Consider the following 71,397-nt stretch of genomic DNA (forward strand, 5'->3'; position numbering starts at 1 on the left):
TACCAAATGGTTACCAGTTTATGTGGTCTAATACAGAGTGGTGAATTCATTATTCTTAGCCCTTAGGTCGCACAAAATTTACAAAACTATGAAATTTATTTTGTAACTAGTAAAACGTAACCATATTTAGCCAATTGTCCACTTGCTATTCATGTAAAAGCTTTAGGCACAAGCCCTGGTTCCGTTTTAACCATCTAAAATTATCCATAAAGTGCATGATTAGGCAGGCGTGGCTTGATGAGCACCTCCAGCGGAGTAGTCTTGCACAAGCGCGTACCCAAACCTTCAGTCATGTCCACTGGTAAGTTTGATGGGGTTGTGAATTCAAAACCCTGCAGCAATCGGGCAACGATCAAGTATATCACCTGTGTTGCCATTAGCATTCCTGGACATGATCGTCTTCCAGAGCCAAAAGGGGTGAAGGCATAATCTAGGCTATAGCCATCGTCATGCATCTTTCGGGGACCATTGCAACTATTCAAGAATCTCTCTGGTAAAAACTTATCTGGTTCCGACCAAACTCTTGGGTCGCGATGCAGTTTCCACACGTTCACAAACAATAAAGTATTTTTAGGAATGAGGTATCCGCCAACGGTACAATCTTCTATGGCTCGGCGTGGCACGGATATAGGTGGTGGATATAGGCGGAGTGTTTCTTTCGAAATAGCTTGAATGTAGGCCAAACTCTTGATATCTGATTCTTCTACCCATCTGTCTTTACCAATATGTCTATCTATCTCTTCCTGCGCTTTCTTCATGACATGTGGATGGTTTAGTAACAGGGACATGAGCCATGTTAAGTGTGTTGATGTGGTTTCAAACCCTCCTACGATCAGAGTCTGCAAAGTATAGATAATATGGTGAGTAGTTTCTCGGTGAATAAATAAAGTCCCATGCCGTAAACACATGCAAAAGCTTGATACTATATTAGTAGTGGAATGTGTTGGGCTAGTTTCCAACCGATTTTAAAGATTTGATTTTAGGTTTTGACTCTCAAAAAACTATTTCATTGTTTTTTTTCTCCTTTCAAGGGAGAAAACCTAAAATCTAATTTTTAAAATAAACTTTTGAAAATAAACTGTCATGGTGCTATGAGAAAATGTCCAAGGCTGTGAGATACATGAAAAATCCTAGCAAAAACCGTGTAGAAAGTTGAGAGATAATGATACGGTGAAAGTGTGGCAGCTTACCATGATTGTGGCCTTGATCGCAGTCTCCCTCGAGTATCCAAACACAGACTCGCTTTGGATTTTTGAAAGCAACACATCCATGAAGCCTTTCTCATCTATTGTCTCACTATTCATCCTTCGCTGAGTATGCTCATCCCACAAATCCTGAACAACAGCGTCAAGCTCTTTCGTGAACCCCTTCATGGACTTAATGTGCCCTCCTATATCAAGCCATTTCAAAAATGGAATTGGAATCATATCGGACAAAACAAATTGCCCGGCATAGTGTACAAGTGCCTTAAAAACTTTCTGGAATTGAGCATCTTTATTTGTGCCAACCTCAGTTTCACTGTATCTCATCCCAGAAACTTTCTTCACAATAAGATTCAATGTGAATTTCTCGAACAGCTTCCTCAATTCCACTTTGGCTGGACTTGCTGTACTACTTTTCCCACCAACATTGTTGGCCTTACTGAAAATTGAGAACACTTCTTTCATGGTATTATCGACTTCTGAGACTCGGACATGCCTGACTTTCTCAAGCCCCCGAGTTGAAAGTAAGTCAAGAAAAACTATCTTTCGTATCTCGCGCCAATAGGGACCGTACGGTGCAAAAGCAAAAGATGCATTGCCAAAACACAGAGTTTCAGCAAAAATTGATTCAGGGCGTGAGGAAAGGGCTTTGTCACTGATGGTAAAGCAATCTTTAACTGATTCCCAGTTGCTCACAACAAGGGCTGGTGTCATACCAATGCGTAAGGCGAAGACAGGGCCGTATTTCTCAGCCATGGCTGCTAAGTTCCTCGCCACAGAACTTTTGGTATTAAAGCTAAGAAGGTGGCCTATGATAGGCAAGCCACCTGCTGCTTCTGGTGGATATGGGAGCTTACTTTTTGGAATTTGGTTCCTTGATTTCCATTTTCTTTGGAGTTGAAAAAAAGCAAGAACGGCTACAATTGTCACCAGATATGGAATGAATTCCATTTTCTGATTTCTCTGGGAAGTAGATTACTGATGTACTGCTTAGCTTCTATCAGCTCTTTATATAGGGAAATTCTAGCTGCTTCAGAGCACAATCCCAATATAAAGATACAAATATTATATAATTATTCCATTTACGTTTTACACTTGCTTACATAATGGGGACAATTACATGGCAGGGGCTGATGCAGCAATGTAGCAAAGTTCGAAACCACTTCATTAATTCTAGAAACGGCAGGCACTTAAGAGATTACTTGTGACCATGGTTCCAAGTCGCAGTAGCGGTCTGGACCGTTCCACATCGGTCTTGGCATATCAGTCACGGTCTCGGCGAGATGCGAATTTTTGAAATATTTAATATTCTAAAAATTGTAAAAAAATATGATAAACAAAAATAATTAAAAATTTTGTAAAAATAATAAAAATTTGAATTGACTCGGGATGACTCGGAATGACTCGGTGAGATTCGGCCGTTTCAACCCTTCACGGTGACATCTCGGCGAGTCACGTATCTCGGTATCGTTTCGTCGCGGTCTCGTCTCGAACTAGGCCGAGACGGTGACGACTCGGCCGAGTCGTCTCGGTCTCGGCTGAGTCTTCGAACCATGCTTGTGACAGCTGAGCACAAGCAGCCTATTCAAATAGTTTGGAACTCTGTTCAGGGTTCTTTTCTTTTCTTTTTTTTGGTATGGGGTTCTCTTTTCAAATAGTTTGGAACTCTGTTCTTTACAATTAAATGTATTATAGGAAATTTAGAAGCTGAACTTTATGTAGTCCATATAAATAGTGTGAGAGTTACAGGGCGCAAATGGAAAGCCGAGTACTTGAGACAACATGGATCCCATATACTCAGAATTTAATACGAGATAAATGGAGTATTGCCCTATTAGCAACATACAAAAGTGGATTGTCCATTGTGAAAATTTAAGTGAGAAATTAAGGAGATTGCTTCTAAAATAAAAGATGGAGATCAAGAAGCATTTGCAACAAAACACCAGAAAAGTAAAGTAAAATAAAATAAAGAGGGGTTGCCACTTTTTTAAGAACAGGGAAATTAAAACTCAAAACCTCTAATTTTTTAATCTTAATTTGAGCTATTAGGTCAAAGTTTTCTGGACGAGACGTTGTCACTTGCCTCCTCATTTAAAAGAAAAGAAAAGAAAAGTTGAAGAGAGGTTGGTTCATCTCCACGAATGTTGGTTCGAGTTGCTTGTAGTAGGAGATTGCGTAGCTGCTTGCATCTCAACATGTAAGCTGGCTTCTCCTACAATGGAGTGATGTGCAGATGGAGGTCCCTCCCGGCCGGCCGTCCCTATCGTACGGCCAACAAGACTTCGAAGCTGCCAATAATTAATACTACTGAAAGTTGCAAAGTTGGACAAGTCTTTTAATGCTTGCACGTAAAATCGTGCTTGGGATATCAAACTATGATGGACTGCACCCAAACAGATAAACCTAAAAACCTACATGAACAATGACAAGAATTTGATATACGAGGCAAAGAAAACAATTTTCTTCTATTACTCAATGGAGGCTGCGGCTGCAAATGATGCAATTCAAGCCATCCGATTTTAAATTTATTCATTTTTCTCCATAAGCTGTTTTCTAAAATCACAATATATTCTTGGGAGAGTCCTTAATTTCTTGTGTTGCAACTAACAAATGCAGCGCCAATAGCAATGTCCTTTTCAATTTGATCAATTCTGAAAATGATTTTTTTTTCTTTCGATAATACCATGCTTGGTAGTTACTCTTAGGTTATAACTTTCTTGACGAATATTCATGCAGAAATCAGTGTAAGTTTACCATGAAACAATTCAACCTACAGTCTACTGATTGCAGAAAATTGAGAGGGTAAAAACGGTGGTTAGTCAACTCAAGGTAGAACAAAAGGCCGGGGCAAAAAAGTAGTTCATCAGAATGGCACAATGATATGTATGTATAAAACTTTGAAAGCTATGTGAGGCGTATTTTTCCCCAGAATTTTAGTACAATCACGAAAACTTAATTTTGAAAATTACAAATAATATAAAACTCTCCCAATCATTACTTTCTATCGTATGAATATTTAGAAAATAAGGGATGCAGATACCTCAATTTTACGGATAGGAAGATAGAATAAAAAGTTTTTTTTTTTTTTTTTTGGTAGATCAAAGAAACAGGTCGGATTGAGAAATTATTTTTTGTTTCCTGTGCTGCGATGATATATGATTATGATGAAGCATCTGACTAAGTGAAGTGATTATGATGCAAATCAAATAACAACTCAGCAACAGCAAACGTTGATGGGACTAATCAAAATCAAGTCTCAAGCATAAAGACAATAATGCTGTGAAGCACTAATGCTGTGTCCTATTCAATAAATATAATGGGATGATTTGAACTATATATTTGTTTTTCTTTACCATTTTCTACTACTTTCTTTCCTTTCTGATGTCAAAAATATATATATATATATATATATATATATATATATATATTCGTGTAGATAAGATTGCAGTCTCCTTAAGCAAATTCATACCTATTTTGTTATATGACCTATTTAACTAAACTCCGAAATCAAATTTTTTTTTTTTTTTTTTTTGGTCTCATAGTTAAATACAAACTTCCATATACACCCCTTATACGTTCATTTAGTCTATACACATGTCTCGCGTGAATAACTAGGAGTAGCCCTAGCATAAAATTAGGGTGGATTGCATGCACAAAAAATAAGCAACACACCACTAACATGCAAATGGAAGACTTTAACTTTTATGCCAATAAACAGGAAGTCCAGCTCAGTCTTTTTTAAAAAAAGATTTAATCTTATATACATTACCAATAAATACACGTGCAAGAATTGAAATTGAAATTCAAATTTACATTAGTTGGCATACATTTATCAATTAATTTACGCACTATCAGTGTTTATAAAATTAATCTTTTTAAAATTATGCAAAAATAACTTTTTAAAGAAAGAATGCAAGTACGAATATAAATCTTGAGATCAGACAAATCTAGACCTTTTTTTTCCGGAGACGACAACTGTTGTATAACCTATCTATCCTAAACTACAGGGAGGGGGAGCCTAAAAAGGCTGTGTTTAGAGCTAGCAGGTATACAAATCTTACTAGACCAAGTGAGTGCTTTGGTATAATCCTTGGACAAATCTAGACAAGCCGTAAAGCTTTGATTAGTCACAAAAAAGATATCCAAAGGCCCGAATATCTAAACAAGCAATATGGCCCCAGAAATAAGGCTAGAGAAATTTCCCATACAACATGTAACAAAGCTCAAAGTATTGAAGAGGCCAAAAATTTTATTGTTTGGGTATTCCAACTCCCTAACCAAGAAACACATAGTGTAGCACACCCAATTTTAATTTCGGTTTTAAAATATGACCCAAGTCTACTTCCTAAACCAATTTTCAAATCAATTCTAGTGTAAGTGTGATTATTAAAGAACAAATCTATTTTTAAAGTTACCAAAATTCCAAATGATTTAATTTTGTCAATACACTTGAAAGGTACTCCGACTGTTTGAGCAAATTTAGACGCATGAATATGAAATGCCATTCAAATGTTGTCCAATAAATTTTCAGATTGGACCACCGCGTGGCAGTTTAACATTCACATATTACAGTTTTATTAATGTCTATCAAGTTGTATCAATCCTTTTAGCGTCTCATCAAGATGGGAATTCTAGAAGGTTGGGCAAGTGCCGATAAGTCTTCTAGAGTTGTAAATGAGGCGAAAGAGTTCTCCTGTCGTAAGAAAAGCATCGATAAGTCTTCTAGAGTTGTAAATGAGGCGAAAGAGTTCTCCTGTCGTAAGAAAAGCATCTTGAACGTGACTGAAAGGTACGGAACGACAGTTTCTCGGACTTGACATTGGGGATTCCTCGGACAACTTGTTTTCATTATAATGGGACTCGGGACAGAGACGGTTGCACCTGTAACCGTCCAGGCGGTTTTGGTCATTATCAATTGCGCGTAACTTTCTTTATACATCATGTAACTTTTTTTGCACATCGCGTAACTTTAGAGCAAATTTTTGTGGGAGTCATACATGACGTGAAAATCGAGTTACAACTTGTAATCTCAGCCTCACAAATTTTTGAGGCCAAATCAGGGCCATTAACCGTTGCAGATCCCCATTTCCATTATAATGCATGCTTGACTTCGACAATTCCGAAGAATACAGGATCAGGCCGCAAAAACCCTAGATGGATCCGTTTTGAAGAAGGATCCATTGTTGTACTTACTTCTGACTTAACCATGTGCCCATTCATTCATCGGTTGAGTTGCATGGCCCTCTGCCATTGTTTTGAAAATTGGACCGGTTGGATCGCGAATCGTTCATATAGCTCGAGTCCGATTCATACTTTGGATTGATTGAATTAAAAATCTGGTAAGAACCGTTCGAACTATGTAAACCGAATTGAACCATTGAACGGGCCTTTTTTTTTCTATGAAATTGAAAAAAAAAAATCGATTTTCCTTAACTCTAAAGACTAATTATTAAATGCCACATCCACTCACTTTTTTCTCATTTTTTGCCACTTATCAAGTTTGCATCTATATTTTCTTTTTTCCTGACTTCCTCCAAACTCAACCTTCTTTTTTTAAAGTTGCGATCTCTAAATCCCAAAAATATGAATTCAAATTCAAATTCATAATGTCTAATGCACATACACGTGAATTTTGTATAGTTTTAGAATATTGTGGCATTTTTGGGTTGGATTTAGGATTATTTTTTGGGTGGATACAATGGAGATTGAAATAAAATTTATTTGTTTAAACTTATAATTCAAAAAAATTATTTGTTAAAATTCAAATTCTTTGAAAATATTAAACTTTTCATCATATAAATTTTTAAATTAGTCCATCCATGTCTTATTTTGTGCATACATTTTATATAAATTATTTTTAAAAAAATTTGTTAAACCAGAGTTGAACAAGTCCGACTGATTGGACCTAAATCCGAACATCTGTCGGTTCAATTAATGGTTCGAATTTCAAAACATTGGTCTCGAGTTAATAACTAGGAGTAGTCCTAGCATAAAATTAGGGTGGATTGCATGCACAAAAAATAAGCAACACATTAACATATAATAGAAGACTTTAACTTTCATGCCAACAAACAAGAAGTCAAGCCCAATCTTTTCAAAAAGATTTAATCTTATATACATTAACAATAAATACACTAATAGGTATAGATGCATGGCACATGTACAAGAATTGAAATTTAAATTGAAATTTAAATTTAAATTCAAATTAGGTGACATATATTTACCAATTAATTTATGCACAGTCAGTGTCTCTAAAATTAATCTTTTTAAAATTATGCAAGAATAACTTTTTTTAAGAAAGAATGCAAGTGCGAACATAAATCTTGAGATCGGACAAATCTAGACAAGCGTTAATCTTTTTAAAATTATGCAAAAATAACTTTTTAAAAAAAGAATGCAAGTACGAATATAAATCTTGAGATCGGATAAATCTAGACTTTTTTTTTTCCGGAGACGACAACTGTTGTATAATCTATCTATCCTAAATTACAGGGAGGGGAGCCTAAAAAGGCTGTGTTTAGGGCTAGCAGGTATACAAATCTTACTAAACCAAGGGAGTGTTTTGGCATAATCCTTGGACAAATCTAGACAAGCCGTAAAGCTTTGATTAGTCACAAAAAAGAAATCCAAAGGCCCGAATATCTAAACAAGCAATATAGCCCCAAAAATAAGGCTAGAGAAATTTCCCATACAACATGTAACAAAGCTCAAAGTATTGAAGAGGCCAAAATTTTATTGTTTGGGTATTCCAACTCTCTAACCAAGAAACACATAGTGTAGCACACCCAATTTTAATTTCGGTTTTAAAATATGACCCAATTCTACTTCCTAAACCAATTTTGAAATCAATTCTAGTGTAAGTGTGATTATTAAAGAACAAATCTATTTTTAAAGTTACCAAAATTCTAAATAATTTAATTTTGTCAATACACTTGAAAGGTACTCCGACTGTTTTTGAACAAATTTGGGCGCATGAATATGGCATGCCATTCAATGCCGTCCAATAAATTTTCAGATTGGACCGCCGCGTGGCAGTTTACATGATAGACAATGACGTATTCCTCCAATTAACATTCACATATTACAGTTTTATTAATGTCTATCAAGTTGTATCAATCCTTTTAGCTTCTCATCAAGATGGCAATTCTAGAAGGTTAGGCAAGTGCGGATAAGTCTTCTAGGGTTGTAAATGAGGCGAAAGAGTTCTCCTGTGGTAAGAAAAGCATCTTGAATTTTAGCCCTGTCCACGCGACTAAAAGATATGAAACTACAGTTTGTGTGACTTGACATGGGTGATTCCTTTTCTTTTTTTTTTTTTCTTTCGATAACGATAACATTTATATAATTTAATCTATTCTATTCTACAAAAAAAAGAAATCTAGAGAGACTGTATAAGGAATTAACAGATATATATATATATATATATATACTAGGTGCGGTCCCCGCGTAATGCGTGGGCATCCAGGGATTTTTTTTTAAAGATTTTCTGGATCTTCACTCGACAGGCAATTGGTAATCATAGTAGTAGTTAACGCAGTAGCAGGAGCAGCATGGACAATTTCTTCAGTATGAGCCCCAAAAGATAAGCACAACTTTTTCCTATGATAAGCCTCTCTCTGCTTCTGTTGACGGATTTCTTTGTTTTTTGCCAGACGATCCTATTCCTCTTCAACTTTTGTTTGGTCACAGTGAATGCGAAAAGTCTCCCCAATAATTAATTTTTCAGCTCGTTTTAATTGTTCATGAGCAGGAAGTGTTAAAAAATTATTTAATTTTCTTCTCTGATATGCCTCTCTTTGTTTGGCCAAGCGAATTTCCTTTTCTTGAGGAGAGAGTGCAGCGTATTATTCTCTTAGTTTTTTATTACGTTGGTTCTTTTTTGTAGTTATTGAATCAGCAGAATCAACAACAAACTTGGAGAAGCTCATTTTATTGGACAACAAGAATCAAATAGCCAATAAACAAAAGTGCAACATGTAGCAATTCAAAACCAATAAGACATTCAATAAACAGCAGAATAACGAAAATAAACATGCACATAAAACCGAACCTGTAACTGGTGAGGAAACTTGCACCGATAACAAGCAGCTAATGAAGTTGTAGATATAAGAAGCAGGAAAGGAGAAGCTCGGCAAACGAAGCTAGAAGTCGACAAAAGAAAGAAAGAGCATATTGTTTAAAAGAAAGAGCATGTTGTTTAAGAGCTGCAAATTGTTTAAAAGCTGCAAAGAAGAAAATGGAAGATGATGAAAAGAACATGCAAGATGGAGAACAAAGAAATCACAAACAACGTTTATAGTGTTTCAGTAGAACCTCGAAGAACTATAGCTCTCGAAGGACAATAGAGTCATTAGATACTGTGATTGTTGTATTGCTGTAGGCAGGTCAAATAAGGATTTCAATGGGTTATCTTCTTTCACACAAAGAAAAGCCAGACGGCACAAAACTAAAACTCCACCTGGAACGCACAAAAACAATGCGGCGACACAAATGCAATTTTAAAGATATCAGATGTACAAAGCGCATGGCCTATAAGCCGGTAAAGGAAGAATATTAATGGCTTATGACATGAAACCACCGCCTATCCATATGAGATGATGAATTTTCTAGAACAAAGGAACAAATGATGCTTCCCTCTGCATGCTAACAGACATGTGCCTCCATTTTAAATTTTTTCTCCCCAACAAAGCAGATGAACCTTTGATTGCACAAACTCCAACCATGTGGCTGTAATCCGGTAAAAGAAGAATGTTAATGGCTTATGAAAAAGAATGTTAATGGCTTATGACATTAAACCATTGCTGCATTGCTGTAATGCTGTCAAACAAGTATTAGTGGGTTATGGCATGATACCACCGTCTGTCCACACGTGAATTTCCTAGAGCAGAGAAACAAATAATGCTTCCCTGCGCATAACAAAGCAAATGAAACTTATCGCTAGATTTTCAATTTTTTCTCACCAAGAAAGCAGACAGAACTTATCCCTACATTCTCAATTTTTTCTCACCAACAAAGCAGATGAAAGTGCAAGGCGAAACTGCGCCAAATAGTAAACTCCAACTGCTTCTTATATATGTGTATAGATATATGATTACTCGGACTGCTTGTTTTCATTATAAAGAATGCTTGACTTCGACAATTCGGTAGAATATAGTTAATAGGATCCGTTTTGAAGAAGGATCCATTGTTGTACTTCTTATCCATTCATCAGGTTGAGTTGCATGGCCCTCCCTCTGCTGTTAATTGCGCATACTGCCAGCTCAAAGTGTTGAAGAGGCTAAAATTTTATTACACTGGATATCACAACTCTCTACCCAAGAAACACGTAGTGGCATTTCTCTAAAATATGGTATAAGTAAATCCGATTTTAATGTTAATATTAAAATACGACCCAATTCTACCTCCTAAACCAAAATTTGAAATCAATTCTGATGTAATTTTTGAGAACGAATCTATTTCTAAAGTTACTAAAAATTCTAAATGTTTAATTTTGTCAACAAACTTGAAGAATACAACTGTTTGAACAAAATCAGATGCATGGATATGTCAGGTCATTCAATGGCATCCAATAAATATTGAACTGCCGGCCGTCTCTGAAAATTTTAATGGCATATAGGACAGCGTCGCTACAAAATGTTAGGGCCGTCCAAATAATTGAACAGGATACAGGATAGCGCCAACAAAGAAAGAAAAAATTGCAGTCCGGAACAAACTGTATGCCATAAGAACAAGTGAAGGGTTAGACGTAGAATGTAGAACAAACAAACGTAACTAAACCTCTTATTGGCTCTTTTTAAGTGAGCTGAGGCCTCAGGAGCAAGCTAAAAGAGAGATTATTTAGTTGAATTATTACATTGTTTTTGTTGGCACCCCCCAATTTTTGGTTTCAGAATTTAGATAAATTAGTTTGGAATTTACCATGTTTCAAGGATTAATTTTATTCGGGAAGAAAATTTGTTTATAAATTTATGATACTAGTCTAAAGACCTGTGCTATCTTCGGCTATAAAGAATGTTATGAAAAAAATAAATAAATAGTTATGGGAATATATAACACATAAAAATTTAATAAACAATAGTTTAACCTATGAAATGTCAAACAATTTTTAGCTACCCCTTCCTGCTTCTGCCTTTATAAATCTCATCTCTTCCCTGTTGACAAAAATTGAAAACAAAAAACAATTTTTAGCTACCGTCTACCTAGTACAAACATGCATTACAAAAAAGAAAGTGGCGTAACATGTCATATTAAATTGTAATAGATCTAAGACCAAATTATATTTGCTAAATGCCCATTCATTTCACAACCATCATGTCCAACATTCAGAAAATTCAAAAAGCATATGCCAAAATGTTAAATTCATTTCTTAATCATCATATCCATTACATTTGGGATAAAATTCATACAATATCGGATTTCTTTCAAGAAGAATAGAAAATAATTATTTCTTTCATACAATAAGTTACTTAACACAGCTATCGAAAACTATAATCCAAGTAAAGTAGAATGCTATCAATATATCAATTTTCTATCTTTTTTCTTTTTTATCTTAAGTTAAACTGGTTGATATTTAGCAATTTTATAGACATATTAGCCTTTTAGCTTTTCTAGAAGTTTTGTGAGCTTCAAATTGTAATTTTTTTTACTATTCCAGCCATACTCTTTAACAGATTATGCATCAGCATTTTACTGATGGTGTCAAGATTTCTTTAAATGAGTAGGTATAGCCGTATAGATCAGTGGCTTGTGTATCAAAAGAATGTTAATATTTTAACTGATTATGTCACACAATTAAGATAACTTTTTTTTTTTGTCAATTCGATAGCTTCCCGCACTGTGGGGAGGGGAGGACCTAAAGAGGTCTTGGGATAATTCGAAGGGGACTGAACCATCATCGGACCAGATGGATACACTACACATTTGTCTGAATTTTTTAAGCAAGGTCACATTTAATTGTAATATTTAAATGTGCCTCCCATCCCACAAAATCTTAATGCATTGGCGGTGGTTACCAGCCTTAATTGTGGCAATTGGCGGCCACACATTTAAGATATAACTCATGTGAAAAAATCTCAACACTATCGCTTGTGCAAAATATTAATCCACAAACAAAAATTATATTATTATTCTGCCATTTTAGTTTTTTTTTCACTTATCATTCTTCAATAATATTCCTTCCTTTGTTTATGTGTCTGTGTGAAAAAGAGCACCGATGTTATTCATATACAGAAGCAATCTCTATCCCTCCAAAATGACTATAAAATCAAACATGCAACAAATGGTAAGTTGCTTAAATCCTCCAACCATTTTCATCTTTTCAATTTTTTACTCTGACCTTTTTTTTTCTTTTCGGTTTCTCTTATGTGCAGACCAAATATTGGTCCTCGTCAAAGATCTCTTGTAGGATGTTCTGCTGAATTTTTCCATGGCAAGCATATTAAGTTTCCATAGTGAATAAACAGTTATTAGTGTTACATTATTATTCATTGTGCTAACTTTTTATGCGTAGCAGAAGGGTCAGTTGCAACAATGAAGGAAATGGTTTGGCACAAAGGTTTTAGTTATCAGTGCTCGGCTGATGACACAGCTTGGGTGGCCATGGTTTCTTCTGGGGTTTCCACAAACACATTTGTTCTCCATAATGCTTGGGTTGCATTATGGAAAATCTGCACCGACGTGGGTCATGGGGCTTGCATCTCTGACATCCATTGCCAGTACTCCATTTGGATAGAGCCTTTTTCAGAAAACTCATCTACCTAATTATCATTTTTTTCTCACATATCCATTTACTCAAAAAATTAGCAATAAATTTTCAAATAAAAAAAAAAACCCAAGTATCCGAACGGAATTAACCTGTGTTCTAGCCCTGAGAAATTTGATATTGATGTTAGAGCCTTCAATTACATTTGGCAGTTCATTAGAGAACACACACTGATGAACTGGAAAGTAGCAAAAGTTAATACTGGTTGTTCTTCACGGACTAGCAATGGTGAAGTCAAGACCCAGGGTCACGACCCTGGGGCAAAAGATAGAAGAGTAAATGGAAAAACTATGTCGATAATACACAAAAATCAAAATTATATGAAAATATTATTTTCAATTATATATTTTACAGTGAAGAATATGATAAGGAAGCAATACTAAAACATTGATTATGTGAATAATTTAGTTCTAAAAATTGATAGATTTTATTCGCAATCATGTAACATGATTTTGAATTGTAAAGTACATTTGGACTTGTTTTAGATTTGTGTGGGGGGGGGGGGGGGGGAGGAATTTGAGAACAGAGAGCAATGTTGAAAATTTTTGGGAGGACAATTCCAAAGAAACATTCAAGGATTTGGAAGTTTTCTTTATATTTTTGTACTTTTTCAGGAATTTTTTTGGGTGGTTCCTCAAATCAATGTGGTTCTGTGGACTAGGTACAAAACAATGATCACGTGTCTATACAAAAGGAAAGAAAAGGGGATAAATTGATCATTGATAACAAGGACCAATTTATTTGTATAAATTTTAAATAAAATAAAATAACCTGTCTTAGAAAAAAAAAGGTCCAGTTTATATCCGAAACCTTCCCCTTATGACATTTACAAGCTGTTCAGAGTTCACTTATTCGTGTTTTGAAATTTTGATATTTGTAGATCAAAATCAGTCATCTCATGGTGGTACTTTAGTTATCCTGGGTTTGGGTTCGTTTGTATTGATGCACACCAGGGTCGTCCACGTTATAATCTTGTTCAGCAGATAATAATAAAAATTGGGTATGGCAAAGATTGGGAATGCAGGCTTAATCACACTTGGAGAAAAGGCAATATTGGCTTAATCAGTTGCACCAATGAAGGGAGAGATTTTGGCAGAAAGATTAAGTTAGCATTGTCAACTTATGACCGCAACGAATTTACTGTCCCGCTCCCTATACCACTCTCTATCATACTTTTTATTAGATTATTATTTCTCTTTCATAAATATCTTATATTAATTCTTTTTGTTTTCTCAAAATCCAACAACTATTTATTGAGTAATACACAAAATTTAACAACTCAAAAATGAAAATACACAAAAAAAAAAATGAGATTTCTTATGAATTTTTTGCTATATTTTTCAATTTTCTATTATATATTATTTTTTGAAACTGTTGTATTTATTTTTTACTCAATTAATAGTTGTTGAATTTTAAAAAAATAAAAAAGAATCAAAATATGATATTTATAAAAGAGAAATGACAATATAATAAAAAGTATGATAGATAGTGGCACAAAAAGTGGGACAAAATATCCGTTGCAGCTTACTGACAATCTGACATGCACAGCTTGGGTAGCAATGGTTCCTTCTTGGGACATTGCAAACAAGCCTTGTTTCCCATAATTCTTCGGTTGCATTAAGGAAAATATGCACCAAGGTGGGTCATGTGGTTTGCATCTTTGACATCCATCACTAGGACTCCATTTGGATAGACCTCTTTTTAGAAAACTCATCTACCCAATTATCTTTTTATTCCATATACAATTTACTCAAAAAATTAGCAATCATCTTTCAAAAAAAAAATCAAAAAAACAATTGTCCAAATAGAATTAACATGTATTCTAGCCTTGAGAATTTTGGGGTTTAACGTCCATATGTATCATGGCACTGAGTAGATCAATTTTCATGATACCGAACTTAGCTAGGACTATTGCAATTATGAGTATCAATTTCACCCTACAATGTAGGCAATATCGCAACTGATGCTGGAACTAATAAAATAAATATAGACAATAAAACAATAACATATAAAAACATGATAAATAATACTATCAATCATTAAAATTTGTGTCTCAACTCTCACAATGAATCCATATTGTGTTCTCGACTTTCGAAGACGTTCAAAAAATGAATGTCGTAGTTTGTCCTATTGCCTTAGAATTTTCTCTATGATCATAGTCTATGAGAGGTCATATATATATGATACCCGAGAATTGACCAATCCATTGTCAAACAAATTGACAAGAATTCCGAGTGCATTTGGACTGGCATTGTTTTCCAAATAGTGCCCCATACAAACATTGCATGGCCTTGATTAAATAGGTAAAAATTCCTTTTCTGAATATGATAAAGAAGAAAAAATACATCACAATCTCCCCATGGTTTATGAGAATTACAGGAATTTCAATGTTGCTTTGATAACGAAAACACTCAAACCCTTCATTCAATTGTTTGAATTTTTGGTTAGTGGACTGAACTAGGTAGGATTAGTCTCAGGTTTAATGGTAGGGTAGAGTATCTTAAAATTCATTATTCTATTTGCCAAAGTGAGCTATGTCTTTAGCACTGATGTCTCATCAGAATATCTTAATTTTATCTTTACCTACTTTCCTCAGAAATATGCTTTGATTTCTTCCGAAAAAAAAAAATCTTAAACAATGTGGCGATCAGGAATTGTCATTCAAATCAAATCTCATCATTCAAGTAAAGGAGCTGAAAGTCCTCGCGGGCAGTCCGACTGGTTCCGTAGTCTGGTAGTTACTAGTAAGTCCCGTGATCAATCCTCGTATGCTATCTCGCTATGTATCATTGGAGCAAGGCTCTACATAGATTTAGGAGATTAGTCTAGGCGAAAGGCTGAAATACCCCTAAGTGAAAAAAAAAAAGAAGTAAAGAAGCTCAAAAGATCCATTTTAGTTCAGTTTTTCCCAAGAAATAAGGATATTGTACTTAAAGGGTCACCTCAATGGCTCAAGATGAGTGCAGCAATGACACTTCTGAAATTGGAAAAACTTGGCAGGCTTTGTATATTTATTATTTAACCAGGACCATATGAGATTAACTAGCTACTACCTTAGCAATTGCGTGCTAAGAGGCTTTGAGTATATATATACAACCATTTGCCAATTTTGTTCTTCTAGATAAAATTCTATTTTTTGGAGTTATTTTTTTTTCAATAATAGAGGATATTGAATAACAACTTGCATATATAGATATGGCTGAATAAAAGATTATAGTTATTGTAATTTACTAACTCTAAACTATCTTAATGATGAGCTATGCTCTATTAAGAATATCTGCCAAGCATAGACTTATTTTGGCCTTTTCTTTTGTTGGTGGTACCTTAATTATTATTTCAGGTAACAGTTCCTACAAATATGCATTTTTATCACCCCATATAGCGACCAATCATGAGCCGCCTTGTAATTTGATATAATTATTCGTTAAAAATCTAAAAAAAAAAGTTTTAAAAAACTATGAGCATTTGACACCTCATTTTTCCTTTATTTTAAAGCTAGTTTTGTACCCGTGCGTTGAATGGGAATCTTCGAAAAATAATAAATTATTTAGTCAATTTTATAAAAATGTCGCTATGAAATACAAACTTAATGTATATTTTACTATAACCTTTCTTAAGTATATTACTATTTGCGCATTGTAATATAAAGTATTCTTATAATATAAATTTGAACATCTAATTCAGTAAATAATAATTTAAAAATGAAAAAAATAACATTCGATAATACCATAACATTCAAAAATTTGAAAATAAATAAAAAGCGCAGTAAATAATATCAAATAATATCAAATAAAGCAGGATAACTAAGTATAAAAAAATAAATAATTTATTGCATTCAAGATTGTGTATAACAACACGTAAAGATTATAATTTAAGAAAGTAAAATAGTATATTAAATCTACCTTCTCATGCAAATCTTTTTATGAGGATTTCCTTCCTTTGTGGTTTTTGTTGAATCTTCTGATGAATGATTCATATGAAGTGTATTGAAGTGTTGTTGATTAGAATCATCTGTTATACTAATTGAGATCTGGGAAGAAGATGCTTCAAGTTGGTATTGGTTGTCGGTTCCAACAATCTAATAATAATTTATCAAAATTAAAGGCAAAAATATTATGTGAGATATAATATGTGAAATATAAGAGAAATTTATTACTAATTCAAGATATATTACTAATCCTATGTGTTCATAAAAAACAAACAGAAAATAAAAAAAAATTCAAGACGTCTTACTAAACTTTTACAATTGAAGATCAACATGCCTTTTTTAAAAAATATGTATTGAAAGAAAATGTACCTAATAATCAAGAGGAGTGGAAACCCAAAATCGATGTTTTAATGTGCCAACCGCTTGCACTGAAAATACCTAACCATGAATTTGATGCTTGAAATCAATATATTAGAGGCTATATGTAGTGTAGGTATAAGAAATAAGAATTGATAAGAATATAAAAAGATATTGATAAGAACATTAAATGTAGGTTTATCTTGATTTAAGTTGTTTAAAGTACGTAACTTTTGGTAAGAAATAAGAATTCTATAATATTAAGAATTCTTAAAGGAAATAAAAGTGCACTCTCAAGACAGATTTTACTTACTTTGAAAGATCACCTCAACTATATCGAGTCCTTTAAGTACATGAACTCCTATGGTGTGGGCCCACACACTAAATACTCCCCACCATCTGAGTAGAGATGTATTATGGATCCTACAACCTAACAATGAGTATAACCTACATGTTTTGATTAACAACGAACGAGTTTATAGGAATTTACAAACCCGTGCTCAAAGAGGAATTATATTTGACCGTACAGATCAAATACATATAGTTAATTGGATTCAATTAACTTTTTCTTTTCCAAAAATTTCGTGCTATGCACTATGTCTTGATAACGCACTTAATAATAAAATTTATTAAAAATCTTATTTCCAACATCAGATATTGACTTCTGTTATTAATGATTTCTTTTAAAATTAGTTACTTTTTTACTTCTTCTAGTGATAACAATTCTTATTTACTTCGGTTCCCTATGCAGTACACATATTATTGGCATGAATTTAGAGATATATCTAATAGAGATATTTATGTCTCTTTTATTTATATCGCATTATTTTCCAGTTCTATTTTTGGGTAGGAAATAAGAATCATATAATTTTAAGAATTCTTATAAGAAATAAGAATTGATATATATCTAAATAAAAAAGGAGCAAGTCACGTAGGAAACTACTTGCCGTCTCGTTAAGTCACGTAGGAAAGAGAAAACATGAAGGGATAAGAATGAGCATACGACTTTATTATATATATATATATATATATATATATATATGATTTGTATGGGGGAGGGGGTTGGAAAGAGTTGGACCCATAGTTTGCTTGCACTGTCGTTTATTATAGAACACTTTCGAAATAGAAAAATTTTTTTCCTTATGAAATAGATAAGCTTTTTTATTAAGGAAAAGGATTGGGTTGAGTGGTACGGAAGTGGGAGGATAAGTAAGAGATCCTAGGTTCACGACCTCTCACTCACACTAAAAAAAACAAAAAAAAAAAAGACAAGCTTTTTATTATCTCTTTTGTGCTAAGGAAGCCCAAGGGACCTTTACAATGGTACCAATTGAGGGATAATAACTTCCATAACATCATAACTCAAGGGATTCCTAAATCCTACCTAGGGAATCTGTTGATGTATTAACATAATTCTAGGAGTACTTTCAAATTATTAATAATATTTCAAAGATAACTACGAAAAAAAATATGTTCAAACTTTCCAACAATTTTTTTTTTAAAAAGAAAGAATGATTATTGATCTGTTTTTGAAAAACAAAATGCATCATGTCAATTATAAATCGCCTTGAATTACGCTTATTTTCTACTCCATCTCATTCAATCCGAAACGTCAAAAAAATATTAGAAGTGTGCATATGTGTGTGTGTGAAAACTGATATGCATAAAAATAAAAAAGAATAAGAGAAAATTTATGACTATTGACTTGTTTGGATTAAGGAATTTGACGAAGGATTTAAAGTCCGCCCAAATTGTTCTAGCTGTTTGGAGTACTTAAAAGTCGTTTGAATTTATCTAAATATATCTTAAATACTAAAATAATTAATAAATTATAAGTCTTCTAAATACCTCTTAAATAATCTAAACAATTAAAGAAATTTGAAAAGAATTTCAAATCTTTCGTGAAATCCTTCGTTCCAAATGTAACCCAAGAGAATTTTTTGGGTGGTAGAGACAGCTTATCAGGGGTGAGGCAAGAGCTCTTCAGCACAGAGAGGCAAAAACCTACATTTTCTTTTTAGAATTTAAGGTACTGTGATACTTAATCGTTTGTTTCGATACACATATTATTCTAAATAATATTTCGTTTGCATCATAAACACATTTTTCAACCCACCTTTTTATATTCCCAATCAACTTTTGATCTCACATACATCACATCACAAAAAATGCTACAGTAATTATTCCAAATAATATTTCAAATAATACTCTATCCATGAATATTCTAAGAACTTGATTTTGAATTTGGCAAGAAGTTGCATTCAATTAAATGTCAAAATTTGACTGTAGGCAAGATTGCAGTGTAAAAAATACTAGGAGTAGTGATAATATATACACATCTAGAAATGCCACCAAACTAATAATTTATCATAGAAAATAAAAACCAGGAAAATTCACGACCAAAAAAGCATGATTTGCATATGATGGTAGGAGAGGGAGAGGGCAAGAATTTGTCATCCATAACTTGCAAAAGACCATTTTAGTTTCTTTTACTGAATCAATAAATAATGAGAAGACTTTTACAGTTACTGATCAAATGTCTTCAGCTTCCTCAGTAAAAAAATTTAACTCCATTGGGGGTGATGATCCTATCCTGCACTTTTGTCTAATGAAATGGGATCATTAACTGCTCATATTTAGAAGCTTTAAGCCTTATTTGGATTGCTTGTTTCCGTCGAAAAATATTATCGTTTTCCGTGATCACATTTCCCTATCACCTTTTTCCCTCACATATATCAAATCGCTACAGTAATTTTTCCATAAAAAACGACAGAAAATGCAATCCAAACACAACCTTAGATTTCTATTTCCATACCTTTTATAACTTCATATCATTAGAATATTCATCGGCTTGGGTAATTTATACTTCACCAAGCAACATTTTATTTATTGAGTTTTTTCAGGTTTAGATATTAGTCGGACATTTTCTCCAATCACAATTTCTTTAAATATTTGACAATTTCCTAATATGACAATGAAAATAAAAACCTTAAAAAGAAATTACATATCATTCATCTAAATCTACTGGTGTATACGAAAAAAAAATTCAAAAATAATTATGCCTACATGTCTTTCATCCCTTTAATATTATGGACTAGTGTAAAACCGGTAAAATATTACTACTACTAGATACAAAAATTTTAATTTCTTTCTTTGCCACTGGCATCTCTTGTACAGCTTTATCAATTTCTTTATTTTTTCATTTAAAAAAGTTGTAATGAGGCCTAAAAGGATTTAATAGACTTGTCCAATCATTTTACAGAGAATTGCAATCTTGATCCCAAATGTTTGGCACAGGAGCACTTCTAGTCTTAAAAATTTGGACGAAAGCAAATATGGTACCAAATATTTCAATTTCTAATTACATTTAGTCCTAATAGCTGATTTTTAGCAACAACCACCAGAATCAAGTCATGTGTTGGCAACCAATTTTAAACAAAAAAAAATTAAAAATATAGATAAAATATTGTTGGCCTTAATTAATCTCTAAAAAAGATGACTAATTATCCATATGCTGATCGCATGAATAATTAGTCTTTAACCTATAATGTTTTTTGTCAACCAAAATTTTGTTTTGTGGGCTAAAGACTAATACTTACGTAATTAGCATGTAAATAATTAGTTCATTTTTTATACCATAATTAAAAAGTATGCGCATGTGTTTGGATAGAGTCTTATTTGAAATATTATTTAGAATAATTACTGTAACACTTTTTGTGATGTAATGTATATAAAATAAAAAAAATTTGGAAATATAAAAAGGTGAATTGGAAAATGTTTGTATGATGCAAGTAAAATATTATGTGAAATAATTCAACAATCCAAACACAGGCCATGGCATGCCTGAGAGAGCAATCAGACGAACAAGCAGCAAGCAAACTAGTAACCTGAATCATAACTGTCTTCGAAACTTGAAAAAAAAAAAAATTACAGTATATAGTCCTCTGGTTAAGTCAAAACTTGTCGACTCCTAGTTGCTCAATAGGTACTCTGTTATTAAGGGGAAGAGATGAGGTAGTACATAAACTTATTGCAGGCAAAGTTGCATCAATCAGACATCTATAGTAAATTCAAAGAATTACCATGTGTTTGCTTGTTATCAGGTCAAAGTTAGTAGGCCAACATCTAATTCAGCTGCATGGATTCATCCCGCAAACATATTAACCTACTCAAGATACTATAGAGCAGATAAGACTTATGAGCAGCAAATTTCATTCTTGTAGTTGTATACCCTGTCTATGAAAAGGTTGCTCAATGATCAGCAAGCTCCAGTTGCAGATCAACATGGAATCACTTAAATTTCGGTCAATGTCTATACAATGTACAAAACCTTAATCCAACCTTCAGCAGACACATGCTTCGTGGGAAGACTAGAGAAGGAATACAAATAAACGATGCCAAAACAGAAAATTAAACAAATTACTCATCATCTTCATTGCCAGCCATATTATGCAAATCAACAAGGTGCATGTAGCACAGTAAATATGCTATGGATGTAGGTGTCTAAACTATCATAGGAAGAATGTAGACATAGGATTGTTAGTACACAAGTACAATCCACTAACAGCACCTGAGAAGGTGCTTAAGATCTCTTCGTCTAAGCTTTATTCTAATCCTACGTTCGAGTAGCAACTTCAAGCATGAGCTTTCGTGGCATTCACGTTCCACTTTCTATTTACAGTCATGAACAAGAAGGGATTATACAAAAGCAAGAATACTGGGAAAAAGATAGTAACTTTCAGGGGGATTGCATGTTGATACTGGATGGAAAAAATAGGAAGATAATTTACGGAATCATTCAGGGCATTTATAGGTCTTCTTTATCAATATCATGGCTGTTTAGAGTTTTAAGGAACACCTAATGTTTGCTGAAACTTAATACTAGAAAAGAAGATTTAGTCTAGAAATCACTCATTCCCGAATCTGTATTATCCAAAAAGTATAAATTCAAATACACATTAAGAGAACTCCTCAACATACAAAACAATAAATACTTGACTTATACACCATCTTATATCATTTTTCCCATATCTTCTGAATCTGGAAAAAATAAAAAGCTATACATTGCAAAAATAAAGAGATAATAATTGCATATGAATTAAAGAAACTAATCGTTACACTAAACTATTCAAGATTCCAAAGAGTAATTACCACCAAGCATCATCCAGATGTTGGCTGAAACTAAAGCTTCAGTCAGAGTTTCAAAAGCCTTGGAGTTAGCTTTTTTGTTAAAACCATCAGTCATGTCTTAGTCAGATATAATAAAGGTGAATATGGCACCAAAAAGTCCTGAAGAGACACAAGTTCTCGATCTCATTGTGTTTCACTAGCCTTCACATGAAATGAAGCCTTTTAGCAAAGCATGTAAAGAGTAAACACCATCAAGGTCTCATCTTTACTTCAGATTTGGCAAAGAACAGAGAATAATTAGGTTACTGGATTTCTAATAAGATGGAATTGTTATGCTGGGGAATAAATGTGCCTTCTGGCAGGACTTTCCCCAGACTCCATGTAAAACTGAAATACAAAATGCAGAGAAAGTCAACTACTAGAATGATTCAAGGCAAAGAGCAGGCTGAACATTATGAAGCAATAACAAATAACAATATAAATTATTCACATACAGCAGCTTAACCAACTGATCTGTAAAGCAAGCTGGAGATAAAATATAAGCACGAATATGAACTTGATCTGATAAATGGTATTCAAAATTTTTCATATTAACATACCTATCTCCTATTCTATATTATTGGAGTTCATAAAAATCCAACAATCAGAGGTGGATAAAGAGAATAAAAACAAGACCAGAACATATATCACTATTAATAGGAAAGGAAAAAAAAATAGACTTTAATCTGAATAATGTTTTATTGTCAAATGCTAGCTAGTTCTACTGAACAGTCAAATGCAGAAGATTTATGCCTTAACAGTCAGTTGATCACGCCATGAGATTTTCTTCTTGCCGAGTCCTTTAGCGTCAATAAAGTATTTCCTTGGCATCTTCTCTGTTCTTGATGCCTCTCTAACAACTTGTTCACCTAGTCCTCTTCCTCCCAATGCCTCTTCATATCTCTGTAATAAGAACTAAAGATGCATGAGTTCAAATTACAAACTAAAAGAAGACCGTATCACCACTTGCCATCAACATCTTGTCCACGTTAATTCAATTACCAAAGTCAAACTTTACAAAAGAAGGAGAAATATTTACCACTGCCGTTTCACTGGTAGCATGCTTTCTTTCCTCTTCAAGCATTGCTCTTTCTGTATCCACATTTTGCAAGTCAACGAGATCGCTTCCCAGTTCAGCAGGCGTATGTTGACAGTTCAACAAATATCTCCGCTTTCGTCTCAAAAACCTGATTGTCAGACAAGTGAATTATCAGTACACTCTAAGCTTTACACATTTTTTCCTCCTCTAACATGATGCACCTCAACAGAGGTACTTAAATAGAAGATGAACGGCACTTTCAAACTTTTAAAAGGCAAAAGAATTCATACTTGACTATAGCGACAAGGTTGTCTCTCTTCTGCTCCGCAGTCTGAAACTTCCTCTTCTTTGAAACAAATTCCTGTCGACGATGGCCCCAACAAAAAATTATATCCTCATCATGGATGTCAAAAAAAAGTTCCCAATTGAATTTCAGGCCAGAAGAACCACCAAAACAAATTAAACCTTTAAATTCGAAGTATAGAACAGCATTAATTGAATTAAATTTCCTAACAAAGTAGACAGCAATCCTCAGACATTTATAATTGAAACCGTATAAAATCAATCAAAATTTTTAGAATAAACGAACCTTTTGCAGTTGCAAGTATTCTCTCAAGAGGGCTTGATGCTTGAGCCTTGCCCGATTAGCCTCCTCATCCACACCATTACATTCTTGCAAATTCACGGAAGCCCTTTTCATCTTCAAGTATAACAACCAAAACCCACCAGCCAAATCAAACAAATATCTCAAAAACACCACCAGCCCAGATAAAAAAAATCAGATCTTTATACAAAACAGAGAAAAGGGTTGGCAATAATGTTGAAAAAAATAAGAGGGCTGTTGAGTGGTCGTCAATATGAGAAGCCTAAAAGGAACCCCAAAAGGGAAGAGGGGTATTTGAGAGAAGTTGGAGGGGCATGTGTGGCTGGAGAAGATTAGAAGATGTTTCCTCTTCTCAATGGGATATGTTGCCATAGTTGTGGACTCGTAGAAATATAAGTAATTTTTATTCTTTTTCTTTTTTGTTTTGGATTTTGTCATGTGTGCAAAATGTGTAGTTTTTTTCTGCAACATAATTTCTAGGCCAGCTGGGCCATTGGAGATAGGGAGAGATAATTTGTTTGCGCTTGTTTCCTTGGAGAGTTGGGAGATCAGATAGATAGGGGGTATCAGGGGTGAGAGAAAGTGGTCTTAGATACGGTGCAGAAAAGGCAGGTGATAACCGGCCATTGTTCGTTTATGGCTATGGCCTCATGGGTGGGATTGCAGTTTTCTTGAGTCGTAAAAGCAATGACATGATTGATGGAGGGGGTCTAAGGTGTCTAACACAAATCAACTGGAGAACAAGAGGGGTAAAATAGTAAATGCATTGCACTAAGCAAACATCTAACCTTTTTTTTTTTTTTTTTTTTTTACAAAGATTTGAGATTAGTGGTAAAAATAAGAACAAATTTACCAAACACTCTATCAAAGGATTCCACTTGGATGAATTTTTTTTTTTTGGCTGCATTAATCTTTACTACAACGTCAAATTGCAAAAAATTTTTACACCTATAACATTAGATACATGCCACATGTACGTTAAAAACATCTGCATGTTAAACTAAGATTATGCGTTATATATTCAAACTTATTGGTAAACACAAACTAAATAAGATGAGTTAGAATTTTTCTCAAAAAATATCCATAGAAAACATGAATATTTACGAGTGTCAATGGGTAGAAAAGGTGAAAATCATATATTAACCACTGAAATGGTTCAAGCAATAAGACATCATCAAAGTGCCAGCCCATTCAAGACATGGAAGCAGTTAGAGATTTAGAAAAACCTTTTCAATGAAAACCAGAAACAGAAAAAAAATTTCCCTTTGTTGTTGTACTCTGATGTGTTTGTGGTAATTACATGTCTATATAAGACAGATAGCAGCTTATATCTTATTATGGAAAATTCTATACATTACTTTAACATTGAACTTTGGTACTCTGATAAAAAATGGTTTTCAGACCAGGCGGGTTTGTTTGGATAGAGGTTTATTTGTCAAAATTTATTTGCTTACATCATCATTATAATTTCTAACACACATTTTTATCTTTCCAATTACATTTTTATCTCACATACATCACATCATAAAAAGTGTTACAGTAAAAATATCTCAAATAATTTACAATCCAAACAGATTAGAAAATTATTGAAGAAAAATTGAAAGCACTTGACCTACTAGGGTATAGTGGTAAAATAAGATATTAGACTCTAAACCGGGCAATAATTGCAGAGCCAATCATAGCTCATAGTTTCTCCTCTAATTTTGACTTTTGGTCCCCATTAAGGGTGGGATCAAATGAATAATTAACTACTGGACCCCTAGATAAGAGGTAGGGATAGTAAATTAAAAATTGTAAAGCAACCCCTGATTGACCCGTGAATTACTGATTATGAAATGATTCCTTGTTAAAATGCCAAATTGCAAACAATTAGGTCAGTTAGGTAGAGCATACTAACATGAAAAAAAAAATTTATAAAGGGTAAGATTGTTAAGATCTTGCTAATTATTAAAAATTGTAAAGCAACCCTTGATTTGATTGACCTGTGAATTACTAATTATGAAATTATTCCTTATTTAAAATGCTAAATCATAAACAATTAGAACAGTAAGGTAGAGCATAATAACATTAAAAAAAAAAAGATTATTAAGGGTAAGATTGTCATGTTAACTTTTGTAATCAACAAGAAGTCAACAACAATGTTTGTAGTTAAATGTAAATACCCTGGCAAGCTGCAAATTTAATACCTAAGAAAAAATGATAGGGAAGATAAAATATTTTTTTTTGTCTCAGATATTAATAATGTTGAGGGATCATATCATAGGTTACAACTAACTTGAAATTTATTAGTTCAATAAGCTTTGACAGAAGACAAGACTATACAGTTCAATGGGCTTCTTTTGTTTTTTTTTTTTCCTAATTTTCTCTCCCCAACCTATCTTAGCTTCTTAATATCTAATTTAACTATAATATGACCCCTTAATCTGCAGACATTTTCATAAGAAATTAAGAACTTTTTTTTCCATTGATGAGGCAGGTTGAAAAAATTTAACATGGTACAGTCATCCCATTCAATATTCATTGATTTTCGTTTGAAATTAATCTAAATTTCTTTCGGGCTAATACGATTTTTTAACTGGTATTTATATGTTTCACATGAAATTAAAAAAAAAATGTTACGGTAAATGGTACAATAATTTACTTTTTCCAAATAATTTTTCAGGTAAAGGGAGAAATTTCTTAACCCCAACACCCAAGAGAGAGAGAGAGATTTCAAAAGCATGTTTTGTCGCATGGTTTTGGACCAAAGAAATTTGTTGCTTCTAGTTTCATGGCTTTTAACATTTTACAGAAGGAAAATTTTATTCTAAACTGACCGACAAATGGCTAGTACGATAAACACAAATTAAAAGATGGCCCTCCTAATTTTTAAGAGTTTTCGTATTTATATATATTTCTGTATTTGTATATATCGTTCAGACACATCGTATTCAAGACAAAGTTTCAATCCAAGATCAAGAAAATAATGAAGCAAATATGATTTGAGTTTGCCCCCCTCGGTTTACTCGGGTGGTCTGTGTAGCCTCTTTAGGTGAGACAGGTCTGGGGTTCGACCCTGAGCTTGAGCAACCGAGGTTTAACGTGCTGGAACCTCTTGGGGCAGGGCTCTTCCAGCCTGGGGGATTAGTCTGGTCCGAAGGACTGGGATACCCCCAGTCGACAAAAAATATATATATATATATGATTTGAGTTTCAATCCAAGATCAAGAAAATAGTGAAGCAAATATGATTGCGACCCATAGCCCTTGACCGCATAACCTGCTAAAACCATACAGGGAAACTTGATCAGACTTTGATTGGAAGACTGAAAAATCTGCAGAACACAACTGTCTTAAAACTTTTGTTCTGGATTTGACGATTAAGATACACTTGCAATGTCCGGGACACCTCATCCATGATTCTGTCTACAATCTCTACAATGAGGGAAATAATCAAAAAAGTAGTTTAACTTATACAGTTAGCCTACAATTTGGAATTGAATTCTTCTCCTTTTCAGAGTTCCACTTGCTGTCAATGCTGAAACAATTGATCTACTTCAGTAAATGGGGGGAGCCAATTGGGAACCCCAAACAAAGCAGACCTAACTGTACCCTAGGAAGAATTACATGGGCATGCTAATCCTCACCTACCCCTATCTGCGTTAATTGGAAAAGATTCTATCAGTCATGCTAAATTACAACATCAAGAATCAGTTAATGCATCAGCTGCCTTTCTTCGAAGAAGAATGACCCGTCTTCCTCTTGTGACGGCTAAAATCTGATACAAATCGAAATGTCTGGTTACAGCCTGGCTCAGCACAGACATAAGGACGAGCACCAGTGTGAACTCTAATGTGCTCCGTCCTAGCCCATGCCCACTTAAATGACATCTTGCAGCCTTTCCAGGGGCACTTCAGCGGGCGCTCATCCACGTGAACACGGCGATGCTGCACCAAGTACTTGTGGGAGAAGAACTTCTTACCACAGCCCTTTACTGGGCAAATATTGCGCTTATGTAATACAAGCTCCTGCTTCGAACCAAATCCCATGGTGCAACCTTCCATATCACATGGATACTCAGTCTTCTCATCCTTTCCCTTCATCTTGTTAGAGCCAGCAGGACTCTTCTTTGCCTTCAAGCCATTTGGCTGTTTCTTTGCTACTGATTTGGTTTCAAGAGATTTGGCTCCCTGACCTTTACTAGGCTTTTCAGTTCTTTTCCTCAGCCGTGTGCTAGGCCCACCTTCCTGCTCTTCCTCAGTTTCTAAGTTGAACTGTTTCCTGTTCCTCACAACTTTGTTGCCTTTGTTGCTAGACTCTAAGTTCTCTTTCTTCCTTTGCGTGTTCCTCCGGTTGCTTTTGCATTGATGTTGAGAATGGTTGACTGGAGAGTCTTCGGCAGCTTTATCTCGCTGTTCAACTTTTGCAGATTTAGCTTTTACAGCCGGCCTAATTTCTGCTGCAGCTTTTCTCTTTCTCCCAGTCCTGCAAGTTCTAGCAGTTGTTTCACCAGTCTGCACACGGGTGCTTTCCAAAGGTCTATCAGGCTTCAAATCAGCCTTCATGCAGGAAGGAATGCCTCTCTCCTGTTCTTCTTCATCTCTTTCAGCAAGGAAAGGGTGAACCTGATTGGACATCCAGATTTTTCCACACCACTTCCCAGCAACAACAGTCTTTTTTGGTTTGCCTGGCCCCTTCCCAAGAGAGTCATCCTTTGTTGGGCTATTCACTGGAGAACTTCGGCCAAATGCATTGTATATCACAAGGTTGTATGGCATTTGCTTAGAGTAGAGAGGAGAGCGACTAAGACTAGCACTGTAATAGAGGTTAATGCCTAGTTTTACTGCCCAATCCCCATTGCCATGTATTGCTTCTTGACTTTCTAAAGCTGCTTGTATAGTTTCTTCATCTTCTTTTGATGCCTGCCTGAATGAGATATTACTCCAAACATAATGACCCCCCAATTCTTCTGCCATCTTTTTCGCTTGAGCCTCTACATTGGGATAGTCTGCATAGAAGTAATAATAGTAAGAAGAACAAAATTTCAGGAAATGTACACCAATGAGATGCAAGGTTAGCTAATCTTTTTGACTTCCCAATTTACCACTTTCATTTATTACTTTCTTCTGTCCCTTTTTCAGAGTTTTCCAAGAGCATAGCATGGCTACCCCTCATCACAAAGAGAGAGTTCAATGTGGCAGACACTAAACGTCAAGGATTTACTTCCTTTTCTTTTTTAAAGTTGGCGGGAATTATTGTGTTAGAGCGGTACTAGAAAAGCATTTATATTCATCTACAAGACAGATATTCACCTGGATGACAAAGGAGCAAAACATTAACCCCACCAATAGACCGAAGCTGCTTTTCTACCTGTACAGCATGCTGAAGACAGAATACATGCATTCTTGAAGAATCTTCATCAGGTCTTCCAGCAAATGGCAAAGTTTTGTTCTCAAACTCTACTATGGCAGTGGATGTTACAGTCTCAGCCTTATGGGCTAATGGGGAAGGAGATGAGGCATCTTGTTCTTTGACTTGATGTCTACACCTATCTGCTAAATTATCTATCTCCATCAATGGAAAACTTTGTCTCTTGTACTCAATAGTCCCATCCGGAGGTGGATGTCGCCTACTCTCAGATGTAGATTTTGAAGTTCCTTGTTTGTCAGAAGAGCCAATAATTTGGAGAGGAACCACATCTGCACAACTAAACTCTGAACAGGAGAAAACATCGTTTCTGGATCCTCCTTTGTGAAGTCCAGCATCATGACAATACAATCCACTTTCTGGCGAGCAATCCTTAGCTTCGTTCTGGCAGGCTTCAGTATGATTATTCGCATCAACATCATCCTCATCTGAGTCAGAAGAATTACCATATGTCAAAGCCAATAGACCAAGGGATGAAGTGTCCTTTTGTGCTTCTGTATTTGGAATCAGTCCAACAATTTCATCATCGACTGACTGATACAGACCACCAGATTGCACTGGGACATCAAAGAGTTCATCTGGGTTCCTTTTGTACATCCATCCTGCAATGGAATACATGAAAAATCATCAGTCACAACTGCTGGACAGATTTAACCCACATCTAGACAGAATTCAAAAAAGGATAAGTAACAGTTCTAAGTTCACATTTACAAATGGACAGACAGTTGAATGCATTTGCTGTGACATCCCATTCACTAATTTTGATTACTTGATCCACCAAAACAATTACACTTCAAGAAATCAATCTACTCTAGAATAAAAATGGGAAGCCAGTGTCAACATTTTCCTTCAGAGGAGTACCTGAACAAGAATCTGACTTAGGCAGAACTTCATCTCCATTAACAACAGTTGAGACATCACTGGTTTCTCCCCAGTCCTTAAATTCGCTCCTGTCAGCTGTTATCAGGTAAGTTGCAGCTGCATCTGTTGGTTGAACTATAGCAACACAAGCAAAGCACAATATCCCACAAGTGACGCATGAAAACAGCCCCTGCTCTGACAACCTATCACCCCGAGAAGCTCTGCCTTTTTCAGTTTCCATGTTCTTGGACTCAGAAGCTAGAGCTGAAAATTCATTACCTCTAACTGAACAAGGAACCCTCTTATCAAAACAGGAAGGAGAAACAGTTTCCTTCATCGAACAGGATCCTGTCCCTTGCAGGACTCCCCTTTTCCTCTCTTGCACAATACCTTCAGAAAGTAAGCTTTTTGTTGTTTTCATCATGAGGTCTGGACTGCCCAAACTGGGAAACAACCCGGGCTGTACCTGTGACTGCGAACCAGCTTTTGAATTTGAGCTAAAAGAACTGACAACGGAATTTTGAGGAAGAATTACAACTGAAGATCCCTCAGCCAGCATATAAAGTAGATCATTGTTCTGCATCACATCTTGTACAAATAGGTCTTTTACCAACATTTCTCCTTCACCCTTCTTCTTATCCTTTAGCCGTGAACTCCGTGGTTCCATGCGAACCCCCCTTGGTACTCTGCCCCAAAAAAATTGTTAAAAGCTATAGAAGCATCCAGAGTAGGTCCTTTTCTAGAAATCATGTTTTACACTTGCATAAACTAGTTCTGACAGTTCTGTAAGACAAGATTGATGTTATAAGAGGTGATTTTTTTTTCAATAGAAGACACGTTTACACTATCTTCCATCAAAAAGTTCTGACATTTCTAAATCAACTTTTCATCACAAGAATCTCCCCCCAAAAAATTACGTTGCATACCCAAACTGGCCAGAAAAAAGTTGCATTCATATCTTCAAGCAAAATAACTAGCATATATTACCCCGCCCTGGAAATAATTAACAAATTTATACAACCTACTTTTTCTTTTACACACCCCCCCCCCCCAAAAAAAATTTATTCTTGCACTTTCTGGAACCAGTTCAATATCTGAGACTATCAGTATGACTAGACAAATTCAATATCCACTTTATAGGAAAAATAAAACAAAGGTAAGATGACTTCGTCCCCAAGGTTGAGGAACAGAAATTGCAGATGTAAATCGCCATAAAGCAGGAAGATGGTCTAGACTTCAGAAAAAACTCAGCAAAAAGGAATGGAAACACGCTAAGAGTAAAGCTAACAGATTTAAGGCACCAAAGAAGCTCACATTATACTGATAATTACCAATAAAAAATAGAATGTGCCCCCACTAAAGAGTGAAATGACAATTTTCATTTATCAGATATGCTCCTTCAGTTTCGGCTAAATCTTGGCATGTCATACTTTAAGGAATACTTCCATCCAAACACTGGGCAAATTGTAATTGATTAGTTTATGATGGAAACCTCAAAGAGTCCAAAACCTCCACATTCGAACCCCAGACTAAAATGAGAAGCCACAACCAAAGGAAAGACCATAGGAGAAACTTTCACAAAGCCAAACTACTAGATAGCACAAATTTTTACCCATTACAATAGAACAAACCTTGAACAAGATGAAAGTGCCAGATCATATAACAACTGAAAGTGGGAAACCATTGGAGGACAATTAATTGAAGCCCTACGAATTGCAGCATCTTTTGCAACAGTGAGCCATCCAGGAGTAGCAATATTAGCAGCCTCACCACAGTTAAACCCTATGTTTTAAGAGATGAAATGTATAGGAATACTTAGACATTCTACAATCTTTCCATCCTTCAAGGGGAGATAAGGAGATAAGAGACGAATTAAATGAAGAATTGTATTACCATGACTAAACCCTGAGTGATAGGCCCTTGGAAAAGTAACAACAAATTCTCCAGCATTTTGCACCAACCTAATACAAAACATGGGCAAATAAACTGCAAAAACCCAACAGTAAAAGAAGCAACTTGTAGTAGAACTTATATTACAAGAGCCTACAATGGTAGCTAGATCTTTTTCAAGGCTTTTGCCACAATAATGTGTAATTAAGTAGAAATTTGCTGTCCCATGCCATCAGAAAATTTGCTTCCATTAGTTACCTCTATTTTGGCATTTCTATTGATGTACTTTTTTCCTTTTAAGCGAGTTGCCAGATACCAATGAACCTATATGTAACTGACATGATTTTATTCCTTTCAGAAGTGGCAGGGTCAAAGTGAAGCTCGAAAGCTAATGGTCAACTATTCCACTCTTTAAGGAACCACAGTCCTCAGAGCATTAATGTGAAACAAACATTGTAATCTGTTGTGAGACTAGAACTCACCTGCAGCATGGAACACCTGCATCAATAAGTACCTCAGGTGACATGACTGTGGTCTTCTCACCAAGTGTTGAAAACGTAACTGAAAGAATATATCATAAAACCCTAGTTACTTGAATAAGATGTGGAAAAAAGGGGGGAAATTCTAACACACACGTATAGCAATCAAATTACCAATTTAACAAGAAAAGTTATCAGAAACCCAAAAAGACAAGTAAATACTTCTGTACCAACCACAAAAGTTAGGAACTTTCTGTGAGAAGCCATCCAAAGTATAAGAAAAACAGAAAGAAAAGGAATTTTGTGGAGATCCATTTTTGCTGGCCTTCAATACTTTTTAGCTACACCAAGTGAAATTATTCCTAAAAATTTAGATGAAGCACTTCACTTAGAGAATTCACAAGGCAAGTTAGTACATGTAAGTTGATGAGTCATTTTAGGATCCGTTACAACATAGCCCCTGAGATAAATCATTTGGCATATGGTCTTTCTGTAGCATTCAAATAAACAGACCCCTAAACTTCTGTTAATACTTCCACATGTTATAGCTCCCATTTGAATAAATTTTTTAGTCCTCACATAACATACAATCACCACAGTTGAAATACCAATCCAACCCAGCCAATCATTTACAGGCAATCAAAACATCCTCCTCCTTTGTGGAGCTTGTACTCTTTAAATTCTAGAAATAGATGTTAAATTAGTATCTGGTGTAATGATTTCATAAAAAAAAATTAACACTGAAGTAATCCATCTTCAACAATGCATCCAGCTAAATAAGATCAATCTCAAATCCAGCATTTCTGAGTGAACCTTATCGGCTAACATAAATCAGTTCGGACAACCCGAGAAACACCCTCAGACATCTATATGTGCTTGAGCGAGTGTCCTAATCTGATGGTTAAGATTCTTATTCGATGGATCTGTCCATTTACCAATTTTACCTAGGCACTAGCATCCTGCCCTTGTAAGCAACATGATGATGATTGATTTGGCACTAAAACTTTATCACAGCAATATTGCTGCAATCATAAATTGTTTCACAAAGAGGACTTCGGGCAACACAAATTTTACAAATGGTGGAAGCACAAATTCATTAATTGTGGAAATTTATGTTCGAGAAAATGCCTAGAGAAAAACTTGAATATAGTGCCAACCTTGAGCTTCGTATGGACCTGTATCGAATAACAAAAATGAAAAGAAAGTTTTATCCTACCTAATTGGAATCTACTTCTATTTTCCTCCAAGAATTTAAATTCAAAGGACATAAACAACAGTAGAATCACAAGCAAAAAGCAAACATGAATCAGAATAAATAAAACACAAACACAAAGCATTGAGAAATTTGAATCCTCGAATGCTCGGAATTACTATCAATCCAGAAGTGCACATGAACTATATCTTCTTTTGCAATAAAACTTTCTAGCAGTCATTGTCCTCCAGATGCACAAAACTTGGACTGGGTTTTGTATAACTTCTTAGCTTCAAAGTATGCCCAATAAGCCTTCTCATGCCTTCTTTCAACTCCTTCCATGAGGAGTGTATTCAATACCTTTGTTCCAGTCCTTTTTACAGATAGATCCTTTTGTGCTCTACGAAGCTTCTCAAAATCTCTCCCAGAATTAAAACCGGAAAAAAAAATAACTCCATTCCTGGATACGTATGCAAACTACTTTAAAGAAACTTCTTTGTGAACTAAATCAGGTATTCTATGATAACCAATAAACACCTCGTGAATTTTCATTCAAACTGAATGTTTAGCTTGACAACCACTACTCGAATCAATAGACCTGGTACCAAGCATCAACCAGCAGATTTCAATTCAACTTCTACAGTAAGTCTAAAATCTGTCAAACACTAGGTTAATTATCAAAAGAAGATGGTAATGATGGTTGCAACACAATCAACCCTATGCCTCACAATAAACATTGCGGTTAAGGAGAACATCACATCATTGAATTAAGTTAATCAACAGAACTGTGGAATTTTTAACTGCCTTCTGATGTGTCCACAACCTTGTGATAGGCTTAGACAACTTTATCATTACATCATGAGGTCCCATGAATTCTGGTTCACAAGTTTGTTCAGGCATCCACTCAAGTTCTCTTTCAATCTCATTCAACTGACACTGCCTCTAAAGCCATCACATTGAGTGGTGTTTTTGGTATAACAACAACTGACTTGGGGCTGGGCAAAAGGACGCCATTATGCTTTATTCACGACTGGTCTAGGTTTCTAGGTCAAACTATGAGAAAGCCCTGGTCTTACCATTCCTCAGCTCTAAAGAGCACAACAACAGAATTATCAAGTTTAAAAGTGTTGAATCTTATCGTTATGCCAGAGGCGAAAATATAGACCAGCCTTACCCCTAAAAATGCTATCTAGATGGACTGCTTATCCTTCTTAAGCTACAAGTAGTAAAATTAAATGAAACGTGATGGAGGCCAAAAATGTAGAATAAAAGGTATTAAATTCTAAACCAGCCAAGAAGCAAAAAAATGATTGAAGAAGGATAAGTAGTCCATCTAGATAGCATTTTTAGGGGTAAGACTGGTCTATATTTTTGTCTCTGGCATAGCAATAATATTCAACACTTTTAAATTCTAAATCGTTTTTACTACATGTGATCTGCTACATTTATGAAAGCTACCATGTTACAGCACAACCCCTTATAGTGAGCATGTGAACAGTAAGCTCTTGCCAGTAAATATTTCTCCTCCACTAAGGACTAAGACCAAACTGTGTCTTGATTTTTTGTTCTTTTCTCTAGAAGATGGAACCTAATAACTAGGCTGAAGCTTGACTGTTTGTAAACAAAAAAGGCACTGTACGTAGCACAGGGGAGATCCCATCCATCTAACCATTGACAAGAGCATCCCAGTCCCAAAAGTTTCCGAGACAAACAAGATTAGACATTAGCTCTCAGGCCAATACAGATAGCACATACATATAGAACAATAATAAATATGTAATAATTATAATCAACAAACTGTACAATACAGTAGGGAGAGATTAGAATTTTCAAAATCAAGTTCAACAAAATTTTCATTCCACACTATCTAAAGCATCAATTTGTCCATATTATGCTTCTATGCCCAGCAATATTACCCACATTTCACTACAAGCCATATTACTTTATCTTCCCATCTGTCCAATATTTGCATCAGTATTAACAATGATCACTGATATGTTGAGAAGGACAAGCAAATTAAGGATTTCAAAAGGCACAACATTGTGTCCTTTAACATAAAGCTTGGGCGCAAGACAGAGCAAACTACTAGATTATGAGGCTTGTTTACAATTAACTAAGATGGAAGTCATGAGCTCGAAATCAAGATAATGCAAGATTTTCTGGCAGCTTAAGTTGGCATTTTGAAAATTATAGCAACACAAAAATGAGTTCTGAGTTTTCTTTTACAATCTTTCAACTCTTTTCTTTGCTTCTGCTTTTAATTAATACTCGTCCCTCTATTTTCTTTGCTTATTTACTCCACCAATTGTATGAAGAACTTCACCACTTAGCAAATGTAATATGCCCAATTGATCATGTTTTTAAACATGCGATGGGACCCCCAAGTCCAAAAGATTGGAATCTGAAAAATAAAACATTTCTCAATAAAAATTTCAAGAAAAAAGAAACGGCATATTTTATTTTACCACCAATCTACAGGACAAAACCAAGTGAACATGCATTCAGATCAGCCATTGAAGCATGTCCATCAGTGAGAACAATTGTCCTTTTTGTTGAAAGCAACCACTACCCACACTCGCACCCACCCACAGACAACACGCAAGAATGCATCTGATGCTCAGCCTCTGCTGCAATGTCATGCACTTGAATGATACTCACAGATCAAAATATGGCCTTATCCATGAATATCTGTGATGAGAAGAATTATCTATTATCTCCATTGTTCTCCTTGTCTTTAAGATAGTATCCTACGTCATCATTAGGGAGCAAATGTCATCCATTATAGAACATTGAAAAGTACAAAGAGATTTTGTCCATGACCATTCCCCATTTGGCTACATTATCTGTCCTTTCTACTCTACTCTTTCTAGAAGTTAGAGTGATAAGTTACAAGTATCCATGTCTTCATTCTATTTTGTAAAATCATGAATTGAAGTTATCTTTGGGTTCCTCTTACGAGATAGTTAAGTCATCATCATGCAAACAAAAGTTTTTATTTGAAGTCAGAATGCCTCTAATGCCAAAATATGGTTCCTAGATGTCTATATTAGCTTAATGGTTGAGTTATTGGGCTCTCATCCTAAAAGAAATGATGTTCTTTAATCCACACATTTAACGGGATCTAGGCACCGCTGCTCCCAATAAAAGCTTCACTAATTCCAAAAGCTACAACAATGTGACAGCAAAGCACCAATTCCTGCAAAAGAACCATTCCAGAGATTCCAATTGTACCTAATCTTACCTTAGCACCCATTTCACTGTACTCAAACTATTTTTCATCATACACACAGCTCAAACTTATTCTTTCACAGATGAGTTATAAGATGCTTTATTTTTTAACCAAATAGTAGCATCAAGAAGAAAAACTCAACCAGCCATGTCCAGCTTCTATATGTACCTATGACGATAGCCACTTAATTTAAGTAAAAGAATTATTCACACCGATCCTTCTTATTGATCCACAGTCCAAACCTCAGAATAGCACTTGTCAATCCCATTTTGTCTCAAACTCTAGACAGGGAATCTCTATTACAAGCAATATCTTTGGAAAGAAGTAGTTTAAAAACTCATGCATGAAATTATCAACAGCCTTGCAAATTTAAGCAAGCTACAGTGTCCAACATCGAAAAACAGAGCACACCATTCGGGCCAGGGGAACCACTTATTTGTAAAAGATCTCAAGACTGCAGAATGAAAGTAATAAACCACAATGGACGTGAAGATAACACATTCTAAAGCCATCTAATAAATGCAGCAACAACACAAGGAAACAGGGGAACCAATTAGAAAACATATATGAACAGTCAAATAAGCTATGGATGGGCAATCGATAATTCCAACTTTTCTCAGGTTCATTTCCTAACAGAAGCCAAAGTTCTCGAGTTTATACAAACTTTACGTCCTCAATAAAGAACAGAATGTGGATGAAACATAAAAGAACAAAGAAGCCAATTTCAACAGAATAACTACTTGAATGTACTTCTACAGCTCTAAATAGAAAACTGACCAAGAGGATTGATCTCTCCCCCATAGCCATGCACCCTGATCACCTCTTCGAACGCTGCAGCCGCATCCCAAGGCACACCATACCATGTCTTCCCTGCACCGGTATGCAGGTAATTCAAGCTATGCAAGTCATGATCCTCCACATGCCAAGCAAACCAACTAAACATCATGGCAACATACACCATAGGCGAAGTCACACCGGGTATTTCCTCCTTCATAAAGGTCAACAGAGACCCTTTAGCCCTAGAAACGCCTCTCATATTCCACTCAGTGTCCCCAACTGTCACATTAGCATTAACATTACTCCCCTCGCCTCCCCCCTCCTTTCCACCCCTTCTCGGGGCAAATGCCGAGCCAGGCATATCATTTGCATACTCTACTGAAAAGGGCTTATCCACAATGGCTTTCCAGTAAAGAGTTTCAATCTCTAATGGAATCAAACACTTCTTCCTACTCTTTTTCAAGTAATTCCTTTCAAATGCTTTTGCCTTAGCCTCAAATTCTTCCAGGGTATAGTTCTCCCCACTCTGCCACACCGGTTTCTGAACAGGGCGCTGTTTTCTTGGGCAGAATCCGATCTGCTGCTGCCTAGTGGTAAATGTAGGAGAACCAGACCGGGCCACGAGTGATTTGTTAAGGTTAGAAACGGCAGTTTTCTTGTGAGGTGCTGGAACAGGGGGAACAATTTTGCAAATCCCATATTGGGAAGCTTCTTTTTCAATCTTGAAAATGTAAGCAATTGGATCTTGAAATTCAGCTAGGGTTGGGTGATATTCTGGAGCTACAGGTAGGGTTTTAAGCCAAGAAAATACTTCAATATTTCCACTGGCAACTGGGGTTGAAGAAGCTTCTGAAGCCATTGAATTAAATTAACTAAACTAACCAAATGGCCAAATGGGATATTGTCAACAGCTCAAAAAATGGATAAAAATGCAATCTTTTTCACACAAAATTACACCAAAAATGGGGAATCTTTACATTTTTGGTGTAAATTTGTGCAGTTGCATGGCTGAAATATGTTAGAGATCTGTCTTGGGGTTCAAAGGGGTAGTAGCATTTTTGGTTGAGGGGTTTATTCTAGAGAGAAAGAGAAAGAAAGAAGGCCAGAAAGAAGGGCAGAGAGCAGCTGTTGAGATTCTCTATTCTCTCATTTTTCTGTTAGCATTTGATATCAAATATAAATTCAGTGCCAGCAAGAGAAAGAGGGTGACCTACTGACCTATTCCTTTCCTTTTATTTTTTCCTTTTTTTCTTAAAAAATCTTTTTGTGGGGTTTTTTTTGGGGGTGGTTGGTTTGATTTATTTTGTGCTCTGTTTTTTATGGGGAACAGAGAATGAGAGAACAGGGGAGGGGATGAGTGACTGAGAGGCAGAACAGAGGATGAAAAGGTGAAAATGAGAGTGTGCAGTGTGTGTAGTGTGTGCGAGAGAGTGGAGTGAAAACATGTGATGTGAGTGGGGTTTTATTAGGGGATGGGGGGTTAGGAGGGGTGGTGAAAATGACAGGACAGTGTTTTTTGGGTATATTTACTGTTCTGCCACAAGATTTTGTTTTTATTTGCTGGTTGGAAGATGGAGATAGGGCAATGGGTGGTGGAGTCAAGTGAATTTGTGGTCTTTCTTTCTTTTTTCATTTTTACTATAGGGTGATGTTCTTTGAAAACTGAATAAGTCTGAAATGTTCTTTGAGTATATTACAGTTAATCACATGTTAAATGTTGCCTAAAAAAACTAGTCCCATAGTAAAGGTGAGTTGGAGTTTAACTCCTCTAAGAAATTCACCCCCACTACTCAAGCACCATTTGTTGTGTAGTTCTTTCTATTTCTTCTCTGTTCTTTTTGTACCAGTTGTGCAGGTGAAAAAACCTAAATTTCTTGCAATTTTAGTCTAAATTGATTCTTTTTTTTTTTTTTTTGAAATTGATTGTATTATTGATCATAAGTTTTAGTTGTGTCCATGCATAATATAAATATCCAACTAACTTTAAACATGCATTGAAAATTATGGAATGTTTGTTGTCTATTTGGTTAAGTTGATCAATTTACATATTAGCTTTGTAATGCGTTACTGCAACTTTTTCCCATGAAAAGAAACGCGATATATTACCTTGCTATGAAGAATAAATTGTCATTTTTGATCTTTAGAATTAATTCTTTTCCATTTTGAGTGTTATTTAAGGAGAACACTATTCTTTTGAGGAAGCATATAACGATTTGATCACGCTATTATGATTGGAAATAAGAAGAATTAGAAATCTTTGCTCTTTTGTTCCTCAAGAATCAGAAAAAAGGCATTTTCTTTATAACAAAACATTGATTTAAATCCTTTGGTGCTTATACGTTCCTCCATACCATTTTCTTTGCATGATTGCTATTAGGATATATCCCATTAAATTAGACCCATTTTGCATTCATCAAAAGTACAAAATTGATCAGAAATTTTCGAACAAATCTGTTATGTAAAATCTATAATTTCTCCTCTTCTTCTATCCATCGTAATTTCATATGATAGATCGATTACTAAACCACAATTTTGAACTTCTCGTAAACAAGAAAAATCCAGACAAATTGCTGCAAAAATGGATATAGAATCAGAACTGAGTGAAATGTTTTCCTTTTTGCCAGGTTTTCAACATCCAAAGGGGAAGAGAAGTCTATAATTGTACCCCCTATAAAAAAACTTTAGTGGAGGAAAAGGTAATTTAACCTTTATTTTGGCCGTTCAGACTACAACAAGAGTTTTTTTTTCAGGTCAAGGACAATATATATATCCCTGGAAATTGGAATTTACTGCCGGAGGCATAGCCAATCATAAGAAGCTGCCCCAATCGTATGGCCCACACTAATTGAATGGCCCCATCAAAGCAGTAGCCCATGCAAGAGCTACGTTCACTTTGGCTGATGCCCCACCGAGTCCAGTTCACCCCTCCCTTTGACAACAGTCTTCAATAATCTTCACCAATGTTGACCACATCTTGGGTAACATTATTGTGCAGTGAATTTAAAGTCTTCCTGCGAAGGTCAAAGGATTAGCAATTAGAACTAATCACCACTTTACCAAGGCAATTGTGGGATCTCAAGTGCCTGCCTCTGACTTCAGATAGGGCCGCAAACGAATCGAGTTGCTTGCGAACAGTTCGAATTCGAATTTGAATTGATTAAGTTAAATTCGAGTTCAAACTCGAGGTCAAATTTAAGTTAAAAAATATTAAATTCGTTAGCTTGTGAGCTGACTTGAGTTCGATTATATTTATATATATATTATTTTAATAGTAAAATTATATATATTTATATAATATTTTATTATTTGTTAAGAAAAATTATTATTTTATTTATTTTTTAAAAATAAAATAATTTTTTTTTTTTTTTAAAGTTCAAACTTGACATTTTGACCTCGTCGAACTTGAGTTCGAGTTCAAGATTCATAAAATTATATTGAAACTCGACTCGATTAGATCAAAACTCAACTCGATTCGACTCGTTTGCACCCCCAACTTCAGGTTGCTAAGGAGCATTCCTATTGCCCTTTCCCCTCTTCTTATAACTAAAAAGTCCAAGTAATTAGTAATTTAGATATGATGTGACCTTTATCAAGTTTATCTCACATCCGTCACCCGATGAGAATTCGTCGGCTCACCCTGTAAAGATAGGTCGGTTTAAGCAGGTGACTCGAATACCAACCAACTACACCATCTTACCACTATGAATACTCTCTCCTTCAACCTTCTGGCGGTAATTGAATCTGTTCCAAGCCTATTAATTGCTCACTTCCGAACTTCTTATCTTCTATTTCGATTGCTGATTGAATTACACCAGGGGTAATGCCCCGCCCTGCGACCTCGTTTTGTTGCTGGCAGGGTGACCTTTAGGAGACGTTTGCACTAGCACAGGAAAGTCCGATGCGTGCCTGCACAGTATGAATCATCTAGTTTCACACGTTGATATAAACTTCATGCAAGAATTGGCTATGATATGCCAAGAAAATTATGAAATGTTAATTAGAAAAGTTTTTGTAATAGGAAAAATGATTCAAATACACCCGCCATAAGACTTGTACTGCTTAATCGCCTGTTACTTAAATTTCAAAACCTATGCCACAAAATTTTTTATACGAGGTTTGAATGTAAAACATAGGGATTAGTGTGAGAAAATAGTTATTAATTCGATTCTGATTAAAATATAGTACATAACTTTCAAGCCTTGATCAAGTCCAACTTTAGAATTAACACGTTGCAAAATTTTTCATATAATTGGATATTTGAATTTTATGAAGTTTAGTGAAAAACAACAAACCTTAATAATGGAACTCCCAAAAATCAAGGAAAATTAGACAGTATTAGTGGTTTAATGCTGATTTATTACGCTTATGCAAGTTGTCCCATTTCTTAGAGATGGAGGTGGATTTCGTGTTATGTTTCTTCATGCAAAAACTAAATATTTAAATTTGAAAATTAATCTTTCCTGTACAGTCAATGTATCATATCGTTTGATTTTGAATTTGAATATTAAATTTTGCATATACCGTACGAATCAAGACCTACCATTATATATACTGTCATTGTATAAACTTGTTTGACATTTTAGTCAATGAGCTCGCTTAATAAACAAGGAGTTCGTGCTTTTACTCCAATTTTTACCTACTGTAGCAACCTTTGTATTCTAGATTCCTAACTTGTACGGCATGAAGTGCTGTCTATTAGTTTTTTATACGTACTGATAGTATACATATTATCACCATTAAATTTATGCCAAATGTATAAAAGTTGCATTTTAAATTAAAATATTACTTAGTTATCGTTCATTCAATGCTGACAGTTAGTTAGTGCAAGAAAGATTAATCCTATTCTTTAATTAAGCAACCAAGAGTATAATTTATAATCTTTAAAGGGACAAGATTAGAAAGTTTTCGAAGCACCATTTCGTTATAGATCAAAAAATACAAGAATTACCAAAACTCTTACAGCTTAATGGATTGGAGAACTGTTCAGAAGAAGCATCAAATAAGAGAGAACCCTCTATTCTGAATCGTATTGGAAGACTTGATGCTGGTTTTGCTCCATGCGCATGTACACAGTACTAAGCTACTAAGCTTTTTAATCAACGATGTCTTTAACATTTGAACTGGAAAGAGTGTGGTAAATTGGCTAAAGCACTCGTACAAATTCAGGTTAACTAGACAACTAGGCTGCAGGTTTAAAGTCTCTTCCTCTCTTTGAAACACGACGAAAAACATGCACGCAGGAACAAGTCATTGGAAAGGTTTCCGCCTATCTACAAAGAATGATGCCACTACAAAGTGTCCACACAGGAGCTATTAGTAGCATCAAGAATTTCCTACCATCTTCAACACTTGCTATAACTTAAGTCTCAGACTCACAACTCTTGGCAGAAAGTTCCAGGGATAGTGGGCAGTGGTCACTTCCGTAAAACCCTGCAAGAAACAGTTCTTTGTTAGTACAGATGCCAACGAGTACCTGTAAGCACCCAATCCTTCCACCTCTCCATAAGGAGGTTGAACAAAAATAAGCCCAACAAGAATGCTGCATGCACATACATACATACATACATATACATACATATATATATATATATATATATATATATGAGAGAGAGAGAGAAAGCAAGCAGATGTTTGACTTCATTGGAGTTGGTAAAACATGACATGCTAGAAAGCTATAAGATTAATTTCAGCAAACTAAAGCTTTGCTTATTTCCAGCCGGGGGATGGCTGAATGGATCCGTGTTCTTCAGTTTGACAGAAGGCAAACTTTCACAGGTATAATCACAGCCAAGATGACTGAATTCCTAATTTAACTATAATAACAAACAACACCGACTGAAATGTGTAAAGGGCTACACCACCAGTTGCTCACATCTGCCACAAGGAGTTGCAGAACACCACAAACACCCCCGGTGCCCCCCCCCCCCCCAAACACCACAAAATGATTTTTTACAATAGAAATGAAAAGCATACAACAAATTGAGATGATGTAAAAAGAATAGGAATAATTACATTGGGAATAATAACCTCCTAACCTAATATTTGAGAGATCTTTTTATGAGGACAAATTGAGAAAGCTCAAAAAGTGTTCCACCTAAGAAAGAAACGGGATTCTAAATCCATCTCTAATCACAACAGGACATTACCCATAATATATATATATATATAAATACATATACACACTGATACACTTCAAAAAGTAACTACTAGTGGAAAGACAAGACTGTGTCAGGATACTACAAGTCATCAAGCTGAAGTAAAGAGAAAATGAGTTAGCATCAAATACCATCTAATTCAATTCCTTGCCCATGCATCTCACATGAGACAATTCTATCCTTAAGTTTCTCTGAAACAATGAAATAGTCAATTCTCATCCTTTTTCCACGGTACCTGCAAGAATTGAGGACATAACCCAAAGCATAAATATCAACAGATTACTTTAGTGACGGTCAAAATGATGCATTATCTAGAAAATCAGTTTTTAAAGAACAACTGCAAGAATAATGGATTACTAGATAGCAGCACATCTCACTTTCCAACAGGGTGCCCTGACCATGAAAAGCCACGCTCCATGTCCTTCTCCTTATGCAAGTGCCTATAGGCATCTACTAGCTTTCCCCTAGAACCACACAATTTTACCGAATCAATGAATTCTAAGCATGAAATACTCTCATAAAGTGATAAAAAAATGTGTGTCAAAGCACATGTAAGTTTATGGATTATGGAATTTTTTATTCACCCAATCAACTAACACCACTTAAAACTTGTCTCAGAAAAAGGGAAAAAAAAAGGTTTTTTTCCCAGATGGAATGGCACATGTAGTTTCCCAAACCTGGGGGAACTATGGTATTTTTTCCAAATAAATTGGTCTAATAAAAATGCAATTAGCTCTAGTTCTTGTTCTCAAAGCAATTAGGATGCATTCTACAGGAACATCTACCTTCATCTTACGATCCCAGACAAAAACAAAAGGACTACCAGATCATTCATGAGAAAACTTCATTTAACTATGGCTAAATTACCAACCATGGAACAACTTAAAATCCAAGACATGAAATAATGAGATTACATACCAGACCTGGACCCCTACACTGCAGTTCTTGAGCACCTTGGAAAGCAGACTAAATTTTGAATTGTGTGTCAACATGTTTTGGAGTTCGCCACTCAGGAAAATGAATTCCAAATATGAGCTTACACTCCAACTTGGACACAAATTTCAAACATATGAGAATCAATTCTAGCAAAGACAAGTGGTAATGAAGTAAAAGAGGCAACAAATGGTTGGAATTGTATCACCAACTAATTATTCAACACTAGGAATCCATACAACTAGTTCTAACGGAAGAAAAAGAAGGCAAAGTCTTGGACTTCTAGGGAACTTGTAACACAAATTGACTAACTGGCAAATAGCATTGACTCATGAAAACAAATAATATTTGTCTATCTCAGTGCCATCTTTTTACATTTTTAACTACAGGAATACTGCATGAGTTGATAGTCCTATAGAAAAATGTTTATCGCAAGATTTGCTTACTCTTTCAATATAGCACCAAATCGCTTCCTTTCAGACAGTGTAAATCCAGGCTGCCCAGAATCCTGTGCCATAATTCAGAAAGTCATAGAGGTACTCACAGTTGCTGGTGTTGTAAAGAACATCTAAAATTTTATTCAGTTTTACTTTTATGAACATATCAACAAAGTATTGAGCTTATATGTGTCTACTAAGAGATATGAGAGATTAAAAAGAAAAATGACTAAACATCATGGAAATGCTTCAACAACAACTTAAGAAACCAGTAATAGATGTCATGAGCCACATATTTGTCCAGCTGGCATCCTTTATCACTTCCAATCACCTATCTAGATTAAGGGTCTCCCATGTACACTTGCTGTGAGAGGCAGTCTAAAGGACACAAAGATTGATCTTAAATAATTTTAGTTGGGTCTTGTTATTTAATCATCCTGATCTCCAGAAACAAGTCTATCCAAATGCTGTAAGAGATAAAACAATAAAATTCCACTACTACTTTTTTTTTTTATCATGCTGACTCAAATACATTTTGATTTGTTGTTCTCTACTCCGCATTGGCCTAAATGCATTCTAATTAGTTAGGCAGTCATTTAAACTCAATCAGACAAATGGAATACTGGATGCATAGATAATTGTCCAAATTGTGATGATAGTCGAAGTTGCACACTTGCTGATAAATGAATTGATACTTCCCTTAAAAAGAATGCTACGTGAGAGTTATTACTTTTTAGTATATCTGTAAGCAGTGAAGTTACAGATGGAAAAATTATAAGAAATAATTTCAAATAAAATGATAGAAATGCATATTGTAAGAATAGATATACGTATACATATGGTTTCTTATCATATTTGTGCATGTGTGAACCAGAGATGATGATGTAGTATTAAAATGTAAAAAGCCCCTAAGGTAATCACCTCTTTATTTGGGGGGACATAACCGTTAAGCTTTGCTGCGCTGAAAAATTCTGGATGGCTCACATCTATAGCCTCATGACTGTGAGATGACAAATGAAAAGAACACCATTATCCAAAAAGATTCATAAAGTCAAAAGTAGTCGGCCAGTAAAATGGATATGCTATTCCACAGGAAATATTACTATTCCATGGGATATGAAAAGATGCCTATCATGAAAATTGGGCTTGCATTCTATGGTCCATGTAAAGCAAATTTGCTTCAATGATAGACAATGAATGTATTGCACCTTAGTCAGATTCAACCAGATGTAGAAATTGATGCTGAATTTCAATATTATTACCTATTACTGTAGGAGTCTCCTCATGAGACACAAAAATGCGACACCTACAGTTCACTGGTCCTTATGGAAAGACAGAACAAATCATATATATTAACTCCCTGTATACTGTTTGTTTTTAGTAGCTTCAAAACACCTGCAGTTGTGGAGCATCATTGATCCTAATAACTACAGATTCTGATCAAGAAGGTTCACTAAGATTTGCCACACAAAATAGACATTTGTGGGTGATTTATTAAGGTTGCAGGTGATTTTTTAAGGTCTCATATGCAAATCAGACATTTCTGGGTGGTTATTATTTGAGAAGTGATAGTGAGAGCCAGAAAAACCAAGTCTTTTGTTTCAAAATAATAAGGGTGTGGATAAGCAGACAAGGTATCAGAAACCACTCGTAAAATTAACATGCTTGAAACATCACAAGTAAAATGTGCTCCACGACTTCAGTCTCAAGCAAAGCTAGTATTTAGCACCAGCACATCCTATAGGAATCCTAGAACTGCAATCTGGATTGTGATCAATTAATCCTCTACATTATGCTTCTATAAGTCCCTACAACAGGCTTATAGCAAGAAAAATTGCATAAAATGATTTATTTACATAACTAAAGGGTTAGACTGAAAAATATTTTTCTTCGCAAGAACATAAATTAAAAATAAAAGCAACCTCAACATGAAGCAATTACTCTCACAATCCAACGGCCAAAATTTCCAGCAAAAAAGTCAATATAATATTTTCAACGGGGACCTTGCTAATGATTACATACTTAAAAAAGGGCAGGAATTAAAATAATGGAACAATGTACCAAATGAAAACAAAGGATATAGAGCACTGGTGATTCTTTGTCATATGTTTCTTTTGTAATCCCATTAAGTACCAGTTTAAAGATTTTAGCAAGCAAAAGGCAGGTACCTGACATTGAGGTCACCACACCAGATAAGAGGTTTGTCTGAGTTTTGCAAAACAAACTCTAGCATCCTCTTATCCCATTTTCTTCTCCTATGAAAAGAAGTTTCCTCATCTTTCCAACCATTGTTCGGCACATAGGTATTAAGAAACCGGAATGACTCAAATTCAGCCAAAATTACCCGACCTTCTGGTTCATGCTTTGAACCTAGCAATAAAGAAAAATGTAAATTCCCTTTGCTTCTTGTCACATATTCAATATAGTAAATTACTAAAGCAAACAGCAAATCCTATAGAATATCAGATTACTGAAATTTCACAAAATTTTTTCTATAGAGTAAAAAAGTCCCAAGTAATCTTTCCTTGGCACTTCAGGCAATTCCATATTGTCAAACTTTCAAAAAAAGCTAAAGTATTATTAATAAAATTTTGAGAAAGTTAATGAATAGAAGCCCAAGGCGGGTGGTCTAGAAGCAATTTTTTCCCTAGGTTGGTTAGCCATAAAAAAGTAGTTAAGATTTCCTACCAGAGCCACCCACATCAGTCAGCAGAAGCCAATTAAAGATTATTGATGGTGAACTGGAATGTTTGGTAACAAAATACCAAATGTTAGGGAACAGGTTTTAAGTGCAGGAGGTTCTAACAAAAGGTTTCAATAATTGAAAACTGATACGAATGGACTTGCATTAATAAATTACTTCAATGACAGATTCAGCCACATCCTAATAGCATCTGGAAAGCATTCCAGGCATTGGTAAGTGGGGATGAGTTTAAATTAATGAAAGCATCCCAGGCTGGCAAGAGTTAAAATCTGACAATTAATCATCTGAATATCCTACAAAGTTTTTGTAACCAATACAAAATCGAAGCAACAAAACAACTCAGACCTAAGGTATCAGGAATATATATACATACAAAAGTAAGAATTCTTCCCTGTTAGCCAAAACAAGGATATATCATCTACATATGCATAAAGGTTGAGACTTGGACAACCAGGAGTCAGAGGTACTCATGTTAACGTCGAACTTCAACTAAACTATCCCTTGCCCCTTTATCTATTAAATTAAATAAAGAAAGATACAGATCATAAGAAGTGACTGATACTGAAATTGCAAGAATTTCAAAGAATGCCAAGTGTAGAGTAAAGCAAAAATTCTGAATGGCAAGTCAAAACTTTATCCACCAGAATAATATCAAGAAAGGGAAAACTTTACAAGCAAAAACAAGGATGTTTTGGAACGCTTTTGTTAATGTTCGTTCTTCAATTGCAACAGGTTAAGAATGGTAAGCCTAACTGATTTTAACGCTAGAAGAAATTAATTCCAGTTAAACAGATTTGACATGAAATGATTGGTCAAGTTTTGACAAAACCAAAAAATTTAAGAGCAGAATAGGTAAATTCAAATGCAAATACTCTACAGCAGTTTGTTAACATTTTATTCATAAAGAGTGGGGCTTACTTCTATTAAAACCACTCAAAGATGAAAGGCATGGAATCTACAAAAATCAAGTAGATTTTTGAAAAAACATACCTAGTTGATCTTCAAAAAATAATTTGAAAAGTTGAAACGAGTGACTTTTAAATTGGTTTACTCAACCACAAACCAAGAAAAAAACCTGATCATTTTGGTACAAAAACTTACCAAAACCAACTTAAGATTTCTTGAATGTAGTGGCTACGTGCATTCAGAGGTTAGAACCATGTAATTTGCATCACTTCCACATAGGTAAAAGTTTCTCAATAAGGAGAAAAAGATAGATCAATATGCCACTATACCTGTTCGATCAAGTGAGAAAGAGACCTTCTGTGGTTTGAAGCACTTTTTAATAAGTAATGCAGTACCAGCATACTTAAAATCTGAAAGAGACCACCAAACTGCATAATTTCGAAAAGGTGGACTTGATAGGGCACGCATCATAACCTACAAAATCACAGACCAACAGAGGCTTGATTTGATAATACTGTAAATAGACAATTTCATCTTGCAGACTAACTGGAACAGGGTCATTATTGTTAATCATATCACTGTCAGATCTCAGAGAATTTAGCAGAAAATCAAACATTTAGCCACTCTGCTGATGCCAGGGACACCACTTGTCTGTCCCTCAAAAGAATAAGTTCCAGTGTATCAGATCAATAAACTCTTTTTCAAATGGTAAACATCACAAGTTGGTAAGATATAGTCATGATACATCAATTGAGATCCTCAGGGAGTTCCTAATATGAGAACAAAATGTAAAGCAATTGAATCCAACTCCATTTCTTTAAGATCCCTTATCTTGGACAAGCTTTGGAACCTGAACTTATCCACAAAAGTTCAGTTCTTAAGCACTAAAGGTAACAAAAGCTCTAGCATAACCACATAATATGGCAGAATGTCGTGTTAAGCATTTTGATCAATCTTCTTTATCTAATATTTTCATGGAACCTAATACCAATAGTTGAAATTGATTTAACTTCAGACAAGATTGGAGCTTAACCTCAAATTCATATTGTCCAACTCCACTTCAGGAAAACTTTTCATCCCAAACACTACATGTTGTATATAGTTACATTATGGGAAATAATGCAAGCATAATGGTACAACTGAACACTGTACCTGCTTTTCTTCACGTGAAGAGCTCGTGTCATCTTTCAACTCTCTAGGATTTTTAGGTGTTCCCTTGGAGCCGGCTGCAGGCATCCTTACTTCCTATTATCACCATGACAATGAAAACTTTTACTAAGTCCCACAGTGACTAACTCCACATCAGATAATAATGATGTGTCAAAGATGGAATGTGATAGAGAGACAAATACTGATGAACCACGTACAGAGATCCATAAGAGAAGATAAAAAGGGTCCAGCATAAATTTAGGAAAAATATATGAGGAGTCAGGGTGTGCTTCTGTCTATCAGAATTTGAATATGCATGACCAAGATGATAGACTTCACTAATCCTTAAACATACTTGACAACTCACGGTTGATCCAAAGGTAGCAATAAGAATCTTTTTTTTTCTCTCTTTGTGAATATGAGTGAAGCCGATAGAACAGAAGAAGAAAATGGAAATAAATAACAATGTGGATCGACTGTTATCAAACAAGCAGCACAATTCACTTAATTAAGGAACAATTTTGCAAGACGACCGTCTGTTAGCCTGAAAATATAAACAGTCAATACACTCAAATGCTCCCCAGGTTGTGAAACGCATTAACAATTACGTGACCATCTAACATCCCTAACTCCTTCGCCCCCCCCCCCCCCCCCCCCCCCCCCCCCCCCCCCCCCCCCCAAAGTGTAACTTGTTTTTCTTTTTTTTTTTTCCCTTTTTTTACCAGAAAATAAATATTAAAACCCATTTCGCATACCTAAAATAACAGACCAAAAAATTAAAACCTCTCTTCCATGAACACATGCATAAGCCAAAAAAATCAAAGCTTCAGTTCCAAATGCACAAGAAATTCCTCCACTATTCATTTAGCACAAAATTCAGGTACAAACTAATGATTCTGAAGGAAACCAAAAAATTTGGCAACAGCTAAAAAATAGAGAAAAAGCAGCAGGTCACCTGTATGGCGATGATATCAGGGTCAAGATTCTCCACGAATTTACTGAACTCAGGCCAGTCATTCTTCGCTCTCAAAAGAAAGCTATTAGCATTCCACGTCAAGAACTTTAAAGGCTCCTTTTTGTCGCCATTCTCTGAAGAGATTTCAGCAGTTTCTTCACCATCATTAACTGAGGAAAAAGGGGAAGAAGCAGAGACATTGGCTTTCTTGGAAGAGCCATCTTTTTCCACTGGTTTAAAAAATCTCTTCATCTCTGAAAAGGGTCGAATTCTCTACTCAAAAACTCGAATCCTAGCTGTTTTTTGGTCCTTTTTAAGGAGTTCTACACTATATGACGAGCAGAGACTGGACTGTACAAACGTATACGATTATGTTAGTACTTTTTTGGTAGTGAATACTGGTACCGTACTATGGGCCTGTTTGGGAGTGAGTTTTTTTACTAAGTATTTTAGCTACAAGTTTTTTAACAACTTTAGCTACAGGAACCCCAAAAAACTTATCAAATTTTTTAACCTACACACTTTAAAATATTTAATACACAAAAAACTTCTATCTTTCTTCTTCTTTCTCTCCCACTCCATCCACCATACCTTCATCGCCGGCCACCACCTTTGCCGCCGTTTCCTGCGCCGGCCACCTATTCCGGCACCGGCATTCCCAAATTTTTTTTTCCTTCCTTTCTCCCTCCCTCTCTCCTTCCCTCCCCTCCCTGGCCAAACTCCCCCGACCTATGCAGCAGCAGCGATTACTTTCCTCCTGCTCTGATTTTTCTTTGTCCCTCCAGTCACGCTAACGCTACGGACGGGGGAACAGGGGAACAGAGGGGGTGGGGTGGCGGGAAACGGGAAACGGGAAGGGGAACAGGGAAGGGGAAAACGAGAGGGGGGACGGCTGGCGGGGGGAGGGGGTGGCGTGCCGGGGAAGGGGCTGGGGGCAGCGAGGGCCGGGCTGGCGGGGGAAAGGGGAGGCGCAGGACAGCGGGGGTCGGGCTTGCAAAGGGGAGGGGGAAGGGGCAGAGGGGCTGGCGGGGGGAAGGGGGGAGGAGGCAGCGGGGGACGGGCTGGCCGGGGGAGAGGGAGGCGGGGGGCAGCGGGGGCTGGGCTTGCAGAGGGGAGGGGGAAGGGGCAGAAGGGCTGGCGGGGGAAGGGGGTGGCGGGGGCAGCAGGGGCCGGGCTTGCAGAGGGGAGGGGGAAGGGGCAGAGGGGCTGGCGGGGGGAAGGGGGTGGCGGGGGGAAGGGCTGGCAGGGGAGGGGGAGGCAGGGGCAGCAGGGGGCCGGGCTTGCAGAGGGGAGGGGGAAGGGGCAGATGCAGAGCAGAGGAGAAGGGGAATGGGAGAAGAAGGGTGGCGGGAGAGGGAAGGAAGAAGAAGAAGAAGAAGAAAGAGAGGAAAGAAAAGAAAAAGAAAACAAAGAAAAAGAAAGAGAAAGAAAAAAAGAAAGAAAGAAAGAAAAAAAAAAAGGAAAAAAAAATTCACCTCACAAAAACTTTTACAAAATTTTTTATCTTACAAAAACTTTTCCCAAAAAAATTTTTCACCTTACAAAAACTTCTACAAAATTTTTTCAAAAACTTCTACAGTGCACTACAGTAAAGTTTTAGACAAACTCCCAAAAAACTCAGGTTCCAAACAGGCCCTATATTGGGGCGAATGGGGGAAAGAATACAACTTTGGGTAATACAATATTGCCCCCGGAATTGTCTTCTATTGTGCATATTGTCCACTGAAAGTTTTTTTTTTTTTTTAACTTTGAAGAGCTAAATAACTCCTTACAAAGAAACTAAATATAGGTGAGAAACCCTTCATTACATCAAAATTCAACAAACTTCTAATCCTATCAGTGGAATAGACGACTGTTAAATCCCTAGATTTTGGCTTAAGTTTGCTCTAGTTACAAGATTGAAACTAGAACTGCGGAACGGACTGAACAAGCCAACTACCAGGGCCTCTAAGGCCGATCTGTCAGCAGCACATACTCATTAGGATTATATCTACTATATTTCATTTTCGATAAGTGAAGACAAAACGAATGAGACCTCTGCTTTCCTTCGGTCGATCCCCCTCTTCAATTACAATAGCCGATGTTGAGCTGATTCGACAAGGGTGGAATGCCTGGTCGAAGGTCCAATACAGGCAGGCGTGTTCGTTTTGGCTCTCGAGCGATAACGAGAAAAAAGAGGCTTTCTAAGAAGCCTTGTTGCTATGTACGTTGACCTTGATTTGACGGATTCATCCAATTGAACTCACACTAAAAGGAGGACCACAAGCTCGGTGCTCGACGAAACAGAAAGTATCAGCATGTTGAAACTTCTTGGGGTTAGCAGTGAAAGAAAGAGCCCGACATTCATTTCTTCATTCATATGAATAGCTGAGTCTACTTAAAGAGGGACTAGCCTCATCGGGGTGATTAGAGGCTGGCTGATCGTTCACCTCTAATGTGACACGTTCCCGCCGACCTTGTGATGCCTACTACTCCAGTTGACCATTCCAAATCATCATTCACCAGAAATCCTCACCTCCTGCACGTACTAACGCATCAATTTCCCTTCCCACCGACTTTTTGCTTGCTACCTGATGGTTATTTCGGATTCTGTGCCTGGTGGTATCTTATAACTATTGATTCAACTTCTTATTTCTCGGGCATTCACGTTGTCACTTCTGTCGCTATAGCGACTACGTACCTTATGGTTCCTTTTATCTGAAAGCGATGACAGGATGTCAGGTCGGATAGTTTTTTGAGAATAATGGTTCTTACGCGAATAGACTCTTAGGCTAAGAAGAATAGGTTGGGATCCCACCTTTGAAAGAGTGGTTTGGTTCTCTCAATACAGCTACTCGAGTTTTCAAGCTGAACTGCCTTCTGTAATGAGCTTGAATCGTTCGTTGACTCAAAGTCTTATTAGCGACTTTGTAAATCGCGAGGTTTTGTTTCAAAAAATGGAAATAAAAAAGGCGACGCTGGACAGTCTCGGTCTTAGTTCAGTTTGAATCCGAAGTCGAGTGGCTATCGCTCGACTGAAAGGAGAGGCTGGATGGAATGAAGCTTGACCAACGGGAGAGGTTTGAAAAGAGACCCATAACATTCTTCTCCTACTCAATCTCGTTCCGCCAAGAAAGATCTTCAACTGGTTTCTTACTGACTTCGTTACTTTGATCTGTTGAAATCTGACCCCAGTAGTTTCCCATTCTGTTGGACCAGTCACCACCCTGAGACTTTGTTAGCGAAGCTGGGGAGCGAGCAAGTCTGCCTTCCCTAAGGGGCAGTTTTTGAGTAATCTAAGCCCGACCCCCCAGTTCCCAGGCCTAAGCTCACCTGCTTTTAGTTTTGTATCGATCACTTCTCAAAAAAAGAGAAAGTAAAAAAAAGAACTTTCTCTTCCCAATAGTTTCGCTATAGCGACTACGTACCTCTCTTCTCTTATGGGAAACCTCTTTCACTATCCCACTTCTACATTCATTTCCCCATCAGGGAACGTAAGAAGAAGGAAGTAGTGTTTTCTAGAGTCAAGTAAACACAAATGGAACTAGAACAATTCTCATAGTATGCTTTCGACTGTCTTGCCTTCTACCAATTATGGGAATGATATTACATTCAATCCAATCAGTCAAGTAAAGAAAAAGAAAGGGTACGAGCAGAATAGAACTGATGATTGACGGTCTGACCTTATAGGGCGTGACTCGTCGTCCTTAAAGCACTAAGTTATTTACAGATCTAATGACGCACCCTATCTATCTTTATCTTTCTCCTCTCGAGAACGGTAACAGGGTTTGATCAATAGCAACAAAAACATCGGAATAAGGAAGATCAGCCTATCACACCCGCACAGTTTAGGATAGTGCTGAACTTGTTAATAACTACTTTGTCGGAGATGCATTCTTTTCTATTGGCAGAGATAGAGTGGGCACCAGGTTTTTCCTCATCGACAATGAGTTACACTGCAACAAATAAGAGTCCAATGAGTTGGAGTAGAGAGTAACCAGCTCTTTTTTCTATTCAAAGATTAGCCTTCTCGTTTGGGGACATCATTGGCTTCATCCATCCTATCCCAACCAACAGTGGATTCCGTGCATTCATGTGCAGCCTTTCTCTTATTAGACGCCCCTTCCTCATTAACTATGTCATGTCACTTCCTTTCTCAAGGAGCTGCTCGAGGATGCCCTCTTTGCAGATGTAGAAGAAGAAAACTTGGATAAAGGCACGTATGAGTAGCAAAATGAAAGATTGGCTTTCGCTTTCAAAGTAACAGTAGCAGTATGAATGGATGGCATCTATCATTAGCTGGCACTGGCTTTCGTCAGACTAGCTCGCTGCTCCAGATAACTAATACAAAGAAATAAAGAAAGTCACATTTGCCCTTCAACCGAGCCAACAGTCCTTGTTCTGCTTGTCCAGCAGCTTCTTTATATGGGTCTTTTACCTGAATAAATTCACTCAAGTCAAGTAAACTCGTAAACTTGCTTCGATGAAGCTTGCCGGCTTATGAGAGGAGATCGAACAGCATAGGCTGGTAGTCTTTCCGTCCTTCTCAGCGAGATTGGATAGGATTCCCTTTCTTAAGCTAAACGACCTGCTGTGAGGCAATGAGCTTGCCTAATTGATTAGGGCTTTCCCTTGAAAAGTGCAGCTCTATTCGTCGCAATATACATTGCCTCGATTCCATTCTTGAACTGGGCGTATGCTCCGTACGGAACCCGGGGGGAATCCAGGAGGTCTTTCTGGATTGATCTCGATGATCCTAATTCCTTCTTTTTGCTAGTCTAGTTTGAGAAGAGAGGCCTGCTAGTCTTGAACAAACGAAGAAGGTCGTTGGGAAAAGAAGAATAAGGACTAGGAAAGTTTCTCATCGTCAACTCCAGAACACCGTGGAGGCCTTTTTCACTTTATCGAAAGAGGGGCTGCTCTCCGTTCCGTGTTCCTGTTGACAAGAAATTCCTTGAATTCCTCCATCCTTTTTGCACCATTTCTTGCATGAATGCTTTGAGTTGAAAGTCAATTATTCTGGAAGAGTTTCGAGACAATAAAGACTAAGAAAATTGACTCAAGAACAAATTTCATTACTAAACTCCGTTGTAAAATTTGGACCTAAACATTAAAGTAAGAAGTGATGGGAACGATGGAAACTGTGAAGCAATGAGGACAGCAGTCGACTTGATCAACCTTTCTCCTTCAGTTCCTTTGGAGGGTGATATTCCAGAGAGAGTATGGACAGGGAAAGATGTATCATTCAAACACTTGAGAGTTTTTGGTTATTGAGTATTTGTTCATATTCCCAAAGATGAGAGGGGCAAAGTCTGATGTCAAATCCAAGCAGTGTATTTTTTCTTGGACTATGGGCATGAAGAATTTGGTTACAAAAAGAACCACTCCACCCTGTCATAAGCTTTTTTCATATCCAGCTTTAACATCAAATTATCTGGTGTCGAAGAATCGATACCGAAGTCTGTAGCAGAACTCTCTTTCTTTTTGAGTTGTTTCAGCTTCATGAGAGGGAAGAGAGAAACAACCACAGCTGCTCTCTTTTCTCATCAGCCAACCAAGATCCTTTTCGATGAAGGTTCAGTTTCAGCCGCATAAAAAAGGAGGGTGCTTGACTGAGTTCAGTGACTAAGGCTAGGCAACTCACTAGGCGAAAAAGAAGCAGCTAGTCTTGTCGGAATAAGCCCTTTTCTTTCCCTTGGAGTGGAAGACTATTAAGATTAAGGCATTTAATCTTTGCTTAACCTTACATGTCGGAAGAAGTTGGAGTGCCAGGAGGCTAAGGCCCTACATTCAAGCGCACACGATCGTGGACCGACCTGTCCCTGAGACAGGTTCTGCAAAAACCTGAGACCTCAGGACGATTGGTGAAGTGATCGGGGGAGTTGGGAGAGTTTGATACTCCGACCTTGGTCAACCATCAAAGCACAAGTCTCAGCGGACTCCTTAATGAAATGCACCACCACTAAAAAAAAGGAGGAAACAGTGCCTCAGCCAGAAGAAGTGGCCGAACCAACTCTCTTCCCACTATGTTGATGGTTCATCTAAAAAAAGTAGAGGAGGTCAAAGTTTCTAGTTTACCCGCTAGGGTAAGGTGTCAGGAGGAGGACATGCTCTATGTCCACTGATTCTGCTTTAGTACAGTAATGGAAATCCTTTTTTGAGTGAGAGCTTCTAGAATGCCATTTCGAAATAAGAAACTTTTCCACATATAGGTTTCAGCTACTTAAAGCAAGAGTGCATCCAAAAATTCGAGAAGAGTGCTCGACCTTGGTTGAAACAATTGTAGGGGACTGATTTCACTTCTAAAAGCTCTCTTCTACTAGAAGAATAGTATAGTGAAATTGATGTATTAAAGCCCATATGGCAGAACGAGACCCTTTCATAAGGTTCTGGCATATCAAAATGTAGCTATTCCTCGCCTTGACCGAACAAGGGGAAGAGTCATCGGGAGTCACCTCTCTCTCCTGAAAACTTAGTGAGTCTCTCTCTGCTTCGTTGCCTCACCTCACTGGTGTATTATTTGCCAATCAAGTATCTCAACAATCGGAACTTGATAAGTGATCAATTATATTAAATAATATGCGCTGTAAAAAAGGAATCATGTCTTCCTCCTTAAGAACCAGATTGTTGGTTAAAGGACCAAAGGACATAGACAGAAAATCAAATATGACTCCTTCGGGAGCCTCGTTACCTTTTTTGCTTTACACATCGTATCCCAAGCCACTAAATGTTTCCTCTTTTTGTTATCCTTGTTCCCCCAACCACACAAAGATGCAGTTCCTCCTATCTATTTCCCGATTTATGGCTTCTGGAATACGCATTTTTTGCATGGTATATACAAGTATAGCAGAGGTTACAGACTGAATCAGCAATGTTTTTCCAGCCATAGACAACTACCATCCAGCCAACCTATCTTGCCACTTTTTTCGAGTATGTGGTAGTAAGTCGTTTTACCTCTTGTGTATGAGGGGTACTCCCAAGTACTTGCCTAGGTCTGCAGTGAGAGGAATTTGACATCTAGCACTGATCTCTCGAGCTGTAAGCTTGTGGAAGTCGGGTGATACAAATAGTTTTTCTTTGGCAGGGCTGCTGTCCTGAGATGGCACAAAAGTCATTTAAACACTCCATGATAACATTAATCTGGCTCTTAGAGGCTTCGGCAAATAAAATGAGGTCGTCTGCTTTTCTAAACATAATACAAACAAGTAGGGGGCTTGGCTTCTTCCTCCGATGCCTCTGCTAACCGTCTCTGGACTGGAATAACAGCCTTTTCTGGTTCTACTTCCACTGGTAGTGTGGGGAGAAAGGTTGATTCCTTTTATCAATTCAATCAATTCCTCATTCAATGAGAGACTGGGAATTCACCGAAAAAGGTATGTCACTTTTTTTTTTCTTTGGGCTGGGCTTGTTACCCTTACGGTCTGGGGAAGTGTTTTCACGAAAGTTGAGTGTTCGCCTGTTACTTAACCTGGGAGTTGCTGGTACGCCTATTTTTCTGTAGAAGTAGAATGCCAAAAAGAGGTCCACGCTAGTCTTCTTATTCCCGGAGCCAAGGAAGATCTTTCTAGTGGAAAACTTGACCCGCCCTTCCAAGGCGTCTTATTATGCTCGCATGGATGGTCCTTTTCCTTTTCTTTCTTGTGCCCTCTCCGCTTAGTTAGAGGTCTCGGAGAGCCAGCGTAAACTCCGAATCTGATAAGAGGTTCTCTGTCTTGATGTCTAGTATGGCTAGTCTAGAGCGCTCTCAGTGATCGATCAGTTTCAAAAAGCCAGCACCAAAGAGTGCCTCAGGAACTCGTCGGTCAGAAGCCGGTCCCTTCATTCTCATAAAGCCTGGTGAGGAGTCTCGCTATTGTGTATCCGCAGTATAAAGCCCTTTGTCCGCTCTCTCTTATATAACCTAAAAGTCCGTCGGGGAAGACCAAGTCTTTTCCTAAACTAAGATTAGTAGAAGGGAGCTTCTGGCTTTGACCAACGGAGAGGAGCGAAAAGGGAGAGAGATATATATAGATAGTAGCTGATAGTGGCATATCTCCGCATCGAGGGTCTTACCCGGTAAACACCATACAGGAAAAAGACAGGGGGAGGAGACCTTTCTCACTCAAGCTCAAGCATTGACTTTGATAGTTAGAAACCAACGTCTTGGGGCTGACGTGGAATCCGCTCAAGACTGTTGAAGAGATTTTGGAGATTCTTTATTAAGTAATCCTTTCCATTCTTGGCTGCCCTTTCATTATTAGAATCAAACTGTTTAGTTTCGGGATTCTCATTTCTTTCTAGGCTTTCCTTAGTTCCCGCATGCAACCTTCCCATTCAGGATTTTCCAACTAAGGGGTTCACGATATCAGGTGTTCTCGACTATCACATAAGCAAATACTTGATGACACCTCTTCTGTCTTCCTGTCTCATCTACCTATTAAGGTATCAATGCCATCTAGTATTTTCAGTGTCCTTGCAGTTAGCGGAGTTCAGACTTTACCCGGTGTTTTCCTTTTCTTTCTTTTCGTAACCTAAGCAGAAAAAAAAACTCGTAGCATGAAAGAAAAAAGAAGTAGGGAGCGGGTGCTAGATTCATTTTGATCAGTCCGGGTGGGCACAAGCTCACCTATGCACTCCGTTTTGAGTTCAAAGCCTCAAACAACGAAGCGGAGTATGAAACGTTCATTGCCGGACTAAAATTGGCCTTGAAAATGGGGGTAACCAAGTTACGGGCTTACAGTGACTCAGAACCTGCCTTAATGAAAGAAAGGCATCCAGCCTGCCGGCCCTAGTCTTTCATAAAGAGTCTTTTTCTTCTCTTTCCTCCTATGAGGGATCGGGATGAATAGCATCGGTAAGCGCAGCGGTCTAATTTCCGATTCAATCTCCGCTTTCAAGTGAAGGAAGAGGGAGGTGCCCGGAACCCTCTTTACTTTAGGCCGATCCGGTCTCATGGTCAAGCCAAGTTGGCAAGTCAAGCAAGAATTCGTACCTGAAGGGAAAGATGTCTTGAAAGAGGACAGGTGCCAGATTCTTTAAGCCTTAATATCACCTGTATGCGTCACAGTCCCGCTATGTCAACTTTGCTCCCTATGGTCTGGGGGCTACAGGATGAGGTTATTCAAGTAAGCTCTCTGACTACCTTTAGTCAAAAGACGTACTTGCACTGGGAAGGGCATTTATGCGGACCATAGCTGAGAGTAAAATAGGATAAAAAGCATCCCTCAATTCATCAAAAAATTGAGGTTGATTAAAAGCATGCCTAACTGAGATATTATGATCAAAGCCATCAATATAAGAAAATTGATATGAGATTGTAAGTAAATTTTTGGGTATCTGATGTGACGTTCATAATTGATATAATGGTTAACACTGAAAATTTTTAGGTAAAAGAGGGCATTAGAACAGTAGTAAGTGTTTACTTAGCGGTGATTTGGAAGTTGATAGGTAGGCGACAGTAATAGCAAGTAAGGATGAATGAAATAGAGGCAGCAAACCATTTTTTGCCTTTTTATTTTTGTTGTGAGTTATAACCCAAGGGCATTATATGATTTTTAAGAAAAAGTCTTGCCTTTTGGGTCTAAAATGTTACTTAAACAATGAAAATGAGGGAGGTATATATAATATTTAGAACTTGAGGAGAGCTTCTTGCAATTGTTAAAAGCCTTAGGAGAGGTATGTGAAATTATCAAATATTTCAAAAAAATATTTATAATAAAAGTTTTTTTATATACACCGTTATTGTAAAATATTTTGAACACCTCAAAAATAGTTAATCCAAATGGAGGGCCATGAACGACCTATGACAATAGTGTTTTGGAACGACCTATCATAACCAAACATATTTAATCCATTTAGAATTGTTTTCTCCCAAATGAAAACTGCTAACAAAGCTATTGCCAAAATCATTATCAAGCCTAAGTTGGTTAAGTACACAAATGACTATCAATTGTTTGATGACATGCTTGAGTGAAATTCAGGGTTTTTTTTTTCCTAAATTTGTATGCAAAAGTGTATCTATTTTGTTATTTCACTGTTTGAGTTGTGCAAAAAAGTTTTCTAGAAGTCAGAGTTGTTGATAGTTTTGTTAGAAATTTTTAGCACTTCCTAAGTTTCTGTCTGATTGCTTGTCTTTAGTAACCGTGGAGGATCTTTTTGTTGGACGGTCTGTTTTTCATGTATATGTATATTTTTTAAATATATTTTTATATATGGGTATATCATATCCATCCCCTTAATATAATTGTCTTAGCTTCTCCTACAGAAGGAAAAGCTATTTATTAAAGGTTATGGAATGGTGATGCTTCACGAAATCATTAAAACGGTGCCTGAAGAACTCCTTGAACTCAAGGTAGTTATACTGTGCTGACTTCAACGATGTTTCTTAAATTGATCAGGAGCCAAACATTGGTTGGTTTGATCAAACATGTATTTCCTAGTTTCTATGCCTATATGGGCAAGGTACATATCAAATTTTTGGTTCTATGTAATTTTAAGTGTGTATGTATAAGTGTATGATATCATGCTTGAATTTTGGGTATCTATGAGAGCCCTACACCTATTGAAGATGATGTTGTGGATGCTCATAGGTCCAACCTAGGCCATGCTGTGCTAGTTGCCGGGTATGGATTTAAGGGTGGGAAACTTTATATTCTGATAAAAAATTCATGGGTTGAATCCAGGGGTCACGAAGGTTTAGCAAAGGTTGCACCCAATGTGCTTGAGGGATTTGTTTTCCCAGTTGGTCTTATTTTGCTGATGGTGTATTTGGTTGTTCTTGATTCTGTACTTTGTTTTGAATATATTACTCGTCTTTGAGAGGAACACTACGTTAAAGGTTCTATGTAGGAAGAGAAGCTGAATTGATTGGAGCCTACAGTTATTATGTTTTTTGTCTTTTGGATATACATTGATTCCCTATTGGGGATCATATGTCATTTGTACTGGTATCAAAAGATGGAAAAACGAAACTCAAGAAGAGAAAAGTGCTTTTTCACTGCAATAGAAGGGTAGACCCAATATCACAAGCCTCAAGAGTTAAAAGTGCAGATTGTTCTTTGCAACTTTCGGTCCACTTTGGCAATCTTTGGAATTACAAATACATGCTATTAATTCAACAACTTGAATGATTAAAATATTCGAATTTAGAGCATGGTTCAATCTTGCACCATTTTTTGGATTAATTTCAACTTTACACTACTCAATTACTCCTGAATTCTCACTTGTGTCTCTGAATATCACAGTGAAAGTTTACTCCCTAAAGCACTCCTACCTAAGTAAAATTTATTTCATGTTTGTTTTTAAGTATACCTATTTCACTTTGGTTTTTAAAGTTTAAAATTTGTTCACTTTCGATAACAATTTACTTAATTAAAAGATATTTGATACTTTAGAAACTAAAGCATCTCATTTTGAAATTCAAGAATCAAAATGAGAATTTAGATACAAGTTAAAAGCATAAAGCGGAATTTAACCTTTTTCACCATCTTCAAATTGTAACTCAATTTTATATCCCTTTTAACTTGTTTTATATCATCAACCAATTTGGCTCATAGTCTTTACACATATGCCTGATGACTCGATATCTACCTTTAATGTTGCTAGGCTTGCCTCGCCTCGAGGATACGAACGACCCGTCAGATTCGAACTGACATAGGTTCATCAGGCCAACACCTATCTTATACCAACAAGGGGTTGCTTTTAATCGCATTTTATATACTATTATCATTGGATAATTTTGGAAATGATAATATAGGCTCGAATCCTCATGGTTTGAATATCCAATGAATATCTATGAATACCTTTCTTAGTATCTAGTTTTAAATTAAATTTTAAAAAAATAATATATGAATTCAATGGTAATATAAATACAACCTAATTACTATTTTAAAACACAAAATCAACATTCAATAATTGTTGGGTAAAATAATTATGAATTAATAGAAAGGATGAAATATCATCAAGTAATTCTATTTGTTTGAAAGGAAAAAAATGCACTTTTTATTCCCAATGTTTAAGGTGTTAATCAATTTCGTCCATAAAGTTTCATACAAAACACATTTCATCATCATAATTTTGTAATTTTGACTAATTTTGTCCCTAGAGTTCATATAGAACACATTTCATCCTCATAGTTTTATAATTCCTACCAATTAAGGACAATTAAAGGATTGTTAATCAATTTAGACATAATATCATCGCATGTCCCATTAATAATTGTATTATTAATACTTAATTCAATTATTGATTAAATTATAGAAATAACAATAAGTGTTTTTTTGGATAGGAGACTATCACTTTTTTTCCTTTAAATTGTGATATGTTATATTTGAGACTAAATAAATAGATTGAAAGATAAATAGATGATTGAAAAACATAGATATAATGCAACAAAAAAAAATTTTGCAAATAAATGAAAATCCAAACCATTCATTCTTTTACATTAATATTTTTCTCCAAATAGTTATAATGGGTTTGTTTGATATTTTTCTTCAATTGGCTATTTTGGGATTTTTTCTTTCCCACTGGTTTCATTTTCTTTGGATCTTTTTGTTCGATTGTGATTAAGAAGAGAGTAACGGTAGTTAAAAATTTCTTAGTTTTTTTTTGTACTAAAATGAGAAAGTGAATTAAGAAAAGATTTTTGAGTTTTTTGTTGATCCATTTTTTTCATTTTACTAATGGGCACGCTGTGATCAAGTGGCACTATCCCATTAAAATTGCCAATCTACCAACTGTCCTCAATTAGCCAAATTTAGGAAATGATGAGGATGAAATGTGTTTGCATAAAACTTGAAGGATGAAATTAATCAAAATTATAAAATTATAAGGATGAAAGATGCTTTACATGAAACTTTAAGAATGAAATTGATTAACACCTTAAATATTAGGGATAAAAAATGTATTTTTTCCTTGTTTGAAAATTGTCTATACTTAAGGTTTCATATGCTTAAACTTCACTTACCCTCATTTTTTTTTAATTTAAAAATTTGTACAAATTACTTTGAACTTGACATGTCACGGACTTCTAGATAGAGAGGGGTGCCACGGAGAACACAATTTGGGAATCTTTTTTACACCTAAATTAATTATTGAAAGATGTTTTAAAAAAACTAGTAATTTTAAGTTGTTTTGAAATTTTTTATAAGTAATACAATATTATAAAACGTAAAACAATCTGGGTTTGGGGGCATATGTAGAATAGAAACTAGTAACCGTAGAAGAAATTATTTGCACTTTGGGGGCCTAAATAACAGTTTGGTCAGACATGGGGAGCTAAATTGATAATATCCCCATGTCCCCAATTTTCTGGCATTCCCTGTCATTAACTTGCTGCCTTAAACCCTAACTTCTAAAACCCCTTCCCAACGGACAACTACCCACCCCCCTCTTTCTCGCCGGTGGCCTCCGCCCCTGCCCTTCCACCGCAGCTCAGCCTCGCCCACCACCGGACACTGCTACTGAACTTCAACTTCTTCCATAATCGACTCTAGGAAGCAATCAGCACTAAGCTCTTCATAGCAAAGCTGAAGAATTCATCTTTATTCTAGTTGTCTAGTGAGTGCAATTCTTATTCTTTGACAATTTTTATGCATTTACACATTCGAATGTGTCCAAATATTTCTTTTTCGCAATTCAGAACGTAAATTGGGAGCCAAAATGGCAGCTTTATTAATAATAAATAGTAGTAGTGAGAAATGGCGGCAGCAACCCTCTTCAGTTCATGGCATTTTCTGCTAATGGTGTATTTTTATGTTAATTTCATGCTTTTGTAAAATTGAGCTGTGGAAAATAAGTTGGTTGGGGCTTTGCTGGATGAGCAAATTCGTGTTTCATTTATATATTGAGTTGCGTTTTTGGATATATCATACACTCCTGACTTGTTTCTTTCATTGCACAAGATCGAGCATTTAGGTCTCCTAGGATTATACAATGAATCTGTGGGATTGGTTTGTTCATTTTTTTTACATGTAAGCCCATTTGTGAACGTAGTATTTTAGTCAATTTTAAGGTTTAGTTATACAAATACTTGATTATCTGCTTCTTATTTGTCGGCATGTCAGTGTCTTTGTTGGTTTCCGGGCTAAATTTACACCTAGCCAGTAATGAATTAAGTTCCGTTTTTCATGGTATGATATGTTTCCTGGGTAATTTGCACAGTGAAAGATGGAGCAGAGATTAGCTAATACGTGGCGGATGACGGTGAATGAGAAGAAATTCATTGAGACTGCCTTGCATTCTGACCTTAGAATAGATGGTCGGCGGCCATTCGATTATAGAGAGCTTACGGTCAAGTTTGGTAGGTGAGAATCATTTAAAAAAGTGCAATATTAAGATTGAATGGGTGCCTTTTGCTCATTACTGCACATCATCCTGCATAATTCATAGAATAAGAACTCATGATGTTCTATTTCTTTCTAATGATTGGATTCAGCTGTTAGAATCAGTTGATTTTCCAACTTCTCACCCCTTACATTAAAGTCATTCATCTTCTATTGGTCCTCGAATTTTTTTATCTCCTCTTGAATCATCCTGCTGGCTTTGGATTGCTTCTGGTTTTAGCTATTTACCTTATTTGGTGGTTCGGACACATCAGAAGGTGAAGCAAAAGACACAGGATAAATGAAATGAGTGGGAGAAGTATCGTGACTTCCTTTAACTTCGCTCTTCCCTTTTATTTGTGTTGTACTTAAAGCTTTTCTGAGGATGATAGTGGAATAATTAAAATTGAAGTCACACTATGAACCATTTAATCGATTGAGTTCCAAAAGTATAATGGTTACTTCTTCCAAAGAAAACTAGAGTCTTTTTTGTGTTCCATAATACACCTGAGTGTTTTATCTTTGCTATGAGTAACAATGATGAAATGAACAAGCTTTGATCCAGACACTATTCCAACGTGTGCGTCCTTCTTTGTATTCTCTTTTCTGAGAAAAGATCATTGATGTTTTAGCCTTGGGGTCAAGCTAAATATGCAGAAAATGAAAGGAAAGGTGGTGATATGTAGTATTAGAACTTCCAACAATTTTCCTATCAGTATTGTTTTTCCTGTTGATTGTATAGTAAATTGTGCCAGTTTTCTGCATTTCAATTGGACTATAGAAGTATTATAAGTAACGATGCATTACCAGTTTTCATAATCTGTTTACCCAATTTGGTTAGTTTGTCTGGTATTCTACTACTTTTAGCATTTGATTGTGTAATATTTACAACACCTGATGCCGTGATAGAATTATAGGTTCTTTTATGTTCAATGATTGACTTATTTCCATATTTAAATGACATTTTTTTAAGGGCATAATGGTTTACAGATATATAAAATTTGGAGTTTTTGAGGTATTCGTACAAGTTTTTAAAACCTTATGAATATAAGTTTTGTGTTTTATCTACTATGTGTGGCGTATACTTGCCCTAACTTTTAATAGAATGTGTGAGAACAGATTGTTTTGACTCTGAAGTTTACCAAATGCAGAGAAGATGGCTCATCAGAGGTGCAGCTGGGCCTGACACATGTCATGGGATTCGTGAGTTCCCAACTGGTGCAACCTTATCGAGATAGGCCGAATGAAGGAACCCTTTCAGTCTACACAGAATTTTCACCCATGGCCGACCCTTCTTTTGAGGCGGGTCGTCCTACAGAATCTGCTGTAGAATTGGGGCGTGTGATAGACCGTGGATTGAGGTGAACTCTCCTTTCCTTTAATTGTCTAGTATCCCAAGGAGACTTGGTTCACTGAGAATTAATGATCTTTTTTGGCTAGGAAGTATCTGCTAAGCAGGTTTGTAGAAGCGTTGTGATATTGACTTGTAAATTGTGGAATATAATTCATCTCATGACTTGACAGTGGTGGAGAAACCAATTTTACCTCAATTAAGGAAAACTGTTAGAGAATAAATCATCTCTAATCATTTGCGTCAGCAAATATCAGATACCAAATGTTTTCTTGGTTTTCTAATATCTGTATCTAGCCTTGGTTTTCATTTTTCCAATCTGTAAATCTTAAGGTCATAAGTTGTGTTCACCTTGCAATTGAATGAGCATTTCAAGTGATATTGAAATTATAGAAATATTGAGACTTTTGAAATCTACTCCCCTTTTGAGTTCTTAAATGTCTTTATTATATGGATCAGAGCATTGTGCAAATTTAATATTTGATGTGGATTTCTTTATACTCAATTTTGTTTGAACGACATTGCAGAGAGAGCAGGGCTGTAGATACAGAATCACTGTGTGTTGTTTCTGGGAAGTTTGTATGGTCAATTCGTATCGATCTGCACATTTTAGACAATGGAGGGTAAGCTGTAAAGATATGCTATTCCAGTATGACAAAATAGTCCATCTCTTTCTATTGGAATTTCATTGGTCATTCATAACTTTTGGGTTTTCCTTTCTCGTGCAACAGAAATCTTGTTGATGCTGCCAATATTGCTGCTTTAGCTGCTCTCTTGACATTCCGGAGACCTGAATGTTCACTAGGAGGAGAAGATGGTCAGGAAGTCATAGTACATCCACCTGAGGTACAGCTATGTTTTTTCTTCCTTAATTTCCAATCTCCTTCTGATGTGATTGAATTGGATAATTAGCTAACAAGTGAAGTTTGTACTCTATCCCAGAAAGACTGTACCATGCTATAATTATTTTGACATTATGTGGTATCATCATGGAAAGTGGAAGTCTTGTTTGTGGTAGAGATTAATCATTTTTTATTCTTTTGTTGGAGATGAAGTTTAGGCTTGGCCTTGCTTTTTTATTATTACTTTTTATTTCCCTTCTTCCCCCCCTGTTTTTAGACACTGCATGATGTTAGTTTGCAAATGATGCAGATTAAGAAGTCTTGAACCTTTCAATTTCTTTGCACTATTCATATTCAAAGTGAAAACAGTACCAATTTAGTCTGTCACAAAAGTTTGCAAATGCACCGTTAGATTTCTGTTCCTTTTAAATTTTCTCAGATTTCTATTGCTCAAAAAAGCTTTATACTTTCAAATTGGTACAGAATGAGTTTTTCCTTGCTGTTTTTATATTTCTTATGAATGCACTTCATATATTTGCTTTCTATATTTTACTAGCAATTCGTTTGTAGGATTGTAGACTATGCTATAGTGTCTTGGTCATGCATCCAACTAGCATGCTAATGTTGAGCGGTCTTTTCTGTGCTACTTTGCTTTTCTTTTGGTCACTGATTCAGCTGGTCGAGTGTTGGAGATGTAAACCGATTTGCACCAACTATCATCTTGTCACAAAATGCTTTACTGCTGGAATAAAGATGCCATATTTATCTTCAAACTGTTGTACCGTGGTGTCTCATTGTGTCTCTTTGAACGGTTTAATTGTGATGTGCCTATATTCATGTCTACCAGATTTGGTCTGAACGTTAACCATTTGATGTTTGTTCAGATGCCATTATTTTTCCTGTGTTGTTCTGGGAAGTTGAGTGGCTTAACCAACCTTCTTGGGGATGTCGGTTTCTTTGCCACTTTTCTTTTTTCTTCTGATCAATCATTGTGTTTTCTAGCAGTGATAATCTTTTATTTGCTAATATAGACTAAAGTTTTTGGTGATTACATTGAATAGTTGCTAGGCAATGGACAAAATAATAAGTTCTTATTGTTGTGTGCATGTGCACTTGCTTCAATATAGAGCGTGGTACGCTTTGTACCAGTGAAGCTATATGATGGAACCTGTCAGAACTTCATATGTATATTGACGTCTTCTAGGATTGAACTGGTTCATCCCTTCATTGTTTTCTATTTCCCGTTGTTTGAGTTTATGCATGGATTCATTTTTAGAAGCTATATTTTGCCTGACGTGCTTGTACCCAATTTCACTCCCAATCATGGCGAACCACTCATTTTTCTGAGAGAAAGTGAAAGCAAGAGAGAAGCTTAGTTTCTGGCCTGGTCTGCCTGCCATTAGTTGCTGGTGCTTTGCAGATAGTTACTTTAGGTTTTTGTTGATGCTACACAAATATAGTGTCCCTATATTATTGAATCTGTTCTCCACCCCCAGGGCCCCTCTTCCCCCCTCACCCCCTCAAAAAAAAAACGTAGGTGCACATGCTTGGATCCTAATATTGTTTCTATTGTTGCTAAAATTATGAATTTAACTCAGCAGCCATTTGCTTAAGAATCTGTTGGAAAGATTAATTGGAAAGCTTTCTGATATAGTTCTTTAACTGGCTGAAATACATAAGAATAGCAGTTGCTTTATAAGTTCCATGAGATACTTGTAATCAGAAATCCAATGCAGTCAAAATGCAATCTGGGGTAGTGGTGTCCATTTTTCATGTCCTTTACTTTTCTCTTTGCTTTTATGCTATCAAGGTATGCTGATTTGGTTTCAATGGCTGAAAAGATGTCTGCCTTGCAAATTTTGACATGTAGACTGTGCTGCAGCTGCATTTCTGAGCATTTTCTAACCTATTGACTGCTGAGAAGGATAGAACATAGAAGAAGTTGGATAAACAAGCTATCTTCATTGAATCCCTTATTCTGTTACCGTTTGTAATGTGATTTTGCATTTTATATTTCTGTTTTTTCTTTTTCAAAAATATGTTGTCCTGAGGACTGGAAATCAGAAGCTTTCATAGTTAGAAATTCATGAAAAATGTGCTAGAGAAAAGCTCATACGTTACCTTCAAAATGAGCTCCTATTTCTTGTGCCTAGAGATTAAACTTCTGTTGTTTGAAATAGTATTATTCTCTGTTTGACAGGTAAGGGAGCCACTTCCTTTGATTATACATCATCTACCTATTGCAGTAACCTTTGCATTCATCGGTGATGAAAATACGGTGGTAGGAAAAATGAATACCTTATTGGTTTTATAAATGTTTTCCTTTTTAATGATTCTATTTTCCTATAAAGTTCATCTCTTGCTAATACATCAGATGCTGCTAGGTAATAGACCCCACACATTTTGAAGAGGGTGTTATGGGAGGAAGATTGACTGCTACGCTTAATGCTAATGGGGATGTATGTGCTATACAAAAGGCTGGGGGTGATGGTGTCATGCAGAGTGTCATCATGCAGTGCTTGCGCGTTGCTTCGGTGAAGGCAGCGGATATTACAGCAAAGATAAGGAAAGCTGTAAGATAGTCTTTCCCAAATTGTCTTGACCATGAAATTATACGACTTTCATCTATAGATACTTTTACAACTTTGCAAGGGCTGTGGGCTTATTTTTCTAGTAATTGTTGTCTGCTGTTTTCCAGTCCCCTTTTTCTCCTTGTTGCAATTAATTCTACTTCCAACTTTAACAGGAAAGAGGCACTTAGTTGCCTATATGGTTGGCTTTGTTTGAAGCTGTTATAATATGAGGATTTGATGTTATGAGCAGAGGAGAAATTTTAGCCACATTCATCCGCTTGTCTGCCTCATTCCTTTCTTTATATCCTCTCTCTCTCTCTCCTTTTGTTACTCAGCTGACTGCAACAAGTGTGTTATCATACGATGGTTTAGGCCTTGATCATGTTGTAGAAACTTCTTCATTTCTTGTTTATTGAGTTTTTTTCCTCCTTGCATAACACTTTCTCAGCTGTTGGTTTTCTTTTTTCCCCCTCTTTTTGTCCTGCAGCCATTATTAACTTCCCATTTTATTTGTAATGTAGTATTTGATACCCTTCTGTGATTGGGAATTTATATCACCACTTTCTGAAGCATCTTTTTGCTAATATTTTTTTGTTCTTTGTGTGTTATGTGGCTTTGGGTGTATGTAGTTGTAGTCTACCATGGTGCATTGTTTCTTTTTGCTAGATATGTCCCTAAATTGTTTGGTAGCTATGGATTATTGTGATTATGACCTGTGCCTTTGAGCATGAGAAGGTGTTTTTCTTGCAACCTAATTTTGACTTCCTCTGCAGGTTGACTCATATAACACGGAAAGAGCACTAAGCAAGATCAGGCGGCAGCCTGCTAGTGTGGCTGTACAAGTTACTGAACCTAATCAGATAGAAGTTAAGGAGTTCTTAAGCAAACATAAGGAGAAATTGATGTTGAAGTCAGAAGAGGGTGGTGCAAGTCACAGTGATGACATGGAAATTGAAGCCCAATCATCTGAACAAGATAAAAGTAGAAGGAAAGATAGCACCTCAAAGAGTTTTGTCGGTGGTCCCTTGAGTTGGTAAACAGTTAACCATCCACACTTCATAAGTTCTGTACATTGGTTTCGTTAGGAAATTGTCTCTTAAAGTATTTCTTTCTAGACATCACTTGAACTTGCAAATGAATGTAGAGTGGGATACATTGACATCCATATGTAAGCTATGGTTTTAGTATAGTTACTCTTGTATCAAGTTTGATTGTGAGCG

The 71,397-nt window shown here is 36.2% G+C and overlaps 5 protein-coding genes across 14 annotated transcripts in view; 1 reads left to right on the plus strand and 4 right to left on the minus strand.

Moving 5' to 3' along the window:
* The window catches only part of LOC140005253 (cytochrome P450 CYP82D47-like), a 2,280-nt gene extending 61 nt beyond the window's left edge, over positions 1-2,219 (minus strand). The window contains exons 1-2 of the mRNA XM_072045953.1: positions 1,191-2,219; positions 1-839 (exon numbers count right to left, since the gene is read on the minus strand). The exon at positions 1-839 is cut by the window's left edge and continues 61 nt beyond it. Coding sequence (XP_071902054.1) covers positions 201-839; positions 1,191-2,153 — 1,602 coding nt within the window. The 5' untranslated portion in view covers positions 2,154-2,219 and the 3' untranslated portion in view covers positions 1-200. The remainder of the gene's footprint in view (positions 840-1,190) is intronic.
* A 20,698-nt stretch (positions 2,220-22,917) lies between these two features.
* Positions 22,918-24,406, minus strand: LOC140005254 (uncharacterized). The gene is made up of 4 exons (XM_072045954.1): positions 24,046-24,406; positions 23,747-23,817; positions 23,457-23,604; positions 22,918-23,320 (listed from the first exon to the last, which is right to left on the minus strand). The coding sequence occupies exons 1-4, from the start codon at positions 24,154-24,156 to the stop codon at positions 23,165-23,167; spliced, it is 486 nt and encodes a 161-aa protein (XP_071902055.1). The 5' UTR covers positions 24,157-24,406; the 3' UTR covers positions 22,918-23,164.
* Positions 24,407-27,479: 3,073 nt separating this feature from the next.
* LOC113739846 (lysine-specific demethylase JMJ705) lies at positions 27,480-39,228 on the minus strand. Its single transcript, XM_027267205.2, has 7 exons — positions 37,894-39,228; positions 32,699-32,777; positions 32,220-32,287; positions 31,958-32,108; positions 30,327-31,012; positions 29,351-30,067; positions 27,480-29,046 (listed from the first exon to the last, which is right to left on the minus strand). Exons 1-7 carry the CDS (start codon positions 38,750-38,752, stop codon positions 27,761-27,763), a joined length of 3,846 nt encoding a protein of 1,281 aa, XP_027123006.2. The 5' UTR covers positions 38,753-39,228; the 3' UTR covers positions 27,480-27,760.
* Positions 39,229-42,893: 3,665 nt separating this feature from the next.
* Positions 42,894-51,505, minus strand: LOC140005255 (DNA-(apurinic or apyrimidinic site) endonuclease-like). Of its 5 annotated transcripts, none has more exons than XM_072045955.1 (10): positions 51,133-51,505; positions 50,181-50,273; positions 49,358-49,502; positions 47,587-47,788; positions 46,340-46,418; positions 45,428-45,489; positions 44,967-45,095; positions 44,426-44,512; positions 44,180-44,283; positions 42,894-43,323 (listed from the first exon to the last, which is right to left on the minus strand). In XM_072045955.1, the coding sequence occupies exons 1-10, from the start codon at positions 51,382-51,384 to the stop codon at positions 43,253-43,255; spliced, it is 1,224 nt and encodes a 407-aa protein (XP_071902056.1). In that variant the 5' UTR covers positions 51,385-51,505; the 3' UTR covers positions 42,894-43,252. The 5 variants fall into 5 exon arrangements, 3 of the variants coding, with proteins under 3 accessions (XP_071902056.1, XP_071902057.1, XP_071902058.1); XR_011813017.1 differs by having other exon boundaries at positions 43,235-43,323; positions 44,406-44,512; XM_072045956.1 differs by lacking the exon at positions 44,967-45,095.
* Positions 51,506-64,390: 12,885 nt separating this feature from the next.
* Positions 64,391-71,397, plus strand: part of LOC140003930 (exosome complex component RRP45A-like) — a 10,065-nt gene continuing 3,058 nt past the window's right edge. For 2 of the 6 annotated variants that reach the window (XR_011813019.1, XM_072045958.1), the window contains exons 1-8: positions 64,392-64,647; positions 65,251-65,393; positions 66,563-66,772; positions 67,290-67,385; positions 67,494-67,608; positions 69,805-69,885; positions 69,989-70,177; positions 70,951-71,210. Coding sequence is in view for 5 of the 6 variants with exons in the window: in XM_072045958.1 (XP_071902059.1) it covers positions 65,257-65,393; positions 66,563-66,772; positions 67,290-67,385; positions 67,494-67,608; positions 69,805-69,885; positions 69,989-70,177; positions 70,951-71,210 (1,088 nt within the window). In the remaining variant the exon portion in view is untranslated. Of the gene's footprint in view, positions 64,648-65,250; positions 65,394-66,562; positions 66,773-67,289; positions 67,386-67,493; positions 67,609-69,804; positions 69,886-69,988; positions 70,178-70,950; positions 71,211-71,397 lie in introns of those variants that run through there. The other 4 variants (XM_072045962.1, XM_072045959.1, XM_072045960.1 and 1 more) reach the window with 4 other exon arrangements.

The sequence above is a fragment of the Coffea arabica genome, chromosome 4c, assembly GCF_036785885.1.
Source record: "Coffea arabica cultivar ET-39 chromosome 4c, Coffea Arabica ET-39 HiFi, whole genome shotgun sequence".
Taxonomy (NCBI): Eukaryota; Viridiplantae; Streptophyta; class Magnoliopsida; order Gentianales; family Rubiaceae; genus Coffea; species Coffea arabica.

Excerpts from the sequence above, each read along its gene's own strand:
- LOC140005254 (XM_072045954.1), bottom strand. The coding sequence starts at position 24,156 with ATGAAAAGGGCTTCCGTGAATTTGCAAGAATGTAATGGTGTGGATGAG. Across the intron at positions 23,818-24,045 it reads AATACTTGCAACTGCAAAAG|GAATTTGTTTCAAAGAAGAG; the intron begins GTTCGTTTATTC and ends CATCGTCGACAG. Across the intron at positions 23,605-23,746 it reads AACCTTGTCGCTATAGTCAA|GTTTTTGAGACGAAAGCGGA; the intron begins GTATGAATTCTT and ends TCTGACAATCAG.
- LOC113739846 (XM_027267205.2), bottom strand. The coding sequence starts at position 38,752 with ATGGCTTCAGAAGCTTCTTCAACCCCAGTTGCCAGTGGAAATATTGAA. Across the intron at positions 32,778-37,893 it reads GGGAGAGATCAATCCTCTTG|TTACGTTTTCAACACTTGGT; the intron begins GTCAGTTTTCTA and ends ATATTCTTTCAG. Across the intron at positions 32,109-32,219 it reads TCACTCAGGGTTTAGTCATG|GGTTTAACTGTGGTGAGGCT; the intron begins GTAATACAATTC and ends CTTAAAACATAG.
- LOC140005255 (XM_072045955.1), bottom strand. The coding sequence starts at position 51,384 with ATGAAGAGATTTTTTAAACCAGTGGAAAAAGATGGCTCTTCCAAGAAA. Across the intron at positions 45,096-45,427 it reads TTTGGTGCTATATTGAAAGA|TTGGAGTGTAAGCTCATATT; the intron begins GTAAGCAAATCT and ends TTTGTGTCCAAG. Across the intron at positions 44,284-44,425 it reads TCAGGGCACCCTGTTGGAAA|GTACCGTGGAAAAAGGATGA; the intron begins GTGAGATGTGCT and ends CAATTCTTGCAG.